This window comes from Stegostoma tigrinum, chromosome 12, assembly GCF_030684315.1.
Source record: "Stegostoma tigrinum isolate sSteTig4 chromosome 12, sSteTig4.hap1, whole genome shotgun sequence".
Taxonomy (NCBI): Eukaryota; Metazoa; Chordata; class Chondrichthyes; order Orectolobiformes; family Stegostomatidae; genus Stegostoma; species Stegostoma tigrinum.
In genome coordinates, this window is record NC_081365.1 from 51,774,779 (window position 1) to 51,846,867 (window position 72,089).

Here is a 72,089-nt window from a genome sequence, read left to right on the forward strand (position 1 = left end):
CAGTGCTGTTTCCAAGCTAAACCTAAAGCAAACGTAAGGTACCGATGCATAGATTAATAAGGTTTCTTCTTTGTTTTGGCTTGCCACAACTGAGGTCCTGGTTAAATGAAAAGGCAAGGCCAAAACGAAAAAAGGTCAATGAGTCATGCATTTGTGTCATACATCTAATATTATACATCAACCTGTTAATAATTGACTGACAACTGACTTATTCAGTTGCAACTAAAACAAGCATAATTTTCCTTCTTTTACCAAACATAAGGAAAGCCATAGAAGTTGGGCTACGACATGGCAATTTTCTAAGAATTTATCAATTGCAATTAGGGCCACACAGAAATTCCCTGTCATTCACAATTCAATTTGCAGACTATAATATAGGATCGAGCGCTAGCTTTCTTATCAGTGAATTTGCAGTTATAAGTCTCTGATTGGGATAATCTATTATGCAAGATAATTCCTCAATCATTACATTTTTGTTAATTGTTGACGCATCTTTTATCTTCAAGTGCACCATACTTTGTCCTTATTTCTCGTTTCACGTACATATTAACTAAAGGAGAGTTGTTTTGTTCTCATTTTTAAGGGCTGCATAATTTTTTTGGAGTTTGATTATAATTGCACACTAGTACTGGTGTACTGTTTTAATGGATGATGTACCTTCAGACCTGATTTCCTATTTTCATTGTTATTATTTTTATCTCCAAAGAAAATAAAGTTGTAATTGGCTGAAAAAAAATGTTAAAAGCAAATCAATGTGGGATCTGTTAACTTGGTGAGAGTACTTCCTCTTTGTAGATATTTCACAAAACATTAAAAATTCAAGAGTTTCTTTCCGTCTTCTTGTTTCTCATCCTGGTTTCTTTTATCCTGATTGATGGCTCAAGTTCCAGTCAGCCATTCCATTATGAAGGAAATTAATTGACATCAAGGCTCATTACAGTCGGCTTGATGACCGAGAAAATTTGATCGGATCACAAAAAAAAGGAAGACAACGAGAGTATCTACAAGAGTGTATGGTCATTTGGCCTTACCAAATGATTCTGCAGAAAATCAATGGAAAAGACAGTTGCTTGGTCAAATCAGAAATGAAACATTTAACTACAAAGGGCACAAAATAGATTCTTAATTGTTCATCCTCTAATGCTTAGATTTGTTAATTTTAAATTGCTGCAATGGGATTGGTGGCTTGTTTTAACAATGTCGTTATTTTTCGCAAACACAAATGAAGTTGTCAAACAATTTTAATTATTTGTTCTCTGCAAGTGTGGTTGGTGGTAAAGTGAACAGTTGTGCAATCAGACATAGTATTTATTAAATTAAAAAGGACCACTAAAATAATCGCGCTCTAATTCTGACATACTGCAAGGACATTCCTGTTATTTGCTGAATAAAACACAATTTTCTCATTAATGAGACTACACTTTTCAAGACTACTGAAGTCTGCGAAATGCAATACCATGAGAAAAGAACAGCCATGAACAATCTCCCTTCCTGGCAAATATCCATTTTTCAAATAAAGCACTCAGTTAATCCAATTACATAGTACAAAAAGAACAATCAGAACTAAATTTCACTTGCTGTTTTTATTTTGCTACAACAAAAAGCAATCTACGAGCAATCAAAAACAAATAGACACTTTATAATGGATTTCTTTATAAGTATACAGTGGTGAAGACTTGAGCACCTAACAGTACTATGGTTTTGAGGAATAGGAATGTATTCAATCACAAAACCAATTCTTCCGATTTACAATATTTACAACCTGTGAGGTTGCATTTAAATTTTGCGAACCTTGCAAGGTTCATTACTGACAGAAGTTGTTTCAGCATAGGTGATACCTTTTCTTTTACTGAGTTATAACACTTCTCTAGAATGTAGATTTTGTTCAGTTCTACACCAAAGCCCTTCACCAAAAGCAATTTCATGGTACTAAACTGAATTTTATGCTGAAATTAATTTATTTTAATTTTCCTGTCTAGAAGCCCCATTATCTAGCAATAAGAGGCAGAATGAAACTGACAATAAAGTCTGCAAAATAACTCACTTTTCATTGGAATCCAGATTGTACAAAGTTTCTACTTTCCTTGTAGTAGCACAAAAAAGCTAATAACATTCGTGATAAGAAAGAAAATCTTAATAGCAGGTTATTGATATTATGATTAGGACCATGTTGCAATTCCAGACAAAATCAGGCAGAATTGCATAGAGAGCCGAAAGATTTATAACCCTCTCTTTTTATTGGAGCAGCCACTGTTCATTGTCATCCAGCCTAGCAGGAGGTACTGGGATCACTGGAGATACTTAACAGATGCTGGCTGGTGATTTTTACAGGACGAGTTTCCCAAAAACCCGGAAATATTAAAAGAAAGGAAAAGAGACAACATGGACTTAACCTCTAAGAATGATCATGAAACCATTGTTGGCTGTTGTGTAAAAAATATGGTTTACTGATGTTCTTTAGGAAAGCAAATCTGTTGTCCTCAACTGCTCTGGCATTCATGGGTTTCCAGACCCAAAGCAACATGATTGGCTTTTCCATTCAAGGGTTTAAATGGTTATTCCAGGTGAAGCAGCATTTCACCTATACCTCCTCTTGTGTATTGTATTTGCTGCACCCAATGTGGCCTACCCTGCATTGAAGAAACTAAATCCAAACTGCATGACCACTTTGTGGAACACCTGTGGTCTGTGTACAAGCATGACGTTAGTACCATAGCTAGTAATTTTAACACTGTGTCCTGCCCGCATGCCCATTACTCTATCCTCAGCATGCTGAAGTGTTCCAGAGAATCACAACGCAAACTGGAGAAACAACATCTCATCTTCAGACTTGGCACTTTACAGCCTTCTGACCTTAGTACTGAATTCAACATCTTCAAATTGTGAAACAACTCCCATTTCTTCCCTTTCTTTTAGCGTGTTATATTCTGTTGTCATGTTCTGTCTCCCCTACTTCCATCCCAGTGGAACTGTCTGTCCTTTCAAGTCTGGCAGGAGACATTGTTCTCCCATTCTCACACTCCGATCACTTATTCTGAACTATCAACCATTCTTCTCCACCAACACCCTACACCCACTAGCCCCACACCCACCTTGCCAAGCTATAGCATAAATGCTGTCCCCTCCACTCTTTACATCACCTCTGATGGAGTCATCTAAACTTGAAACGTTAGCTTGCTCTCTCCATGGATGCTGTCTAACCCTTTGTGATCTCCAACATTTGTTGTTTTCAGTACAGATTCTAATATCTGCAGCAATTTGTGTCTATGATTAGCTCTTAACTGCCCAACAAACAAATCACTCATTTGTATCAAACCAATACAAACTCTCAAAAAAAGGAATGAGATTGGACAGACCACCAGGTGGTGAACAAGTCACCTAAAACAACAATGTAGGGTCAACCGGGTAGAGTTTGCCAAACTCCTCCTTATCATCTGGAGCTAGTACCAAAATTGGGAAGGCTATCTCACAGACTCACCAAGTAAAAGTCTGTCACAGTGGAACTCAAGGAATTGTACCTGAGAGACACCACTGTCACCACAGCCATCCTGTGTATGCCATGTTTACAGGCACGAAGTAGTCATGGCATCAGATCAACTGTGGACAAGGCAAAATTTTGTTGATTACTACCCTGCACCACATGCCAACTCCATCCTCCAAAAGCTGATAAGTCAGTAATTCTCCTCTGAGGGTGGCAAGGGCACAAAATGTACTCAGGGTAGGAGACTTCAATGTCCACACTGAGAGAAAGTATACTTGGCCTCATCCAACAGGCTGCAGTGGAGGCCACCGCACAATCAATACGGTCTCTTCCACTGCTCAAGAAAGGATATGTAATATGAATGCATTTTATATATATATATATATTTTATATACATGCATTAGAGATAGCTCACAGCATGTTAACTTGACTGATACCCGGAGTGGAAAAAAGGATCAAGAAATGTTAGACTGAGTGGGTCTATAACCATTGGAGTTCAGAAGATGTGAGATAATCCTACTGAAACGTCTAAAATATATTGAGGAGATGTGACAGTTTTGGATGCAGAAATATTTTTCCCACAATTTAAAAATATAAGATCGATGAGGATAATTACTTTCTCTCAGACGGTTGAGATCTTTGAAACTCTCTTTCCCAGACAGTGGTAGAGACTGGTTCATTAGCAATTTATAAGCAGAGATAAATATAACTTTGACGAACAAGAGAGTTGGTGATTAAGTTGGGTCCAGGTAGGAATGTGAAGTTGAGATCACAATCTCATTAGCCATGTCACTGATTTGGCCAAATGGGCATAATGTCTTATTACTTTCTTGTTTGTGCATTTTGCTAATTATTCCATCCCAGCCCATCAGTCGTTCGTAAAGGTGATGGAAGGCACTGATGGCATTATTATCAAGCAGTATTTACAAAGCTATAATCTCTTCACTGAAGTTCAGTTTGAGTTCCTCCTGGGTCCCTCAGCTCCTGAACTCATGACAACTTTCATCCAAACATGGACAAAAGAGGTAAACTCCACAGTTGAGATGATAGTGCCTGTCCTTGCTTTCAAAGAAACATTTAACCAAGGAGCCCAAGAACAACAAATTCAACAGCATTATCTGAAAACCCCTCCACTGGTTGAAATCATACCTAGCATGAAGGAAGATGGTTGTGGTTGTTTGAGTCAATCATCCGTTCCAGGATTTCAGTGCAGGAATCCTTAGGCCCAATTATTAAGAGCTGTTTCATCAACTATATTATTTCAATCACAAGCTCAAAAGTGGGAATATTGACTTATGACAGCACAATATTCAGCACCAAACAGAACTTCTCAGGTGCATAAATATCCTGTGCCCATATGTAGCAAGAACTGGGCAACATCTAGGCTCAGGCTGATCAGTGACGAGTTATATTTGTACCGACAACAAAAACAAAGTTTCTGGAAAAGCCCGGCAGGTCTGGAAGCATCTGTGAAGGAGAAAACAGAGTTATTGTTTCAGGTCCAGTGACCCTTCCTCAGACATTTCTATTTGCACCTTGTGTGCTGGCCAATTGCTTCAAACAAGACAGAATATAATTCCTTCATTTTGATATTCAATGGCTTTACCATTGCTGTATCTCCCACTATCAACATTCCGGAGTTTATTATTAACTAGAAAATTAACTGTATCAGTGATATAAATACAGTGGTTATAAGAGTAGCTCAGAGGGTAGGAATTCTATGGCATCTAACACACTTCCTGTTTCCTGTCTCCCCAGTACTTATTTGGAAGGCACAGATCAAAAGATGTTAGAATACTCACCACTTGCCTGCGCGGGTGCAGCTCCGACAATACTTATACAACTGTTCCAAGTTCCGTTCTAACCAAAACACCACTCTGATTTCAAACTATTTTGGAAATCAACCTGTTCAGAGATGTTACTTACACACCTTTGGAACAAGTGGGCCAAACGATAGCACTGTTCCTTCAGGGTCAGAAGGTCAAAATTCTGGAATTCCTTTCCCAGCAGCATTGTAGCTGTACGCATGAATGCAGTAGGTCAAGAAGGCATGAATTTCTCAAGGATGGTTACGGTGGGCGATAAATGCTAGCCATATCAGCAATGCCCACATTCCATGAATGAACAGAAACAAATTCTTTCTTTATCCAATTCCTTTTAGATGGCTATCATTGGATTTCTATCCCATCAGGAAGTGCATGCCAAATCTTAACCATTTATTGTTTGATAACATCTTCCATTTCATCTCTGGTTCTTTTGACAATCCTTTTAAATCTGTGCCTTTTCAATGACATTTCAGTCATTTGTTCTTTTTAGTTATTCTACATAACATTCGTAAATTCAAATGTATCTATCAAATCTCCTCAGCCTTTTTTGCTGCTCCCTAAAAGGTGAAAATCTTCAATTCTCCAGTCAGCCCACGTAACTGAAATTCTCTCATCTGTGGAACCGTTCTATTTAATCACTTCTGAACTCTCTCCAAATCCTTTTGGTGTATTTCCAATAATTTAACACACTGTTCAAGCCACTGCCAAGCTAGTACTCTCTGTAGGTTTAACATAATGTCCTTTATAACCAATGTCTCCTATATGACCTTTGTAACTTTTGTAACTTATGCCTCAAGACTTCTATGTTTTCATAACTACTTTTCTATTCTTTCCTGACATCTTCAAATTGTTCCATTTCTCTATTCTTGCTGTCTAAAATTGTTCAGTTTAGTTTGCATTCATACCCCTAGAGTCCATTGCCTCAAGTTCTTCACTGAATATCTTCCATCAAGTGTTTATTCTCTTCTTATAGTGTATGTACTGTCACTAATTTCCATACTGATCCATGCATTTAAGTCAGGAGTCATCTGAAAAGTTTTTGAAGAGCGCTCTGTACTCCCAAGTCAAAATCAGAAATGTCTTTCATAAACAGCAATGGTTCTCGTATGGAACATCACCGAATACCTCCCTCTGCGCAAAATAAAAGGCATTCACAAATCTTTGCCATCCTGAGCCAACTTTGTACTGTAACTGCTCTTGTTTCCTTTATCCCAAAATACCCAAGACCAGAGTCTCATAATGTGTTCAAAGCAAGATCTGATGTTTTAATAGTAGCATTTTGCTTTATATTGCATTTGATACTGGTTCCTCAGGTCATTTTGTTGCTGCTCAAACACTGATCTTAATAAAAATGATGACATATGGGAAACAGCGACCACAATATAGTTTTAGTTGAAGAACAGAGGAGAAGAAAATTAAAATTCAAATATACTGATTAAAAAGCAGGACATAGTAAGAAGAGAAAACGACTAAACAGGAGAAGTATGCTCACAAAATAGCATTGAAGATCCGCAGTGGGAAATACTTGAATAATGTGCTGAAAGGATATGAAAACAACCATACTGCAGGAATCATAACGCAAATGCAAAGAATATGGGGAAATAAATTGGAGCAAATTTACCTCATGTTTGAATTAACTGTCCCCTCTACAGCTCTGAGAAGCAAAAAAAAGACTCCAACCAGGAACTGACATTGGAAGTTAGATAGGACAGGCTCCAGTGTGCATGTGTGAGCCATTCATCGAATCCTTCTGTCACTTTCTGCCATGCTGACCAAGTACAAGAGACTGTTACAGTCTTAAGTCTTTTACTTTTGATGGTTGGTCATTGACCTGAAATGTGAACTGTTTTTTCTTTGCATGGATGTAACCTGACCTGTTGAGTGTTCAAATGTTTTCTTTTTTTTAAGTCACAAAAACAGAAAAGGTACCCCTGGTTCACAAATGAAAAAAACACAATCCAAATCTGATGGACTGACTGGCCTCTTTAGTGCTGCTATATAATATTTCTCTTACCATCGTCTACCACAAGCTCTAATCCCATGATACTGCTATTAGCCTAATATCACAGCTCAAAGATGCAACACACAAGAAAACTCATAGCTGAAAAACAAGTGTCTCATATGAGCATTATTAAAATGTACTGAAAAGACAAACTGTTTACAATCTAAATTCCTGCACAGCCACTGGAGGAAGTCATTCCACCGATGAAGTGTAGCACTTTATTTACATTTATTTTTGTTTCCTAAATATCCACAATAACAGAATGAAATTTAAGACACAAGCAATCATTATCATTTTAGAACACTGATGGTGTACCTTTATTTTCTCTACCTTAATGATGGTATTAAACAGATTAGTAGAGTAGGATTTTCAATTCAGTTAAGTGTTTGGGAGGAATTTGACAAGAGTATGATGAACATTTTCACACTACTACTGCACATAAATTCTATGCTGTATTCATTGTTTGTATTTATATTCACTGTTATGAATGCCATTCTTCATTGTATTTTCAAAAGACTTTAGCACTGCACTGTGATTTGTACTTATGACAAGCGGCCCTAATTTAACATTTTATGCACTGGGTTTTCAGAAGATATTATTTATCTGAATGGCCAAAAGATCAACATAATTTGTTAAATCTAATCTGTTTATTTTACAAGGCTGGACCAGAGTGTTGTTTTTCATTGTGTAGAACTCCAGTATTGCAAAGAAACAATCCTAAGCAGTGATCAATTATGCAAATCAATAAAATGCCACTCCTTTATATTAGGTTTCACAGTTTTACAACAATTTGGTTTTGGTGCAACAAATCAGAGTACGAAAACAATACATTGATAACTAGAGCCTAAATAGGATTGAGTACCACCATCTTTAAGGTGACAGGTGCAAATGAATTGCTGGTTTCACATTTGAAACAATCCCTTCAGACTTGGTAGAGTGTGATTTGTTTAATTTCAGAAGGTATTTGCAATTTGAATCCAGTTCTTCTGCTTTCAGCACATAAATAATGAACAGCACAAGTTTAGAGATGAAATCAAAAGCAAAAAGAAAAATACATTTGTCGACTAAATATGTATGCTGTTGTCAATGTAAATTCAGCATGAAACATTGATAAAAGCAAGGAATTATATTTTCATTATCCCACTGTTACTTAGGTTTACAACATTATACTGTATCAAGTCTGATCAGGGAGCAAAGAAACATTCAAACCATGTACTTAATATCCTGAGGGAAAGGCAGTCAGGAATATACATTCGCTGCCTTTATACATGGCTATTATACATTGGTCCATATGGAATACCATTCATGCCTAAACTGATACTGCGTTCCCACTGAATTCTACCAGGGAAAAGTCACATCCCTGTTATATGCCCCCATATTTTCAGCGAGACAGCTAATTTTGAAGATAACCACTGGGGATCATGAAGATGAACATTCCAAAATGAGACATCTAAGTAATTTTGCAGACTGTTTTCTGCACACACACAGGCACACACCACTTCCCCAATACTTGTAGGTGAAGGTGAAGTTACCAAGTCCCAGAGCACCATGGAGTAGCTATCTCATTAAAGAGAAATGGCTGGTGGGGAGTTCAACCGGAAGGTCACCGTGACTCAGGCAAGGGGCAGGGTGAATAAGGTGGGGCATTCACAGTAACTTCAGAAGTTGCTCTAACACATTTTAACATTAGGAATCTTCCTTCCAAAGTCTTTTTCCAGACCACAGAATTAAAAGGCTTGAGAATAAAGCCAGCACAGTAATTTTAGAGTATGTCAATGTTTTATCGTGTTCATTAAGTTGACATTAGCGAAGGCAGTGTCATTGGTATTACAACTAGCCTCAGGGGTCTTGGAAGAGGTAAACTTTCAGGAACCTGCCCAATCAAATTTCAGATTGACCTCTGCTAGAAATACATGAAATGAATGTTAAGAGGCAAGGTCAAAGATTGGGATCTCTTATTTAGAACTGTACCTTCATAAAAGTATCATGGCACTCAAACTTAAAGTTTATACATGATCTTGAAAGTACTGTAATGTGGATAAATATAATGCACAAGGATGCAGAAAAAGCTGTTGACTTTGACAACATTCCAGCAACAGCACTGAAGACTTGTGATCCTTAGTCAGCTACACCCCTAATCAAGCTGTTCCAGTACAACTGCAACATCTGTAGCTATCCAACTCTGCAGAAACTGCCCAGAAATGTTCTGCACATGAAATGCAGGAAAAATCCAACTAAGTTCATTACAGCTCATCAGTTTGCTCTCTACCTTCAATAAAGGATGGAAAGCATTGTCAGCAATGTCATCAAACAGCGCTTACTGTGCAATAACCTGCTCACTCACATTGTTTGGTTTCCTCTAGGGTCCTGACCTCAGAATATAAACAAAGGTGACTGATCTTGACAAGAAGGCAGCATTTGACTGATATCAAAGAACCCAGAAAAACTGAAAGTCATTGAGAATCACAGAGAAACCTTCCATTGGTTGGAGGCTTACCAAGCACAAAGGGAAAATGGCTGTGGTCGCTGGAAGTCAGTCATCATGGCTCCTAATGTGGGAATATTTGTGAATGATTAAACAATTTTGAGCACCATGCATGTCTTTTCAAATACTGAAACAGTTTGTGTCCAAATGGACCTGGACAACATTTTCACTGGGCTAAAAATTGACTAGTAATATTCATGTCACACATGTGCTATGCAATAACCACTTCTAAAAAGAGAGATTCTAACAATCACCCATTGACTTTCAATGGTATTATCATAAACATCCTCAGGGCTTACCACTGACTAGAAATAAAATGTCCAGCATTGCAGAAACAAAAGATCAACACAACTGACCACGCTGGCACATAACTTCCAGCCCATTATCCATACATGTATCCTCTTGAAGCCGCATGCAATCTTCCACAAATGAGTCAGGAATATGATTAAATATTTTCCACTTGCCTGAATAAGTACAAGCTCCTATAATACTCAAGAAGATATACATAATCTAAGGTAAAGCAGCCTATTCAATTGGCACATTACCTAAGACATTTGAACATTCACTTCCTTCATCACCAATGGATAGTGACAGTGGTATGCATTATCTAAAGGATGCACTGAAACAACTCACCAAAGCTCCTTGGACAGCAGCTGTAAAGGCCTCTAGCACGGTCCAATAATGGGCTGGAAGTTATGTGCCAGCGTGGTCAGTTGTGTTGATCTTTTGTTTCTGCAATGCTGGACATTTTACTTCTCTACTGTCTCAGATCTTGTCACTAAAGAAGCTGTGCCGAGGTATGTTTGTATCCACGTTGGCACTGTAATTGGCAACATGTAAGTTTTTCGCAATACTCACTGAATATACGTGACAATAAAGGCTACGCTATTCTTTATTCTATTCTATTCTGCAGTTCCTTCCAATGCACACATCATTTGAATTTGCAACTACGCCACCATTCCTTCACTGTTGATTGAGTCAAAATCCTGGAACTCTCTTCCCAAAGGCACAGTAAGTGGTCCCTAGACACCAAAGACTATAGCAGTTTAGTTGAAGGCTCTGAAGGGCTTTTAGGGATAGGCAACAGGCCTAGCCTGCAACGTCCACATTCTGTTGATGAGCAAATGATTTTGCTTTTAGAAAAAGGAGTCAAGGAAAGCTGACAAACCACCTACAGGTTTATTCATTGTTCCTGCTTTCTCAGCCCCACAAAAAAAGTGAAAGAACTTACCTGGCGTATCTCTTCTGTTTTCTTTCAACCTTCCCCCACCTTTCACCTGGTGGGTAAGGTCAGGGCAACTTTTTTTACTCAAAATCCAATCACTTGATCAGATACAACTAAAGGTAAATTAGTAATCCACATGTTGGCAAGATCTGAGCTTCTGTTCCATCCATTTCCAGATAGATTTTGGAATTAGAAGATGGCTGTGTTAGTGCTACTGGAAATGAAAATAGGTTGAAGTTTGACATACTTCTCGTTGTGCATAGTTGTCAATGTGGTTCTCTTCCAGCTTGCCTGAATTTCTGTGCTTCTTATCCTATGCTGAAACCATTCACATCCCCTCCTGACCCATATTTTACTTCTATATTTGCTTCATTATAGCATCCATTCGTCCGACACCAACATCTTTGTTATTTAATTGTGACTGACCCCTACATACTTCAAAAATCTCTTCCTATTGTTGTTCTCTCCCTGAATCTTCGATGTTTAAAAAAAAAGTTCATGTCAATTATCTTCCAGCTCCGACGAGCGATCAATGGACTGAAGACTTTCGCCTTTTTCTCTCTTCAAATGTATCCCTGATAGTAATGAGTATTTCCAGTGTTTTAACCTTTTAGTAAGCAAGTAGAAACTAGTTTCTCAGACTATTACTTATCCATTACAGTCATGATTTCCGGAACATACTGCCACACTCAAAGTTTTAGTTTTTTGCTTCTAATTTCTTCAACATTCAGAATCATTTCACAGTCTGTCTTAATGGTATCAGACACTTCTTCCTCTCCCTTTTCAGGTGTAATTTGTCTTCATTCACCTCCTCTATCAAGGACATAAATAACAATGAGCTCCCTGCCATCAGGTCAATGCAGAAAGAGCAAAAGACCAATCTTAGCAAGCAAATAATATCACGAGCTCGATGTAATCATTAATCATTTACCAAACACTAATTGACAATGTTTCTTGTGGTTTATTTTCAGTTTATGAAATGGATTTGTTTTTATATAAAAAAACTACATCTCACATATCCTGAAAGTTAACTCACTTAATTAGAGCAATCTTGGATGACAGTAATGATAGGCTCAGTCCATTTTTGTTGCACTCAGTCCTGTGCCCAATGCATAGAGAATTCCATGATCTGTTCAGAAACAACACACTGAACAATTACTTACCTGGAGCCAAACATCTCACTTAGTTCAACCTACCTATATAACAGCCATATCTAATGTCAAAGAGCTCGACTAAAAATTTACAAGACAAACCTCAAAGTCCTCATGCTATTACCTGATCCCTGCTGGAATCCCACTTCACACTGACAAACCTCCTATTCTCACAAAAGTCAGTTTAAACTCTAATTACGGGTTGTGATATTTTAAATGTTAGCAATTTCATTTTAATCCATTATGAGTGTTAATTTGCACCACTCAGGTGCATCTGGGTCAGGCACTGATACATCAATTCAACTGTGTGTTAGAAAATTTCGTAAAGAAAATGCCTTCTGATTCAGCAGACCAACAAGCAAAGGACACGCTGCAAAGGTCAGGACAATGTCAACTGACAGACTTAATGATGGGGCAAAATATTTCTCTATGGAGCTACAAGACATTGGGAAAAGAATAAGTGAAGGTCTCATGTGCAAAGTGGCAAATATTCAGAAAACAGGAGGAGGTACAAAAGACAACTACATTTAGGCCTAGGACCAGGATATTTCTACATACTACCCTGACAGATTGTTCTCAAAAGAGTATATGACTGCATAAACTCTTGTCAAAGCAGCTGGCATTGTACAGCAATGTCACCTTCTTGAGCACCAATAAATCTACAATCATTCAAAAATTATCCAGCCGTATTATATACACCATTTGCGCATCTAAAAGAGAAATAATTACATGCATCTGGCTGGGAAGCTTTGCTTGCCAACTAAGAGGATGACATATTTTCCCGCTGAAAGACAAGTAAATCAGCAGCATTAACGCAATTGTACTTCTTGTTGATTCTTTGCAGCTTCTACAGAAGCACTTCATTCACACAAATAAATGCACGAGCAATGAATGTCAAGTTAATTTTTTTCGGAAGCTCTATTGGACTTAAACTTTATTAACAAGCTAGTTAACATGGAATTTGAAATGAATTACGACTTGAACACATCAGGTACTTATGGTGAGATGAAGAACAGGGAAAGCAGTACCAAAATGACAATCCATCATCTACAAGTCAGAGTTACCAGTCCCTCACACTGTCCCCTGCCCACTTTGGTCCCCACCCTTGCTCCAGCAGTTTAGAAGCTCAATTTAACAGACGAGTCTTCTGAACGTACAGGCCCCATTGAAGTACTGCAGCTAAAAGAGAAATTGCTGCAGAAAATCAGCAGTTCTGGCAACATCTTTGGAGAGAAAACAGGGTTAATGTTTTGAGTCCAGGGGCCATTCTTTAGAACGTTTCTTCAGGGCTGTTCTGAAGAAGGGTCAGTGGGCTCAAAATGGTCTCTCACATTCTCCACAAAAATGTTGCTGCTGAGTTTTTCCAGTAATTTCGGTTTTAGTGTCAAATTTTCAACACCTGCAGTTCTTTGTTTTATTATACTATTGAAATACTGCTTGTGTTTTATAGCATTGGATCCAGGTCTCAGTAAAATGGAAACCACTTAATTTACATTCAAGGATGGTGAAAATGATGTTACAAGAAGCTTGCCATTACGGTACATCATAAAGGTGATACTTGGATTTTCTGAATAGAACTTCTACACGTACAGTCTATGTGTCAAAGACAATGCATTAGTGTCAGAGGCAAAACAGCAAGTTATTAACTGTGAAAACCAAAATGAACGGCAGATGCTGGAAATCCGGAACAAAAACAGAAGTTGCTGAAAAAGCTCAGAAGGTCTGGCAGCATCACAACTGAGGAAGGGTCATTGGACCCAAAACATAAACTCTGATTTTTTTTTCTTCACAGATGCTGCCAGACCCGCAGAGCTTTTCCAGCAACTTTGTTTTTGTTCCTAATTAACTGCAAATGTATTTAACAAACGTCAATGAATGAAAACTGGATCATTATTTTAAAAAAACTCACATAATGCATACACAGGTTGTCCTAATAATTCTGAACATTTCAAAGAAGCAATGGAACACATCTATGTGACCCATGGAACACAGTTATGAACTTTGCGCAAGTCATTGTGTTTGTCCATTTATGTCAAAAGTATTGAATGTCATTTAGTCGCTTTGTTCTTTTAACATAATTTTCTGATTAATATTAAGAGATGTGATACAGAGATAGAATGATGGATTACCTTCACCTTAAAATTTTATTCCTTATATTTTCTGTATTTTCAGAGAAATTACAGCCTTACTAATAAATAATGTACAAAGCTGTATATTTTGAGGAACATTAAATAAAACTGTAAACAGTGAGGGTCAGAACACCAGTATGACTACATGATATAAGGTGCACTTTAGTTTTCACGGAACAAAGAAAGAATGGCTCATGTATTAAAGGCAATAAAATCTATCAGGCATTAAGGACAGTTTTCTAGAATAATACTTTAGAACTGACAAAGCATACTAGAACTAGTGATGAGTAATGATCCAGAATTAGTTATCAATTTGACAAGAGAACATCTTGTAATGTAACGAAATGGTACAATTTGAAGATACTTTGATAAGAAGGAAAGGCACAAAGTGAGACATCAAATTTAAGTAACGTAAACGCTGTGTTGAAAAATGAACTGTCTCCACTAAAAGGATTGATCTTTTAACAAATATATCCACAGACATATCTTGGAAACTCTGTTGCATGCTATTGAGTACAACATTAAATACAAACCTTTAAAAAGGCTAAAGCTCCACTTGTTTGGGAGTGTATCTGAACAATCTTGGTCATAAACAAATACATAAGATAGTGCTAAACTAGCAAAGAAGCTTATACCAATGTAATCACAACACAGAAACCAGAGAACTGGGATGACTATAAAAATCAATACAGTGAAACCAAAATTAACAAGAAAGGTGGAAGAATGAAACATGATTAAAAGAAACATAATCTAGAAGAATTTAAAAAAGGAAGACATAACATTAAAATGAAAACTGTTCAATTTAGAAGCGAGATCATGAAACACTTCTTCACAAAAAGTCCATACTTGCTAAGTCAACTAAGATAGATTTTCATCAGACAAGAGCAATATGGGGTATAAAGCAACCCAGGTAAATAGAACTGAAATACTAATCAACAATGATCTCGGGATGCTGAATAGCTTACTCTTGTTTTCTTTTACCTAACTATCAACTCAAGGGGCACCACCGGAGACATGTCTAACACACTATAGTCCAAAACTATCCTATGAGCTTTGAGACAATACTGTGGCTTTACATGGTATATTTTATCCTTTTTTTCAATGAAGAGGTTTCAGCCATAGGCGCCAACCTGTCTATTTGATGCTAATAAATAGCTTTTGAGGCTTTGGGTTTCTTTTCAAAGTTAGTACATAGATGCAGCATGAATGTGTGGAGTTAGGCTCCCACAGAACTAGGGTTTTAATTTTGTTTTCAATCGTTGAGGTTTTGAAACTGGTTGTGGAACCTGCTACATTTTCTTCTCTTGGTTATAGCTAAAAGCTGGGGCTCTCTTTCTGCTGCCAAAGTTGCATCTCACACGATCTATTTTACTGACTTTGCCACTGTCAAGGGTGCATTTATGACATGTTACTATATTGGAATGTTTGATCTTTTATAGTTAAATAATCTCATTATTGTGTTAATGTTTCCAATAAAGTTATTCTAATTCTTCTACATATTTGTCTGTATTTTAACTGGGGGTAGGAATAAACTGTGTTTTATTTAAAGCTGAGTAGCATGACCAATTGAATTACATCTGGAACACCGCACCTTATACTTGCCTTTAAATAAGATAAGAGATTTTATCTGGTCCATAACAACTCTTTTCATCTGGAATTATTTCTTGCACCATTTAGGAAAAGAAGCTGAGTTTAATTATTCTCACTTCTGTTAGACCTTAAAATGAGGAACAAAAACTGACATTTCTGGAAAAGCCCAGCAGGTCTGGCAGCATCTGTGAAGAAAATCAGAATTCACATTTCGGGTCCGGTTCTGGGGAAGGATCACTGGACCCGAAATGTGAATTCTGATATTTTTTTCACAGCTGCTGCCAGACCTGCTGAACTTTTCCAGCACCTTCTGTTTTTGTTCCTGATTTACAGCATCCACAGTTCTTTCAGAACTTAAAACTACCTCTGTTGGAAATAAACTGTGCACACTTAATTCAAGAATTGAGAATCAGAGGAACAACTGAGCAGCATTTCCTTGAACTACTGAGACCTTTGACATTTTCAAAAAATGCAGACACCCAGTTGTTGAATGTAAATTTGGCACAGTTTTCTACAACTATCATCCAGCCCAGAAGGTTTAAGAGCAAACTTGAAATGTGCCAGTTTTTAAGCTGAGAAACTTACATTTTTCTACAGAAAGCCAACTCCATTGTTAACCTAAATATTGTTAGTATGTTTTGTTTTGTGCAAGGTTTTCAAATTTTATGGATGGTAGATGTTGGAAATTGCTACATGGACCTCTTGTTGATTTCGGCATAAGTCTCACAAACAGCCAGCTCTAGCCTGGGACATTGCAACACCTACAAGTTCCCCTTTAAACTGTAGGCGTGTTCCCTCCAACTCCCCCACCCACCCCTGGCTGGGTGCAAAGACTCAGGAGGCAGGCAGGATTCAGGCATATGGAAGACATTTATTCAAGCAACAGTTATTGCTGGGAGACGACCAAAGATCTTCCCCAAATCTGACCTCAATATGAAAACCCTGTTATTCTCTTAATCTACAGCTTAGATCAGAAGAGAGATCAATGATGCACTCTGATTTTTACGGTGAAATACAGTACTTTTATACATTCCGTGTTCCAATGGTAACATACAGCATAGTCATCGTGTCCTTCCCCCTTATTCCATACACGCAGTCCTGTAAAACACCGAATCAATGACGGGCATTCCTACGGACAGCTCAGATTCCCATAATCTCGTGGTGTTTAACAGACTTTGTAATCACCAGGCCTTGGGACCTTTTAACGCACCCTAATAATTTGCATTCCAAAGTTACTGGTCATACGCCTTCTGGTCTGTCTCAGACTTGCTTACCTCTAAGGACTGCTTGAAATCTGTTATTTATTGTATACCATGTGCTATCTCTATCAAATTCAGTTATTCTTCAAACTTTACACTGTCCCAATACAAAATACAAAAAAAAGCTGGTTTTAAACAACTGCTCTAAGATTTGTCGTCTTACTTTCAAAAGTTAGTCATAAAGTGTAAAGTTATACAACTGTTAGCAGTCCGTATATAATAAGTTGAAAACAATCTGTTTCAGTCAGGACATGCCAGGCATCATTTTTAGAGATAAGAATGTGTTTCCTGAGACTAATTAACTTTCCCATCTAGGTATCAATGTTCTTTCTCCTAATACTTCTATTATACTTTGGTTACAACATGTGTTGAAATCTATCTCTAAGATTATCTGCAGAATCTTTAACTCGAACCTATTTCTTAATATTGTGAATAACTTCAAAGAAACAATGAATTACTACAAAATAAACTTTAGCTGTTGTTTTCACAGCTGCTTAATGAGTTAGGGTGGCTGGTTCATGGACAAAGATTTACACCTTTGTTCTAACAGGTACCGTTCAACAAATGGGACAGCATTCTTCCATTAATGAGGCTGGACTTGTCTATCGTTGGGCATCCTCTTATCAAACTGTCATGGATTGTTGCCTTTAGGGTCTCCTGTTCATCTTGAAATAGCCCTGTTCAAAGGTGCCATCATGTTTCACTTAAATGCTGGAGCAGGCTGTTTAATTCTACTTATCACTTGTTGGCCATGTTGTATCTTAATGCTGGAGCAAGCTGTTTGATTCTGTTTAACCCCTGCTGGCCATTTTGTGTTTTTCAAACATGGGCAGCCCTTACAAAGCTATACATGGACATGGCTTAGGACAAAATGTTATTCCATTATTATATCTGGGTCAACATCACAGGATGCCTTTCCCAACAAAACTGTGGGCATTGTTACACCTCAAGAACTGCAGCAGGTCAAGAAGGCAGCTCATGACCACCTTTTCCGGGGCAATTTGGAATTGACAATTAATGCTGCGCTAGCCAGTGATACCCACATCCTGTGAATGACTGAAAAATAATTTACAAAGCACATTAAGAAAACAGAATGGTATGGAGTTTTCACATATCAGCAAACTGCCCTTTTGTTTTAGTGGCATCTCTAGTTTATCAGTGCAGATTATTCCACTGCAAATTTATTCCATTGCAGATTTAGAGCAGTTGAGTAGAAGGCCACGGGAACCACTTTCATCCTTACACACAGAACTCAAACGTAAAGGCCTACAACTGCCTCATCTTTGAGATCCACCCGGTAGGAGGCAATCAGAAATATTCAGAATATGGCTAGAACAAGTGAACATTGTTCATACCTATGTCCAGAAACAGATTCGACTTCATCGAAAGTCAGGGCTTTCATGGAAAGGAAGGGTAACATGGTGAAAGGTGAGAATTTCATTCACCATTCTTTTACAGGGACTTCTGCTGAGCCGATTAGTTCCTCATTTTTGTTTGTTTTGGCAGCCTTTCAAATTCACTCCAATTCCCACATGCAAGACATAGACAGCTAAAAACAACTCAAGGACAGCAATCGGTAGGGCTAAAGAAGTGATAAAGGTCACTGAACCTTTCTTGATGTTTGAAATATATCAAAATGCTGTATAAGAAATGACACTTTACTAAATTAACTTCATCTTTATTTGTTGAATTTCCTTAAAATTGCACATTTGCATTTATCTGAACACATTCAACCATGTTGATCAGATATCAAACTTGTGCAGTCATAACCATCGAATAGTAAATATGTAATTTACATTGCCATGGTCCAAATATCTGAAACTGTACATTTTAAAATAAATTCTTAATTTCAAATCCTTGTGGCACTAACCCCAAATAAGTAAACTTTCATGCGCCTTTACTGGTAAATTAACAGACGTCAAACAGGAACGCACTGAGAAGATAAGAATTTAAATTCAGTCTGGTAAAGTGACTAAAACGTGCGCTTTCTGCTACTTGTGCTCCATGATGATAAATTTAAATGGAGATAATAAGAGGCGTGAGGAGGAGGAAGAAACGAATCTAAGGAATAAAAATATTGAGCAACGAATGGACTATAGAATATATATACACAGTACGTGTATTTTGGACTTTCGCGTAACTTCCTTGGTCACATATCCCCCTACAGGTCAACACCAGATATTGCCGCTGCACAGCACCCAGGACACACTGTTCGATATAAGGCCACAAATTAATTGCAAACGAAGAAAATCTTGCAAACCTGAAAAGAAAACTGCAGTCACATGTAATAGAACAAATCGATAGAGATCAGCTTCCCTTCACTCCCCAAAACACACCCTCCCGTCCCGTTCATCTATTACTCTATATCCCGGAGAAAACAGCGGAACTGAGTATTATGATTACAGATCTTTATTTAATTATAAATTACAGTAGAATAAGGAAGTATGTGTCGACGAAACAAAATGTACGATATCCTACGTATGAGCATTCGGGAAATCAGTGAGTAATTCCATCCAGTGTAACAATAACAACGTTATATCACTATCTAATCATCTCCCAAACCGAGCAGACATTCATTCCGGTCCTCATCAGTGATCATAAACCAGCGAGCACCAAATAAATCCCGTAAAGGTGCATTCTCCCTCGGTCACAAAAGCCTAATCCCACGACATGATCATGCTTCGACACTTTACAACGATGCTGCATTCCCTCCCAACGGATTAAACCATCTCTTCAAATCCGAGGGCGTGCCGTTAAAACGAGGTCTGAAGTCACGGCAAGAAAGGATTTGTTTCTTTCTCGTTGCCACACTGATATTACCGAAGCTGCCACGCGAAATGTGGAAACCGTCAATGCAATTCGAGGACCACTCAGCTTCAGGAGCCTCTAGCAACGGCATCCTTCAGCAATATATTCAGTTGCAGGATTAGCCTATTGGGATCAGGTGAAGTGATGCACATTCTAACTTCAGATCGGCTACAAAGTAGCCGTGGTGTTCACAGCGACGCAATGTAGCAGCCTCTACCCACACCAAACACACACAGGACGCGGGTGATAGGTATTCCACGCTCAGTATTGTTCATTTTGACTGGGTTACGCATTTTAAACGTTCAAGGTAATAAACTGTTCCGAAACAACTGCCCAAACTATGAATCAGGAACATTTTATTAACTTGTCGGCAGTCTATCTTTCTCGAGATTGAAACGTCGGTCTTTCCAACATGGGCAATTTTGGGAGGTTCGGAAATAGGGTACACTGTTGTAAATTTCAGATGGAATTATTGAATTTGCAAATCATTTCGCAAACCTGGATTTTATATCGCCCTGGCTGTGGAAAGCCACGGGTTAGCTACAGTATTTTTGCGTGTTTTTTTAAATCCAGCGCTGCCTTTAACATTTACGGGAATTACATAATTTTGAACTTGTCATCCATTGTAAATAACGGTAAGGAATTATACAATACGCATATTCTCATTGTTTTCCGCAGAAGGGTTGGACTTCAATTCTTGTTCAAAACACGTACAGATGACTCCGATTCAGATCACAAGTGTTTTGCTGCAGTCTTACAAAAAGGCAGTTTTTTTTTGTTTCTCTCTCCGTACTCGGGAGATATAGTGTACAAGTAAACCGTTCCCTGACTATATGGGTCCGCAAATAGTATTTTTCAATACATTTTTTTTCAAACAAGTTCCCTACCTTGAAATGCAAAGAAGAATCCCAGAATCCCGATGCCGTGAGCCACGTAGAAATGCATGGTGCTATGTGTCTTGGTGAAACAATCCCGGCAAGGAAGCTAGTGCTTCTTGGAAACCTGCGATTGCGAGTCTCTGTGTATGCAACGGACAAGTGTTAGCTCGCTATCCCGATTCCTCAGTGCGTCTCTGCTCGCTCCAGACAGACAAGTGAGAATTTTACAAACACTAGGGCTCCCGCGCAACAACGCCACTCAGCGTCGCGAATCTCAATGAAGTGTGTGTGTGTGTGTGTGTCGGTTAGCACACTCAGCACGAACGGCAGCTCAACACCGGCTGACTATTCCGATTGTAAATTTACCACTCTTATTTTGGCCAGGCGCTAACGTCAATAATTGCTAAATGTGAATGGTAATTTTCATCCCAAAAGCAGACGAGAAGCCCCACCAAACTGGCGCATTCTCCCTTTTAATTGAACAGATGCACCTTCCCTCCCCCTCTCTCTTTACCTCCAGCGCACCGGATCACACAACCACTAACAACACGACCTCTGAGAGGCGTAATGCAGTTCACTGACAGCTCGAGTCCGAATGCCCGTCAACAGATTCCGAATTGGAAAGTTTATTTTCTCTTCCATCGTTTCAATACAGGTTGGAGAAATTTTACGTTAACACAGACGCCCTCTCTGGGGCTGAAAAGGAATTGGCGAGGAGAAGGGGTCTTTTTACTTACGGAAGCACATCCACTTTTTTAGCGGGATGTGAATTTGGTACGTCCAAACCTCTGTTCAATAAATCAGTACTAAAATGGGCAGCGTGGAGCGCGCCTGCCACTTCCCACTGATACAGCCATACACGACACCGACAGCTTCCCAGTGATACAGCCACACACCTACACCCACAGCTACCCAGTGAAACAGCCACACACCTGCACCTACAGCTAACCAGTGACACTGCCACACACCTACACCTACAGCTAACCAGTGAAACAGCCGCACACCTACCCCTACAGCGACCCAGTGACACAGCCACACACCTACACCTACAGCTAACCAGTGATAAAGCCACACACCTACAGCTTCCTGGTGGTAGATCCATACACCAACACCCACAGGTTCCCAGTGATGCAGCCACACACCAACACTACAGCTTCCCAGTGACACAGCCACACGCCTACATCTGCAGCTTCCCAGTGGTACAGCCACAAACCGACACCTACAGCTTCCGAGTAACAGAGCCGCACACCTACACCTGCAGCTTCACAGTGACAGAGCCGCACACCTACACCTGCAGCTTCCCAGTGACAGAGCTGCACACCGATACCTGCAGCTTCCCAGTGACAGAGACTCACACCTACACCTGCAGCTTCCCAGTAACAGAGCCTCACACCTACACCTGCAGCTTCCCAGTGACAGAGCTGCACACCTACACCTGCAGCTTCCCAGTGTCAGAGCTTCACACCTACACCTGCAGCTTCCCAGTAACAGAGCCTCACTCCTACACCTGCAGCTTCCCAGTGACAGAGCCGCACACCTACACCTGCAGCTTCCCAGTGACAGAGCCGCACACCTACACCTGCAGCTTCCCAGTGACAGAGCTGCACACTGACACTTGCAGCTTCACAGTAACAGAGCCAAACACCTACACCTGCAGCTTCACAGTGAGAGAGCCTCACACCTACAAGTGCAGCTTCACAGTAACACAGCTGCACACCTACAGCTGCAGCTTCCCAGTGACAGAGCCTCACCGACACCTGCAGCTTCCCAGTGATAGAGCCGCACACCTACACCTGCAGCTACCCAGTAACACAGCCGCACACCTACACCTGCAGTTTCCCACTAACTGTGCCGCACACCTACACCTGCATCTTCCCAGTAACAGAGCCGCACACCTACACCTGCAGCTTCCCAGTGACTGAGCCGCACACCTACAGCTGCAGCTTCCCAGTAACAGAGCCTCACATCTACAGCTGCAGCTTCCCAGTAACAGAGCCTCACACCTAAACCTGCATCTTCCCAGTGAAAGAGCCTCGCACCTACAGCTGCAGCTTCAAAGTGACACAGCCTCACACCTACACCTGCAGTTTCCCAGTAAGCGAGCCTCACACCAACACCTGCAGCTGCACAGGAACAGAGCCTCACACCTACAGCTGCAGCTTCAAAGTGACACAGCCTCACAACTACACCTGCAGCTTCACTGTAACAGAGCCGCACACCAACAGCTACAGCTTCACAGTGACAGAGCCGCACACCTCCACATGCAGCTTCCCAGTGTCAGTGCCGCACGCCTACAGCTGCTGCTTCCTAGTGTCTGAGCCGCACACCTACACCTACAGCTTCACAGTAAAGAGCCTCACACCTACACCTGCAGCTTCACAGTGACAGAGCCTCACACCTACACCTGCAGCTTCCCAGTGAAAGAGCCTCACACCTACACCTACAGCTTCACAGTAAAGAGCCTCACACCTACACCTGCAGCTTCCCAGTGAAAGAGCCTCAAACCTACACACGCAGCTTCCCAGTAACAGAACCGCACACCGACACCTGCAGACTCCCAGTAACAGAGCCGCACACCTACATCTGCAGTTTCCCAGTGATACAGCCGCACACCGACACCTGCAGCTTCCCAGTAACAGAGCCGCACACCGACACCTGCAGACTCCCACTGACAGAGCCTTACACCTACAGCTGCAGCTTCCCAGGAACAGAGCTGCACACCTACACCTGCAGCTTCCCAGTGTCAGAGCTGCACACCGACACCTGCAGCTTCACAGTGACACATCCACACACCTACAGCTGCAGCTTCACAGTAACAGAGCCGCACACCTACACCTGCAGACTCCCAGTAACAGAGCCGCACACCTACATCTGCAGTTTCCGAGTAACAGAGCTGCACACCGACACCTGCAGACTCCCACTGACAGAGCCTTACACCTACAGCTGCAGCTTCCCAGGAACAGAGACGCACACCTACACCTGCAGCTTCACAGTGTCAGAGCCTCACACCTACACCTACAGCTTCCCAGTGACTGAGCCTCACACCTACCCCTGCAGCTTCCCAGTGAAAGTGCCTCACACCTACACTCGCAGCATCCCAGTAACAGAGCCTCACACCTACAGCTGCAGCTTCCCAGTAGCAGAGCCTCACACCTGCACCTGCATCTTCCCAGTGACAGAGCCTCACACTGACACCTGCAGCTTCACAGTGACACATCCGCACACCTACAGCTGCAGCTTCACGGTAACAGAGCCTCACACCTACACCTGCAGACTCCCAGTGACAGAGCCGCACACCTACACCTGCAGCTTCCCATTGACAGAGCCGCACACCTACACCTGCAGCCCCACAGTGACAGAGCCTCACACCTACAGCTGCAGTTTCCCATCAAGAGAGCTTCACACCTAAGCCTGCAGCTTCCCAGTGACAGAACCTCACACCTACCCATTCAGTTTCCCAGTAACAGAGCTGCACAACGAAAGCTGCAGCTTCCTAGTGAGAAGCTGCACACCTACAGCTGCAGCTTCACAGTGACAGAGCCGCACACCTATGCCTGCAGCTTCCCAGTGACAGAGCCACACACCCACAGCTGCAGCTTGCCAGTGACACATCTGCACACCTGCAGCTGCAGCTTCCCAGTGTCAGAGCCTCACACCTACACCTGCAGCTACCCAGTAACAGAGCCGCACACCTACACCTGCAGTTTCCGAGTAACAGAGCTGGACACCTACACCTGCAGCTTCTCAGTGTCAGAGCCTCACACCTACACCTGCAGCTTCACAGTGTCAGAGCCTCACACCTACACCTGCAGCTTCACAGTGACAGAGCCTCACACCTACACCTGCAGCTTCCCAGTAACAGAGCCGCACACCTACACCTGCAGCTTCACAGTGACAGAGCCTCAAACCTACACCTGCAGCTTCTCAGTGTCAGAGCCTCACAACTACACCTGCAGCGTCCCAGTGACAGAGCCTCACACCTACACCTGCAGTTTCCCAGTAACAGAGCCGCACACCTACACCTGCAGCTTCCCAGTGACAGAGCCTCAAACTTACACCTGCATCTTCACAGTGACAGAGCCTCACGCCTTCACCTGCAGCTTCACAGTGACAGAGCCTCACACCTACACCTGCAGCTTCCCAGTGACAGAGCCTCACTCCTACATCTGCAGCTTCCCAGTGACAGAGCCCCACACATACACCTGCAGTTTCCCAGTAACAGAGCCGCACACAACACTTGCTGCTTCTCAGTTTCAGAGCCTCACACCTACACCTGCAGCTTCCCAGTGACAGAGCTTCTCACCTACACCTGCAGCTTCCAGCGACAGAGCCGCGCAACTACAGCTGCAGCCTCACAGTGACAGAGCCTCACACCTACAGTGGCAGTTTCCCATCAACAGAGCTGCACACCTACGCCTGCAGCTTCCCAGTGACAGAGCCTCACACCAAACCATTCAGTTTAGCAGTAACAGATCTGCACACCGACAGCTACAGCTTCCTAGTGAGAAGCTGCACACCTACAGCTGCAGCTTCACAGTGCCAGAGCTGCACACCTATACCTGCAGCTTCCCAGTGACAGAGCCAAACACCTACAGCTGCAGCTTCCCAGTGACATATCCGCACACCTACAGCTGCAGCTTCCCAGTGTCAGAGCCTTATACCTACACCTGCAGTTTCCGAGTAACAGAACCGCACACCTACACCTGCAGTTTCCGAGTAACAGAACCGCACACCTACACCTGCAGCTTCACAGTGATAGAGCCGCACACCTACAGCTGCAGCTTCCCAGTGACAGAGCTGCACACCTACACCTGCAGCTTCACAGTAACAGAGCCGCACACCTCCACCTGCAGCTTCTCAGTGTCAGAGCCTCACACCCACACCTGCAGCTTCCCAGTGACAGAGCCTCACTCCTACATCTGCAGCTTCCCAGTGACAGAGCCTCACTCCTACATCTGCAGCTTCCCAGTGACAGAGCCTCACACGTACATCTGCAGCTTCCCAGGGACAGAGCTGCACACCTACACCTGCAGCTTCACAGTAACAGAGCCTCACACCTACACCTGCAGCTTCTCAGTGTCAGAGCCTCACACCCACACCTGCAGCTTCCCAGTGACAGAGCCTCACTCCTACATCTGCAGCTTCCCAGTGACAGAGCCTCACACGTACACCTGCAGTTTCCCAGCAACAGAGGCGCACACCTACACCTGCAGCTTCCCAGTGTCAGGGTCTCAAACCTACACCTGCAGCTTACCAGTGACAGAGCTTCACACCGACACCTGCAGCTTCCCAGGGACAGAGCTGCACACCTACACCTGCAGCTTCACAGTAACAGAGCCGCACACCTACACCTGCAGCTTCTCAGTGTCAGAGCCTCACACCCACACCTGCAGCTTCCCAGGGACAGAGCTGCACACCTACACCTGCAGCTTCACAGTAACAGAGCCGCACACCTACACCTGCAGCTTCTCAGTGTCAGAGCCTCACACCCACACCTGCAGCTTCCCAGTGACAGAGCCTCACTCCTACATCTGCAGCTTCCCAGTGACAGAGCCTCACACGTACACCTGCAGTTTCCCAGCAACAGAGGCGCACACCTACACCTGCAGCTTCCCAGTGTCAGGGTCTCAAACCTACACCTGCAGCTTACCAGTGACAGAGCTTCACACCGACACCTGCAGCTTCCCAGTGACAGATCTTCACACCTACACCTGCAGCTTCCCAGTGTCAGAGCCGCACACCTGCACCTGCAGCTTCCCAGTAACCGAGCCGCACACCTACATCTGCAGCTTCCCAGTGTCAGAGCCGCACACCTACACCTGCAGCTTCCCAGTGACAGAGCCGCACACGCACTCCTGCAGCTTCACAGTGACTGAGCCGCAGACCTACACCTGCAGCTTCCAAGTAATAGAGCCTCACACCTACACCTGCAGCATCACAGTGACGGAGACTCACTCCTACATCTGCAGCTTCTCAGTGACAGAGCCCCACACGTACACCTGCAGTTTCCCAGTAACAGAGCCGCACACCTACACCTGCAGCTTCTCAGTGTCAGAGCCTCACAACTACACCTGCAGTGTCCCAGTGACAGAGCCTCACACCTACACCTGCAGTTTCCCAGTAACAGAGCCGCACATCGACACCTGCAGCTTCACAGTGTCAGAGCCTCACACCTACACCTGCAGCTTCCCAGTGACAGAGCTTCACACCGACACCTGCAGCTTCCCAGTAACAGAGCCTCAAACCTACACCTGCAGCTTCACAGTGACAGAGCCTCACGCCTTCACCTGCAGCTTCACAGTGACAGAGCCTCACACCTACACCTGCAGCTTCCCAGTGACAGAGCCTCACACCTACACCTGCAGCTTCCCAGTGACAGAGCCTCACTCCTACACCTGCAGCTTCCCAGTGACAGAGCCTCACTCCTACATCTGCAGCTTCCCAGTGACAGAGCCCCACAATTACACCTGCAGTTTCCGAGTAACAGAGCCGCACACAACACCTGCTGCTTCTCAGTGTCAGAGCCTCACACCTACACCTGCAGCTTCCAGTGACAGAGCTGCACACCTACAGCTGCAGCTTCACAGTGACAGAGCCTCACACCTCCAGCTGCAGTTTCCCGGTAACAGATCTGCACACCTACGCCTGCAGGTTCACAGTAACAGAGCCGCACACCTACACCTGCAGCTTCCCAGTTACACAGCCGCACACCTACACCTGCAGCTTCCCAGTGACAGTGCCGCACACCTACATCTGCAGCTTCCCAGTAACAGAGCACCTGCAGCTTCACAGTGACAGAGCCTCAAACCTACATCTACAGCTTCCCAGTGACAGAGCCTCACAAGTACACCTGCAGTTTCCCAGTAACAGAGCCGCACACCTCCACCTGCAGCTTCTCCGTGTCAGACACTCACACCTACACCTGCAGCTTCCCAGTGACAGAGCTTCACACCTACACCCCAGCTTCCCAGTAACAGAGCCGCACACGTACAGCTGCAGCTTCGCAGGGACAGACCCTCACACCTACACCTGCAGCTTCCCAGCGACAGAGCTGCACACCGACACCTGCAGTTTTACAGTAACAGAGCCGCACACTTACACCTGCAGTTTCGCAGTAACAGAGCCTCACACCTACACCTGCAGCTTCCAAGTGACAGAGCCTCACTCCTACATCTGCAGCTTTCCAGTGACAGAGCCTCACACGTACACCTGCAGTTTCCCCGTAACAGAGCTGCACACCACAGCCTGCAGCTTCCAGTGACAGAGCGTCACACCTACCCATGCAGTTTTCCAGTAACAGAGCTGCACCCCTACGCCTGCAGCTTCACAGTAACCGAGCTGTTCACCGACACCTGCAGCTTCCCAGTGTCAGAGCCGCACACCTACACCTGCAGCTTCCCAGTAACCGAGCCGCACACCTACACCAGCAGCTTCCCAGTGTCAGAGACACACACGTACACCTGCAGCTTCCCAGTAACCGAGCCGCACACCTACACCTGCAGCTTCGCAGCGACAGAGCCACACACGCACACCTGCAGCCTCACAGTGACAGAGCCACAGACCTTCACCTGCAGCTTCCCAGTAATACAGCCACACACCTACACATGCAGCTTCTCATTGACACATCCGCACACCTACACCTGCAGCTTCCCAGTGACACAGCCTCACACGTACACCTGCAGCTTTCCAGTGACAGAGCTGAATACGCACTCCTGCAGCTTCACAGTGACAGAGCCGCACACCTCTACCTCGATCTTCCCAGTGTCAGAGCCTCACACCTACAGCTGCAGCTTCCCAGTGACAGAGCCACACACCTACCCATGCAGTTTTCCAGTCACAGAGCTGCACACCTACGCCTGCAGCTTCACAGTAACCGAGCCATTCACTTACACCTGCAGCTTCCCAGTGACAGAGCCTCACTCCTACATCTGCAGCTTCCCACTGACAGAGCCTCACACGTACACCTGCAGCTTCCCAGTGCCAGAGCCGCACACCTACACCTGCAGCTTCCCAGTGACAGAGCCGCACACCTACACCTGCAGCTTCGCAGTGACAGAGCCGCACACCTCCACCTGCAGCTTCCCAGTGACAGAGCCGCAGACCTACACCTGCAGCTTCCCAGTAACAGAGCCTCACACCGACAGCTGCAGCTTCCCAGTAACAGAGCCTTACACCAACAGCTGCAGCTTCCCAGTAACTGAGCCACTCACCTACACCTGCAGCTTCCCAGTGTCAGAGCCGCACACCTACACCTGCAGCTTCCCAGTGCCAGAGCCTCACACCTACACCTGCAGCTTCCCAGTAACCGGGCCACTCACCTACACCTGCAGATTCCCAGCAACAGAGCTACATACCTACACCTGCAGCTTCCCAGTAAAACAGCCACACACCTCTGCCTGCAGCTTCCCAGTGACAGAGCTGCACACCTACTCCTGCAGCTTCCCAGTTACAGAGCCTCACACCAACAGCTGCAGCTTCCCAGTAACCGAGCCACTCACCTACACCTGCAGCTTCCCAGTGCCAGAGCCGCACACCTACACCTGCAGCTTCCCAGTGACAGAGCCACTCACCTACACCTGTAGATTCCCAGTGACAGATACTCACACCTACACCTGCAGCTTCCCAGTAACCGATCCGCCACCTACCTGCAGCTTCCCAGTAACAGAGCCGCACGCCTACACCCACAGCTTCCCAGTAACCGAGCCGCACACCTAGACCTGCAGCTTCCCCGTAACAGAGCTGCACACCTACACCTGCAGCTTCCCAGTAACCGTTCCGCACACCTCCACCTGCAGTTTCCCAGTAACCGATCTGCACACCTCCACCTGCAGTTTCCCAGTAACAGAGCTGCACACCTCCACCTGCAGCTTCCCAGTAACCTATCCGCACACCTCCACCTGCAGTTTCCCAGTAACCGAGCCACTCACCTCCACCTGCAGCTTCCCAGTTACCGATCTGCACACCTCCACCTGCAGTTTTCCAGTAACCGATCCGCACACCTACACCTGCAGCTTCCAAATGTCAGAGCCTTGCAGCTACAGCTGTTGTTACTGCCGACTGTCTGAACCGTTAAGCCACTCCTGCTGTTGCCTCTGGGTGACCATGTAGCGTGTCCATGATCCGTAGAAACACTGGTTTTCATTTTTTTTAAGCTCCATGTGATGATGGCAATTGCCCATGTGACTCCCTATTTTCCCCTTTTCCCTGCTCTGCTGCTCTTCAGCCCACTAAGTGCTGTTAATTCTAAATGGCATGCTCTTTTAGAGAACAAATATGGACTGTGCATTATTATTACATTGTGTTAACGGTGGTTCATGTAGTGCTCTTCCGAAAGCTAGACAGTTTAAAGATACATTCCTAAACACGTTCTGCCTTTTGATTGAAAACTACTTGCTCCTGTTGAGATTATTGAATTGATTCCACCTCTTCACCAACAGCACTGTCTGGAAATGAATGCTAAAGCCTTAACAAGTTAAGAAATAGCTGTGATTTGAGTCACTGCTGATGGTTGAAGAAACCGACCTTTCAACTATGGTCCAATGTGCAAAAACCTTACATTTCAAGGACCCCCTGCAGATTCTATTCTTTTATTTTCCTTTGTTAGGAACGTTATCCCCTTTTAACTTTGAGTGTGTCTGTGTGTTCAAGTGAAGTGACTGCATAAAAGCCGCATGCTTGAGGTGATATCTTAAAATCACATAAACATTTGTCATGACCAACTAAGAATGTTGAAAATTTGGGACCCAGTTCACTGCTTCTCATCTTGTCATGGCAGAGGTCCCAGCACTTGACATTTACTTGCAGACTGACCTACTTGCCCCAAATATTAAAACAACAATGATCTTGAGGTATAAATATGTCACTGCAGCATCTGTCATTGGAGCTATTGACAATAAAGTTCAAAGAGGGCTTTGACCTCATCTTCTTGTCCGCTTGTTGCTTCCTCCTGTCACCTGGTCACTAGCTGCACCACAGGCTGCCTACCTCGCTGGCACAGCAGATCCTCATCGGACCAGTGACCTTTTTGGCCTACCTGCCAGACATAACTGGATCGCAATCCTACAAGCAGGTTCTTAATTGGCTGCATTCAACATCACACCTGATCTTCAGCTGCTGCAGGCAATGGGGTTAAGACCCAAAATGTTCTTCACACTTGGGATTTGTTCCATTTGCAGATTCAAGCAATCATTTCAGTCCAGCAAGTCTGCGCTACTGTTTTATTTTCATGCAGGCTTTTAAAACCCAATCACACTCTTCTGTGCAATATCCCTTAGCTTTCAATATTCCTTTTTTTTCAAGGAACTAATTCTATTTCAATTTTTCAGCAAATCTTACATTATGAACATATTCTACTCAAAGAAAGATTTCCAGCTGCACATTCCTTCTCACTGTAGCTACCACATTCACCCGAATTCTTTAAATTATTTTTAATACATCTTCATAACAGGCTCTGCAATGATTTCGGGAAGAAGCCAGTCTGTCTGTCTGTCTGTCTGTCTGTCTGTCTGTCTGTCTCTCTCTCTCTCTCTGCCTCTCTCTCTCTCTCTCTGCCTCTGTGTGTGTGTGTGTGTGTGTGTGTGTGTGCAATTACTTACTTGAAGTGGAGCCATAGGTAGGGGAAAGGTGAGGCCAATTTGAATTTACCAATGGCATGAGTAGTCCATGACTGGTAAGGTTAGAATGTGCTCAGTAATTTCGTAGTTCTGGTCAGTAAAGTGTAGAATGGCTCAGTGATACAGAGAGAAGGTAAATATCGAATATCAGTTGGGCAAGTGATTAGAGAAATGCTAGAAAATCAAAAGTAAATGTGATGCAACATCACTTTGAATTTCCCCCATCCCCCAAATAGCCTAACCACCTGAAGTGCATTGCCAGATTGGATTCAAGTGTGACATAACTGAAAGTGAAAAGGTACAATATTTCCTGTTAAAATTTATGGCAGAATGTCTATTGTGTTTTGTTTTGGTATTTAGCTGAGAACCTAAGTATATGTTTTCTTCCTTTAGTGCCATTAAAATTAAAACAAACATCTTTCCAAATAACATAACATTATTTCCCCAATTACTCACTTTAAAAAATACAAGATTTCACAGTTCTGGCATTTTGTAGCCCTCTTGCTACTGATAAAATTTCCACCCAAAGAAGATCTCATTTTGTTTTGATTAGCAGTTATGTGAATTGGAGATAAATTGGCTATGTTTGATATAAACGATGCATAGATTTCTCCTTGATAATGGGAACTGCAGATGCTGGAGAATCCAAGATAATAAAGTGTGGAGCTGGATGAACACAGCAGGCCAAGCAGCATCTCAGGAGCACAAAAGCTGACGTTTCGGGCCTCGACCCTTCATCAGAGAGGAGGATGGGGAGAGGGTTCTGGAATAAATAGGGAGAGAGGGGGAGGCGGACCGAAGTTGGAGAGAAAAAAAGGATAGGTGGAGAGGACAGTATAGGTGGGGAGGTAGGGAGGGGATAGGTCAGTCCAGGGAAGACGGACAGGTCAAGGAGGTGGGATGAGGTTAGCAGGTAGGAAATGGAGGTGCAGCTTGGGGTGGAAGGAAGGTATGGGTGAGAGGAAGAACAGGTTAGGGAGGCAGAGACAGGCTGGGCTGGTTTTGGGATGCAGTGGGTGGAGGGGAAGAGCTGGGCTGGTTGTGTGGTGCAGTGGGCGGAGGAGACAAACTGGGCTGGTTTTGGGATGTGGTGGGGGAAGGGGAGATTTTGAAGCTGGTGAAGTCCACATTGATACCATTAGGCTGCAGGGTTCCCAAGCAGAATATGAGTTGCTGTTCCTGCAACCTTCGGGTGGCATCATTGTGGCACTGCAGGAGGCCCATGATGGACATGTCAACTAAAGAATGGGAGGGAGAGTGGAAATGGTTCACGACTGGGAGGTGCAGTTGTTTATTGTGAACCGAGCAGAGGTGTTCTGCAAAGCGGTCCCCAAGCTTCCGCTTGGTTTCCCCAATGTAGAGGAAGACACACCGGGTACAATGGATACAGTAAACCACATTGACAGATGTGCAGGTGAACATCTGCTTAATATGGAAAGTCATCTTGGGGCCCGGGATAGGGGTGAGGGAGGAGGTGTGGGGACAAGTGTAGCATTTCCTGCGGTTGCAGGGGAAGGTGCCGGGTGTGGTGTGGTTGGAGGGCAGTGTGGAGCAAACAAGGGAGTCACGGAGAGAGTGGTCTCTCCGGAAAGCAGACAGGGGTGGGGATGGAAAAATGTCTTGGGTGGTGGGGTCGGATTGTAGATGGCGGAAGTGTCGGAGGATGATACGTTGTATCCGGAGGTTGGTGGGGTGGTGTGTGAGAATGAGGGGGATCCTCTTTGGGCGGTGTGGCGGGGGCGGGGTGTGAGGGATGTGTTGCGGGAAATGCGGGAGACTCGACCACTATGGGGGGAAAAGGTTGTGGTCCTTGAAGAATTTGGACATCTGGAATGTGCAGGAGTGGAATGCCTCATCGTTGGAGCAGATGCGCCGGAGGAAGACGAATTGGGAATAGGGGATGGAAGTTTTGCAGGAGGGTGGGTGGGAGGAGGTGTATTCTAGGTAGCTGTGGGAGTCGGTGGGCTTGAAATGGACATCAGTTACAAGCTGGTTGCCTGAGATGGAGACTGAGAGGTCCAGGAAGGTGAGGTCTCCCCAGAGGAGCTCGAACAGTTCATCCACTTCACCAGCACCTTCCACCCCAACCTTCAGTTCACCTGGGCCATCTCCAGCACATCCCTCCACCCCTATCCCGGGCCCCAAGATGACTTTCCATATTAAGCAGATGTTCACCTGCACATCTGCCAATGTGGTATACTGTATCCGTTGTACCCGGTGTGTCTTCCTCTACATTGGGGAAACCAAGCGGAAGCTTGGGGACCGCTTTGCAGAACACCTCTGCTCGGTTCGCAATAAACAACTGCACCTCCCAGTCGCGAACCATTTCTACTCCCCCTCCCATTCTTTAGTTGACATGTCCATCATGGGCCTCCTGCAGTGCCACAATGATGCCACCCGAAGGTTGCAGGAACAGCAACTCATATTCTGCTTGGGAACCCTGCAGCCCAATGGTATCAATGTGGATTTCACCAGCTTCAAAATCTCCCCTTCCCCCACCACATCCCAAAACCAGCCCAGTTCGTCCCCTCCGCCCACTGCACCACACAACCAGCCCAGCTCTTCCCCTGCCCCCACTGCATCCCAAAACCAGCCCAGCCTGTCTCTGCCTCCCTAACCTGTTCTTCCTCTCACCCATCCCTTCCTTCCACCCCAAGCTGCACCTCCATTTCCTACCTACTAACCTCATCCCACCTCCTTGACCTGTCCGTCTTTCCTGGACTGACCTATCTCCTCCCTACCTCCCCACCTATACTGTCCTCTCCATCTATCTTCTTTTCTCTCCACCTTTGGTCCGCCTCCCCCTCTCTCCCTATTTATTCCAGAACCCTCTCCCCATCCCCCTCTCTGATGAAGGGTCGAGGCCCGAAACGTCAGCTTTTGTGCTCCTGAGATGCTGCTTGGCCTGCTGTGTTCATCCAGCTTCTCACTTTATTATCATAGATTTCTCCTGTTTGATTTGTTCGTGCAAACTTGGACAGAATGTTTCAAATTTGGTTGAAAGATACAGCTAAATTGCCTTACTCAGAACATGTAACCATAATTCCATGCATTGCATATTCCTTTAAAATAATTGTTTCAAAAGAAGTTCTATGGTTGTGAAAAAATAGGGATGACTGAAAATCTGCATTGGGGCATATCCTAATTTATTGCCTCCTGTCCTGTTGAAATGTACTTAGTCACTCAAATAAAGTAGTCTTTGATTGCTAAACATGCCCCCATAGTCAATTCATAGTTAAACTCTGAACGTCTGAGACACCATGGAGATTCCAACATGGTAGATTAACTCAGGTAGGTACATTTTTTGTAATGTTTTTATCCTTAAAGTATATTTTCTGTAATTTTCACATCACTTTTCCACATCTTACCCATATCAGTCAATCAATGCTACTTACACATCTGCAAGATCTGTGAGATATCTATTTTGAGCACATTGTGCAATTGAGAGTTTATAATAAATCTTGCATATATAGGGCCTACAAATATTGATTTCTAGTTCACACAGCTTCTCACCCTTACATCCCCATGTATAAGTTCATGGTTTTTTTTCATGTAGACATTTTCTAAATTCATTTTTTTTCTCTTCTGGCTTTCTACATGTTGGAAATTGATAAAGTCTCCAATACCAGAGTCTTTTATTAACTTCAAATTGTTAATTCTTGCTGTATGGTTTTAAATTCAAAGAGGCGTTATCTTGTTCCTTCTCCTTGATATTTGGCAGTGCATGAAGTCTCCACATGACCTTAATGACAAGATTTCAGCACTTCTGTACTGATTTTTTTTGCTGCAGTACTGCAATACACTGCAACCAGTCCAATCAATCATTAACAACAGTTGCACCTTTCGGGTGACTAACTGCAGTAGTATATAATGACACTTGCAGCACACAATGCTTCTTTCCTTGCAATTTACAATCACTACAGTGAAATACCAAGCTTGAAGAAATTCCATCCCATATATTCTGGGAAGTATGATGTAAGCTGTACATTGTGTCCAACATAACGATTCAGCCTTCAGTTTTTTTTCTTGAAGTCTATTCTCTGAATAAGTGATGAATAATAATCTTTCCTTGTAAATTGACCTTCAGCTTTCCAAAACAGACCTGTTTTGTTGCTCCAGTGTGGATCAGAAATATGAATAAATTTTATGTATAACACTTCAACATACAGTTCACACTCTGGGCCTTTCTTTCCCGATTGATGAGTGGGTAACTGACTTTTATTTCATACAGCACTTAACCAGCAAATTTTATGATTGACCTCCCAGCCTATGCTGCAGATTATACTGAAGAAGGTTTTCTGAACTTCTGAGACTAATCTGTGAGAATGCCAATTTATCCCACGATGGGAAAAAAAATCTGAAGAAAAATAATGTTCAACTCAAAACGTTAACTCTGTTTTCCCTCTCCAAAGATGCAGCCATACTGACTTTAGTTTTTCCAGCACATTTATTTTTTAAGCCTTCCTTCCAGATTGAAGCAGCAGATACTTGTAACACCTCATGATTTGCATCAGAAAGGTCATTGAGACTATCTATCAATGAGAACCAGCTACGTGTGGGGACATGTTTACTGAGCATGTGCATCACATTCAGAGATAGCAGGAACTGCAGATGCTGGAGAATCTGAGATAACAAGGTGTAGAGCTGGATGAACACAGCAGGCCAAGCAGCATCAGAGGCATAGGAAGGCTGATGTTTTGGGCCGAGAGCCTTCTTCAGAAATCATAACATTAGTGGGTTGCGGATCTCTGCAATTATTCAGCCATCTAATTCTGCTGGGTTTACAAACAGCTTTAGCACTTGGAAATGCTTGAGGATATGGGCATCATGTTTACTAGTTCCATGGTTTGATGCATACACTTGTAGAACCCACAGACAGTGGATTTCTGCCCATTCAGTGAATGGCCTCCTCTCCAGTTTACAAATGACATTGGCTGCCCCATAGTCAATTATAGATGCAGTTGATGACTGTTTGCACTTTAGAGAAACCTCAAATGGATCCTTTGCTGAATGATCTGGCTGTCCCCAGCAGTGGGATATTACAGCCAGAACGGTGGCACAGCTGGCCGTCCCTGCTAGAGCTCCACTGTTCTGCCTGTTCTTTTACTTTCTTTTTCTTTCCTTTTGTTTCTTTCATTTCTTCCTCCCTTCTCTCCCCCCTTCTTTCTACCCCTGCTTCTCTCTCTCCCCCCTTCTTTCTACCTAGCTTCTCTCTCTCCCCCCACTTCTCTCTCCTCCCTTCTCTCTATCTCTTCCCTGGCTCTCTCTCTCCCCTACCCTGCTCTCTCTCTCTCCCCCACTCCGCTCTCTCTCTCCCCCCCAGTCTCTCTCTCCCCCTGCTCTCTCCGCCGCCCCTTCTTTCTCTCTCTCTCTCTCTCCCTCTCTCTCCCCCCACCCTCTTTCCATTGCCCCAACTCCTGCCTCTCCTCTCTCGTCCCCCCTTCTCTATCATCCCCCCCACTCTCTCTCTCTCCCCCCCCAGTCTCTCTGTTACCCCCTTCTCTCTCCCCACCCCCACTTATTTTCTCGCTCCTTCTTCTCTCTCTCCTCCCTTCTCTCGATCTTTCTGTCTCCCTTCTCTGTCTCTCCCCCCAGCTCCCTGTCTCCCCCTTCTCTCTCTCTCTCTCTCCCCCCACCCTTCTTTCTCTCTCTCTCTCTGCTGCTTGTAGATTCTTCCTTCAGGATAATCTCTCCTCCTCGGCGGGATGCTGTCCATTTATCTTCTCAGAAGCTTTCTGGCCTTTTGATGTAGACATGCAGAAAATCATTTCATTTATAGTTCATGTAGGCACAGCAGCAGGCTCCAATCCTTCAGGTGCTGCTCTGAAGGCTTTTATCCCATCCGATACATCTTGGAGGTGCCTGTCATACTGCCTGTGTGACCATCACTAAATCATAGAGGTGGCAAAAAATCCAGCTGATTTAGAAATTTACTGCAACTAGCCCCTAATTAGCTGCATGAGAAGATAGAGATCTCCAATTTTTTTTGTGCTGCTCACTCCCACAATGATGTGAAGCACCTAACCAATGGTATCATTGCAAATTTTACTGTGTGTTAGGAGAAATATGTCCCGACTGCACAATAGGAGAATTCTGCTCATAGGATCAGCACCAAAGGGAACAATGCATCAGTTTATATCTATGTCAACTCTTGGCAGGGTAATCTTGTCATTTCTTTTTCCCTGTTCTATTCTTGTAGCTTTGTAATGTTATGTTCTTTGTGTATCTATGCAATTTCCTTCTGAATCTTCCATCACCTCTACATCCAGCATTCTGCAGGACACTGAGTTCCAGGTTATTACCACACACTGTGTCAGAACGTTCTGTCTCACATCCATGATGCCATCTTTTGACCTGGAACCTGATCTTCATACTAGTAGGTAATGAGAGGAAATAGAAAGTGAGGTGACAATGACCGGACACAGTATGTTTATTTAGTATCAGAGATAATGGGAACTGCAGATGCTGGAGAATCCAAGATAATAAAATGTGAGGCTGGATGAACACAGCAGGCCAAGCAGCATCTCAGGAGCACAAAAGCTGATGTTTCGGGCCTAGACCCTTCATCAGAGAGGGGGATGGGGTGAGGGTTCTGGAATAAATAGGGAGAGGGGGAAGGCGGACCGAAGATGGAGAGAAAAGAAGATAGGTGGAGAGAGTATAGGTGGGGAGATAGGGAGGGGATAGGTCAGTCCAGGGAAGACGGACAGGTCAAGGAGGTGGGATGAGGTTAGTAGGTAGCTGGGGGTGCGGCTTGGGGTGGGAGGAAGGGATGGGTGAGAGGAAGAACAGGTTCGGGAGGTAGAGACAGGTTGGACTGGTTTTGGGATGCAGTGGGTGGAGGGGAAGAGCTGGGCTGGTTGTGTGGTGCAGTGGGGGGAGGGGACGAACTGGGCTGGTTTAGGGATGCGGTGGGGAAAGGGGAGATTTTGAAACTGGTGAAGTCCACATTGATACCATATGGCTGCAGGGTTCCCAGGCGGAATATGAGTTGCTGTTCCTGCAACCTTCTGGTGGCATCATTGTGGCACTGCAGGAGGCCCATAATGGACATGTCATCTAAAGAATGGGAGGGGGAGTGGAAATGGTTAGCGACTGGGAGGTGCAGTTGTTTGTTGCGAACTGAGCGGAGGTGTTCTGCAAAGCAGCCCCCAAGCATCCGTTTGGTTTCCCCATCTTTTCTCTCGATCTTCAGTCCGCCTCCCCCTCTCCCTATTTATTCCAGAACCCTCACCCCATCCCCCTCTCTGATGAAAGGTCTAGGCCCGAAATGTCAGCTTTTGTGCTCCTGAGATGCTGCTTGGCCTGCTGTGTTCATCCAGCCTCACATTTTGTTATCACAGTATGTTTAGTTGTTGTCCAACGAGAGCTTCACAGACATTCAGCATATTCTCCCTGCCTTTGTTCTCTGTGTCTCTATTTTGAAGCCCTTGATCTTACATATGCTGCTGACTAATCTCCTGATGTATCCTGCCAAATTCAAAGCTTTATGTCTATGTACTCTGTCACTCTGTCCCTGCACATAGCTTGTAGCATTAATTTAGTCATATATTTCCCTAAACTTCCTGTTAAAATGCATCACTTCATGATTTTCTCTGCTAAATTCCATCTGCTACACATCTGCCATTCTGCTAATCCATCTATGTGCATTTGCAGTTGATTCATGTCATCCTCACTGTTGCCACTCCGGTAAATTTGATAGCATTGATACATTTTGAAATATTATCCAAATTGCAATTTCCAACATTTAGGACACCAAAAGATTAGTGAGCCAAGCATTGATCCTTGGAAAACATGACATCTACCATCTTGCAGTATGAATTAGGATGACTAGCTGTTTTCTGTCCTTAATACTTTTTTCTAGCCAATGTGACGCAGCCTCATATTCTATGAGCTAGAATTTTGTTATCAGTCCTCTTTATGGCACTTTATTGATTGTCTTTTTAAAATTCAGATGGATGACATCTGTTGTATTCCTTCGAAATGTCAAATATGCCTCTCATCTCCTGGTTTGCTCTCAAGTAAAAGTTGAATGAAAACTTTAGATGGCTCATGCAGTTAACAATTTATAAGAAGAGTGAATTTAAGTGGTGATATAAAGTTAAACTGAACTATATGTTTGATAAAACAAACGAGCATGTACATAAGGAGCTAAAAAATCATAGATCATCACAGAATCCCTACAGTGTAGAAACAGGCCATTCAGCCCAACAAGTCCACACTGACCCTCAGAGCATCCCACTCAGACCCATCCCTCTTTAACCCACCTAATCTACAAATCCTTGAGCACTACAGGCAATTTAGCATGGCCAATCCACTTAGCCGGCACATCTTTGGATTGAGGGAGGAAACCGGAGCACCCGGAGAGCATATGCAAACTCCATACAGACAGTTGCCTGAGGGTGGAATCAAACTCAGGTTCCTGGCGCTGTGAGGTAGCAGTGCTAACTGCTAAGCCACTGTGCCACCCCGACATGTTAATGTTTGTTGTGGAAATGGATTATCAACATTCAATTTTTATCAATATCTAAACCTGTCATGGACCAAAACTGCTTTTGAAAAGAAGGCCAGTGACCTAACATGACTGCTATGATCATCTGACAAGACCAGGCAACACATGCCTAAGTGGAACTGAAATGCAATGAGGCATCAATAAATTCACTTTTCTTGTTATACTCACATTTGCATGTTAAGATAACATATTTGAGGATGAAGCATTATCTATAACTAATATGCCTGAAATGGAAAAAAATGATAGTCACCAGAATCTGCAAAGTTTGACAACAGTAGCTGTTGAGGAATAACAGGGAAAGCAGCATAGTCTGGTAACAGGAAAGTTACTGAAAAGTCTTCCCTCCCTCTTTCTCAATCTTCCCCTCGAAGTTCAAGAAATAACAAATAGAAAGCAGTTTGGAACGATGTCAACCATTCTCTGAGAATTCCAGAACATCTGCTATTTTACCATTACAGAGGAAACAAGACAGAAACTGAGCAGTGGACTAAAATGTTTTCATTTTTGCATCTAAGAGAATCTTAAGATCTGTATGAAATGAATTCTTAAGCTATAGATTGCATTTGTTTTTATTATTCCTATCTATACTAGACATTCTTCTCTCTACCCATCTTTTCATACAAAGATATATTTGTTTGATGTCATGCCCTTTGGGATTTAATAGATAATACAATTCTACTCTCTTTCACTCCAAAAAACCTGAGATGTAACTCTACATTTTTGAGATGCTTATGCAATTATAACTGAAATATAATGGCTATATGCTCAAGAAATTAAACAAAACAGTTGTAACCAATTGTGGGGGAATAGGGTTAAAAAGAGAACAGCTGATCATCCTTCCTTTGCTGGTCATGACACTATGCAATGATGGAGTCAGATCATGTTACACAGTATCTGAGTATATTCTTGCTATATTGTGTTTATAATGAATATTTCATAAAGTTTTTTTAACATTTATTGACTTGGGTGTGGATTACATTCTACCAACGACCCGTACCTGATAAAACTACAATTCTTGTTTTCCTTGGGACTTTTGATGCCACACTAAGTGAAATGCTGCCTTAATGACAAGGACAGTCACTCTCAACTCACCATTTGAGTTTAGTTCGTTTGTCCACGTTTGGACCAAGGCTAAAAAGAAGTCAAAACAGATTGTCTCTAGCAGACCCCAAACTGAGCATCAGTGAGCAGGTTATTACCATCAAAGTGCTGCTTGATAGCACTGTTAATGACAATTTTCCACACAGTCTGGTAGATGAGAGTGCTACAACTTGGTTAAAGGCGTGGCTAGTTTTGGAACATTTCTGTATTCTTGCCCAAATGTTGTCAGTGTCCATTGCCTTAGAGCTTTTCAGTACCTTGAGCCATTTCTTGACTTGCCAAATTCATCAGATGTGTGATTGAGTGAGTTTACTGAGAAAATATCTTCAAGTATTTGTTCCTAGTTCTTCAATTCCTTCAAATATTGTTCTGTTCAAAACTTCTTTCAAGATACCGTGATTCTTTTTATCTGGTAGGGGTCAAATCTCTGGGAAAATATGTGCATACATTGCAGACTTGCTGGAGTGGAAATTAATTTAAGTTCCCACACAGCAGCTCACAACACTATGCTGTGTTTTTTAATTAATTGTCTGAGTTATAATTTGTCTTTTCTTTGCATTTACTGACTGTTGTCATTGTTGTCTCTCCATTCTAACATTCTTTAAGTATGATGTAGTTCAGCATTAAATCTGTATTAATATGAAAATAACCTTCCATTCACCTTCTTTCGAATATTTAATAGCATGGCATTTAAAAGCAGAGTTGTTTTGTTTTCAGCTAAATACACATTTTTGTTTTAACTCCAGGTCAACAGTTTTGCCTTTTGCTTAGTTAGAGATGATGTATCAATACAACGTGAGGTTCTTATTGGATTTGACAGTAGTCAAAGAATACATCAACCCATTATAAATGGTTGGATTGTGTCAAAATTTCAGAATATTTCCTATCTTTTCATTCCCACCATAATTATGTTGGACCTGTATTTGGGTGTATAACAGCAAGTTGAAGATTTTGATTTTGCCACTTATACTCAAAAAGGGAATGTTATTTGCATTGCAGTGTTACATTAAATGCAGCTTTCAATGTTAGCTGACTTTGAACAATTAGCTGCCAGGATGATTTCATCCCTGACCAGTTGTCCATCTCAGCCAGTCAAATGCTGGAACCATCAAATATTGCCTCTGTTTTATGTTGATACATCTATCCAAGTATCCTGACGGCCAGTCTCCTGACTCCCTATATTTAAGCTGTTCCAAAACTCCATTTCCCATATCCAAATTTGCACCAGCACCCATGACCCCTCCCCTCAGTGACCCATTTTGGCTAAAGCTGAGGAACTCTACAATTTCAAAATTCACATCCTTTCTTTTCACATCTTTTCATGACATTGCCCATTCTATCTCTATAACTTGTTTGGATGTCAAACCGTCATCCACATGGCTTTGGAGGCAAATTCTTGATGGCCTGATGTGCATTTGTAAAAACTTGAATGTACAAGAATGAGGTCAGATTCAATTAAAATTGCCGGATGGATCTGAGGTTTTATCTTCTTAGCCTTACCACCCCAACCGCCCCATTTACCCCTTCCTGCATATTTGTTTTCAATTTTGTTCTTAATTCCAAGTGAGATTGAATTCAAATAAGATGATGTTTATTTGGTTCTCGGAGCCTTAGAATTTGTTTCAATCAAAGGTCTCAGTACAAACCCCTTATGCACGTGTGGAGAGGCACAAAATGTGCTGCACATTGCCAAGCAGTGTTCCCTCTACATATTGAGTGGGACAAATCACGTTAAATAAATGTGGAGGCAATTGCTTGGCTCTGGAGATTTGCATTTGCTAAATAGTAAATGAAATGGCCTTCTGATCATCAGTGATATCTGGCTGTTCACTTTTACGTGTTTCCATAAAATAAGTGCAAAAACTAATGAAAATGTGAAAGAACATGCTTGGAAAGAAGTTGTTTTATCCTTAACATTAAAAAAAAAGTTATCACACAATAATTTCCTTATGCTTACATTCAATTTATCTAAAATACAGTTGGCCAGTAATCAGCCACACATCAAAATGCACTCATCACTTGAAAGACTACTTTGAAAGTCATTTTTTTAATCTTTGTAACACTCAAAACATTTTAGGATGCCATTACCAAATCTTCAATTGCTTGCGTGTCCTGTCAGAATCCAAGGAATGTAATTAATTAGTTAATGATGAAACTGAAGAACGAAAACACTGCATAAATCAGGATGAATGTATTGTAATAAGGAACAGAAAATAACAGAAATGCAAAACATAGCAATCGTTTACTGGAAAGATAAAAGAATATTTTCAATTGTTAGATTAAATTGCATTTTAGACAGTACAGTATACACAGGTGATACAGAATAGGTAACAGCGTCATTGAAAATGACAGTATCAGGAACGAACAAGAAATAGCGTAAGAACTTAACAAAACACTGAAAAAAATGTTGCCACCTACAAGTGAGTGATGACACTCTGCATCAACAAAAAGAAATGGTAGAAACTGAAAGTTCCAGCCAAGAAAACAGAGATGGGGTTACCAGAAATAGACACGTATATGACAAAAAAAACTGAACAGTATAAAATTGCAAGAATTCAAGTTTATGAAAGTCACCAAAGCTTGTTGGCATTGTAAAAGTATATCAAGTGAAGAAAGAAAGCAAAATTAAAATTATTTAATACCCTCCCACATCACAAATCAATGTATAAGGGATTAATCACTCTGCCATTTTGAAAACTGCAAGATTTTATTTTTAAAAATCCAACCGTGAAGAAAATATCTGTTTATCTAATTTAGTGATGTTTGTCCAGATAGAAATGCTGGGCAGACTCACTGCACTCCATCAAATAGGCAATATGGAGTCTGAAATTACATGTTCCACCAGAAGTAAGATTGGAAGTGGATTAGATCCAATTGTACTGATGTCTGCCTGTGCACCTGAAGCTGGACATCTTCAACAGTCAGGGAGAGGGTACTATCACAATCAGTCATTAAGGTGGTTGAAGAGTTCATTCAGAACTTGTTTGTGAGGGAATTGAGACTTTCAAATCTCAGGGGAGGGTGCAAAGGCCTCATGCAGAGATACAATGACTGCCAGATAAGCCAAGAAGGCTGTAGATGGCAATAGCACTATGTAAAGATTGGTAACTTTGTCATCCTCAGTCAAATTCTCAGACTTTGTAGACTCTCCCGATGCCTGAATTGGAACACTGACTGGGGTATATCTGCCACTCCCACCAACCAACAAATTGCCACAAGCACCATGAATACAATACAAAGGCTCCATGAATACAATGTGTGGGGTGCATCCTGTGAACAATGTTTATTAACTGCAAGTGCAGCTACAAATGACTGTTGATGAGGTTAACCAATCTCTTATTGGAGGGATTAATGCACTCATAAAGTATTGCTGGCAAGGGATGTAGTACAGTGAGAGTTGGAGATAATGGCTTAGTGGAAACGTCATAAGAACATAAGAGATCAGATTACAGCAACTGGCGCAGACCACACAGGCCAGCCTGCCCTGCCTTCCATAGGATCATGGCTGATCAAACACTTCAATACCTTTTACTCAACCTATACCCTTTCTGCAAATGATAATCAAAAAACTAGCAATCTCTGTCCTAATCATACTCAAAGACTAAGACTCCACAAACTGTCTGTGGTAGGGAAATACATAGGTGCACACTCTGCGAGTGAAATCATTTTCCCTTTTTTTCAGATGTATTTGGTATCTCCCTTATTTTTAAGTTGTGCACCCTGGTTTTAGACTCCCTAACCAGGAGAAATATCTTGCCTGTATCTACCCCATTTATCGCTTTAGTTATTTTGTAGTTTTCAATGCAATCACCTGTTAATTTTCAAAAATTCTGAAGAATACAGGTCAAATTTGCAGGTGAACCTCAATGCACTATCTCTGTTACAATAATACATCTCTTCACATAAGGAGACCAAAACTGCACATACTACTCCAGGTGTAATCTAACCAAGCTCTCACACAATTGAAGCAAGGCTTCACAACCCATTTACTCAAAGCCTCCTGGAATAAAAACTAACCATTCAATTAGCCTTTCTAATACCTCACTGTAACTGCATAGTATACATCAGTGACTTATTGACAAGGACACCTGGGATTCTTGTACATTTAAACTTTCCAACCTCTTACCATTGAAGAAATAGTCTATATATTTATTTCTTCTACAAAAATGGATAATCTCACATTTTCCACATTAAATTCCACCTGTAAACATCATTTCAAATTCACTAACCATGTACCAATCCTCCAGAAGCCACTTGAGATCTTTTTCACAATGCAAATTCCTACTTGGCTTTATATCATCTACAAATTTTGAACTATTACATTTGGTCCCACCTTCAAATCATTGATATATAATGTGAACAGTTGAGGCTCAAGTACTGGTACTTACAGTATCCCACAGATCACAGTCTGCAAATGTAAGAATGACCCTTTTATCTCTATTCTCTGCTTTTGGCTGTTAGCCAGTCATTAATCCATGATCATAGATCATGTGCCGTAGAATCCTTACAGTGTGAAAGCAGACCATTCAGCCCATTGAGTCCATATCATCCCTCCAAACAGAGTCTCACCCAGACCCACCACCCTATACTATCACTGTAACCCTACATTTCCCTTGGCTAATCCACTTAACCTGCACACCCCTGGATACTATGGCAATTTAGCACAGCCAATCCATCTAACCAGCACATCTTTGCAATGTGGGAGGAAACTGGAGCACCCAGAGGAAACCCACATCACCACACAGGCGGTTTCCTCAGGGCGGAATCGAGCCAGGTCTCTACGCTGATCACTGAGTCGTTGTGCTGTCTATTTGATAGTACAGAATTTGAGCATTGCTGAAAATGACACATTTTGGTTAAGCTTTTCATCTTACACTCTTCAGGGTAATTCACACAAATTACCAAAGTAAAAGGAAAACAACATTTTTCTGTGCGATAAGAGAGTACTATATAGTTGGCAAGTGGACTTTGATCGTTAGAAGTGTTGCTGTGAGAATATATCAATTAATGCTCACTGATACTTAACTGCCATGCTTTGTTTAAATTTTAAACTCGTCTGGTTAACTCTGGTTTAAGGCATTGAGCTGACAAATGAACCAGATAATGGCTATCATCTTATGTATTGAGTTGAAACTGGTGCAGTTTGTGTACATGATAATAAAATGTGAGGCTGGATGAACACAGCAGGCCAAGCAGCATCTCAGGAGCACAAACGCTGACGTTTTCGGGCCTAGACCCTTCATCATCTGATGAAGGGTCTAGGCCCGAAACGTCAGCTTTTGTGCTCCTGAGATGCTGCTTGGCTTGCTGTGTTCATCGAGCCTCACATTTTATTATCTTGGATTCTCCAGCATCTGCAGTTCCCATTATCGCAGTTTGTGTACATGCTCTTTTTGTCTGCAAAGATCAAAGCCCTGTGTATTTCAGTCCTAATGTGGTTCTATGCATGTAAGCCAAATATCCCAAAGACTGGAAGATCATATCAAACATGTCCCTTGGCTCTTCACAATGTAGAAGGTCGTGACTGTGCTCAAGCATCCTTCAAAATCACACCACTGAGTCCAACACTAGTTATGAGTCCATGATTGAACAACATTTTCTGTATAATGCTGAGTGTAAAGCACTATGCTGTCAACAAATTCAGGATTGTCTTTTGGGCTCACAGTGTTTCATACTGATAAATACTGAATGTAGGTATATCAATAAATAGAGCCTTATTCTTTGACAATTGAGAGAACATAACACATACTATAACTGTTTCAAACCAATGAAATGACTTAACATTTAAATAAAGCTTCACAGTCAACTGTCACTCAGCATGTACTGATATTTTTTCCTTAACAAGACCCCTATCAATCAGAAAGTTAATTTGTCAATTGCCATTGTGTTCATCTCAAGGTATATAAATCTTGTTTACACTTTACTTTGTTAATGGTGATGTAATTGTCCTTTTGAATGCAAGACAAAAAGTTTTGATAAGACATAGCTTTTTAAGCAATACAGAAGCTTCTTTCCAGATTCATTGAGAGCAGGAAAATCTTGTTTAAAGCTAAGTCATTAAGTGGCTACACTTTTCAGACCAGCCACCTTTGTCATAGGCATCGAGTCAAGCCTTTGAAACAAGATCACCTCTCAAAGATGGTGGAATTGTAAGTGTAATTTTTATGTGATATTTTTCTGTCTATTTTATTTCCTTTTACATGGGTTTGAATACTTTGTTACATTTCTAAGTAGCTTTATTCCTCCTGTAATCTTTGTAGGTAAATGTAAGTAACAATGCTTTTTTTTATTATGTACACTATCATATCAAAGCCATTACCATAATAGAATCCAGAATTGATTATTTTAATGAAATATTATTAAGTAATCTTGATAAAAATATTGAAGCACTTAATGTTCCAAAGACCAGTGGATGTGATGTATTTGGATTTCAAATGTTTTTGGTAAGATCCTAAATAAGGGATTAGGAAATAAAATTAGAGCACATAGGATAGGAGACAACATAACATTATTGATTGAGGGTTGGTTAACAGGTAGATAGCAGACAGTAGGAATATTATCATTCTCAGAATGGAAGGCTGTTACTGGGTAAAGCAGCCGGGACCTAGCTACTCAGCATCATTACAAATGACTCAGCTATGAGGATCAAATATAACATTTCCAAATTTACTGATGATACAAAGTTAGATGAGAATGTAAAATATAATGCAATGCAAGGAAGCTTCAAGAGGACTTGGACAGGCTAACTGAATTGATAAGAATGTGGCAGATGTGTGAAATTATCCACTTTAGTAGAAGAATAAAAGATAAGCAGGGTATTTCTGAAAAAGATAATAAAGTGTGAAGCTGGATGAACACAGCAGGCCAAGCAGCATCTCAGGAGCACAAAAGCTGACATGTTGGGCCTAGGCCCTTCATCAGAGAGGGGGATGGGGAAGAGGGCTCTGAAATAAATAGGGAGAGAGGGGGAGGCGGACCGAAGATGGAGAGAAAAGAAGATAGGTGGAGAGGAGAGTATAGGTGGGGAGGTAGGGAGGGGATAGGTCAGTCCAGGGAAGATGGACAGGTCAAGGAGGTGGGATGAGGTTAGTAGGTAGGAAATGGAGGTATGGCTTGGGGTGGGAGGAAGGGATGAGTGAGAGGAAGAACAGGTTAGGGAGGCAGAGACAGGCTGGGCTGGTTGTGTGATGCAGCGGAGGGAGGGGACGAACTGGGCTGGTTTTGGGATGTGGTGGGAGAAGGGGAGATTTTGAAGCTGGTGAAGTCCACATTGATACCATTGGGATGTGGTGGGGGAAGGGGAGATTTTGAAGCTGATGAAGTCCACATTGATACCATTAGGCTGCAGGGTTCCTAAGCGGAATATGAGTTGCTGTTCCTGCAACCTTCAGGTGGCATCATTGTGGCACTGCAGGAGGCCCATGATGGACATGTCATCTAAAGAATGGGAGGGGGAGTTGAAATGGTTCGCGACTGGGAGGTGCAGTTGTTTATTGCGAACCGGGTGGAGGTGTTCTGCAAAGCAGTCCCCAAGCCTCCGCTTGGTTTCCCCAATGTAGAGGAAGCCACACCGGGTACAGTGGATGCAGTATACCACATTGGCAGACATTCACATTTCTGAAAAAGTGAATGTTTGGAAGTGTTGATGTCCAAAGGGAACTGTTTCCTTGTTCATGAGCTATGGGCAGGTGCAGCAAACAAGTATGAAGGCAAATGGTATGTTAGCCTTTATTTTAAAATCAATGAAGTAAACAAGTAAAGACATTTTTCTTCAATTGTTATTATTCTATATGTACGGTGTTGCGACACCAGAAGCTGAAGCAGCTATATTGCATCTCAATGTTGTATATGCTTGACGATTAAAGGGATCTTTAAAACTGCTGGACTGAAATGTTTGATCAGTGGAATATATTTTTATAATATAATTATATATATGATCAATAATTGTTTGAAATATATTCTGAAAAATTTAATTTGGATGCTAAATGGAAAAGCCTGAGAGTACCCATGGGAATAGAACAAATTCTGTTGGAGATTGTATGCTCCAGCCAATGCTTAGCTCATTAAACATTAGCAATTTGAAGCAACACTCATAATGATTTACAACATGTGAGCAAACTGCTTGTTCGATAAAAGTCTTATCACCAATCTTGTCATTTAAAAATTATGCTGAATCATCATCAGGGTTCTATATTTCACAATTTCTAAAGCACTGAAATATCAATATTAAACATTCCCAATTTGCCTGTATGCCCATCAAGGTGAATGAGTGGTCTGTGGAATGGATCACTTTTCAATTTCTGATATTTCAGCTTCAAGCACGTCATTTCAGGAACAGCACAGTGAGCTGTGGAGTAAAGCTTCCTGTAGCTTGCCTCATCAATGTGCCTGGACCTCAGAAAATCCCTTCATATTGAGCCAGTGCAATATCTTCTGCTTTCCAAAGCAGCCATCCTGAGACACTTGAATGAGATTGCCAATTTTGTGCCTGGTTAGAGGCAGCTCAGAGTTGTGACCTATATCTACAAGGAAAGGAATTTTGAATCCTCAGATTAGTTTTGCAAACAACCAACTTAGTAATCAGAGTGAAGACTTCCAAATCATTTGCAGAGAATTTAAGCAAATACTTCACAGCATAGTCAGTGTACAAACGTACTATGGAACATAGTCATCATGTACTCAATCCTTCTTTCGTCCTAGTTAATGAAAGTATTGAAAGCATCTTCTATCACAGAAAAATACACTGTTCACAGATAAATCTTTCAGTGGAAAGAATTATACTACCTTTCAAGACAAGTAAAATGATAACAGTTACAATTTCTAATACATTTAAATAATATAAAAATTTGCTAAAAGTGACATACACTATAATAAGACAATAACATGATGATGAAATGTACGCTCAGTATCAGAGGAGGATACCTGATGCCTATGATACCTCAGAGACATCTGGCATATTCCACTACATGCAGCAAGTACGAAAGTGGTTAGAAGCCTTTGCATAATCTGTAACAGGTTATTTGTTTGAAAAATTAGATGGTGGTTTTCCTAATGCGCTGAAACAGACTTTTAGCAACACCATGCCTACAAAATTATCACTGAAAGCTGGCAACCTTTTTGGCATTATTAATTTTTGCACCCTGAGTCTTTGACCCCTTCCTGGTGTTCCCTGTCACTTATTTGCCCTTAACACATGCCCATTTACTGAACTCTGCTGCTATGAATTTGGTTGGATAGCAGACCTCTACAGACTGCTTCAACCCAATATGCCATCCGAGGAACAAAAACAAAGTTGCTGGAAAAGCTCAGCAGCTCTGGCAGCATCTGTGAAGGAGAAAACAAAGTTAATGTTTCAAGTCCGGTGGCCCTTCCTCAGTTCTGCCAGACCAGCTGAGCTTTTCCAGCAACTTTGTTTTTGTTCCCGATTTATAGCATCTGCAGTTCTTTTGGTTTTTATTTATATCATTCCAGGCCCTGGCAATTTATGTGAGATGGATGCAGAGTATCATAAACATTCACAAATATATAAAACTTAATTATTTGTTTAGGCTAGTTTATTTGTATATACACATGAGACTACTGTTATGATCCTGTTAGGGGTCATAAACGTTTAGAGAGAAATCTGATTGCCCAGAAATCAACCAGCAGAAGCATACAGCAAGATTTCATGTTTTTATATAAAAGTAAATTGCAATGCATAAAATAACTAAACATGACAGCACTATTATTTTAAAACTGTAATTTATAATCGTTCATGTTATAAATTCAAGTCCACTTTTAATTTCTTCCCTACAGTTCTCTCATCATAAAATATCTCAAAAGTCCTTTCACTCGCTGGAGACAAATCTAGAGGCATTCAACACGCCTCCGGAGATCACTTGAATTTTCCTTAATATTCCAGCTTTTTCCAAGGTAATATTTTACAATGATTTTTTCATTAGATTTTTTGGCTGAGAAACCCTCCAACTTCTAATTAATACTTCACAACTGTGGAATCCTCAGCTTTTTATTCTGTGTGCTGATAGATATCCAATTATGTTTTCATAGTATCTAGAAACCTTTGCTGATGACTTTCTGTCACAAGGCTCTGTCTGGATCTCTTTAGAGGTCTTTCTCCAGGTGCAAACTAGACATTTCTGAACGAAAACAATCCAGCTTGGTGCGCAAATCAACAACCTCACCCACAGCCTGAGCTACAGATCTTTGCCAAAACTTAAAAATATCCTTCTGCTTTCACCAATTATCCATTCCTCTGATAATGTGGAATTCTTCAAGATGTCCTCACACAGAGATTTGAATTAATTAAATTACTTTCAACACAAAGTTTTGTTTCTATTAATATAAATAATTCTAATGGAGTAATTTTCCTTTTTACAGTGTCCCTGACTATGAGATGAAACTGCTGTGTTTATGCAGTTATTTTCAGCTTCTTTCATTGAGGCAACATGTGACTTCATGGATCTACCAAACGATTGAGATGCATCATCCAACGTTTACTTCTTCTCCTTTCTAAGTCTGACCTTATGAAACTAACACTTTGAGCTGTACTTTCATGGATCTGTTGAATTGCACTTTCCACTGTTTGGAAAATGCCATATTAATTAAATAATTGTAAATACATTGACGTACATTTACCACAGAACATTACCACATGAATATATATTTGATAACATAATCTCACAGCCAGAATGAAGAGCCGTAAGAATGTACTTGAATGCAGTTTATCCTACTGCAAATCCCTTTATTTAATGTAGGCACCATGTCCTGAAGTTTATTTTTGTAGATTGTTTTTCTGTTTTATGAATTTAATGTCTAAAAATAATGCCTAAACTTTAAAGATTTATGTATCTTCAAAAGATTAAGAGAACAATAGGTTGGATATATTTATACTCCATTTAGTTTTCCCTTTGTAGTTTGCCTGCTAGAACAATTTAATGTCATGAATGAAATTTTCAGTAAATTCCCTTTACATCATTTTGCCTACAATGAAAAGCATGACAAAGAAAGCCAAATCATATGAAGTGAACAAAACAAAAGAACGCAGCTGTGGAATTTCTCTGTTTCAGGTTCAGCCATAATTGCAGAACAATTGTTCCTTAACAATTCTACCCTTTTTTTTAATTTCACAAGAATTATAGCATCTAGCCATGACCTGCAGGCAATATTCATTCAATGTTTGTATAAATAGAAAACTCAAATATGTGTATATATATAGTTGAATTTTGGGACTAAAATAATATTTACTGGAGCTTTACACTTGGAAAGGTCTTCACAGCAATTCATTCTGAAAACAGATGGTGAAGTGTGAAGCCCTTGTTAGTTTAAGAATTAGGAGCATTGATCCTACACATTAATCTCTTGTAGTTGTAATTTCTATTGGACTATAGTGAAATCTGGTGATATCTAGATAAAATATAGTAACAAAACATGTTGCAACATTTTACAATACTTGGATTTTTCACCATTTTACACATTTGCTCTAAACAATAAATATAAATCTGATAAAAAATGTAGGCATTAACCTGCTAAGAACTTTTGAAGCCATTTTTAAGGTTAATTTCACCAACATATCAAAATTTGATGTTCACATGGAAGCTAATCATTTCAGCTGTGTTGGAATTAGCATACTGACATGAATGCAAAAACGGTGTATCAGTCGTGAGCTATAATTGGACATTCGGAAAAGAGGCCAATTGCCTATTTTCAGCTACCTTTCAGTGGTTCATGACAGATGTGAATTATGGTCCAGTAAAACTGACCACAAAGAAAACTTCTCAAGTGAATTGTTTGACTCTTTTGATCTTGTTTTCTTTTCCATGTAAAGAGTACAACATGCCAACCATTTTAAAGAGTGGATGAATCTTATTGTTACTGAAATTAAAAGGGCTTGACTACTTTGATAGTGAACATTTGTGTCATTTACCTATAGCTGCTGTTAATAGTCTATCTTCCAGATAAAGCACCCCTATGTTTTCTTTCCAAGTAGAAGACAGCAGGATAATGGACAGAAATCTGACAGCAGCTGCCTACATTTAGTATAATGGCCTATGTCTGAAAGGAAATATGGCATGTCTTGCATCCAAGTGGGCAGGATTTCAACCTGTCTGATCTGCAGAGATCATACTCCTAGCTAGAATATTTCTTCCTGAAAAAAAAATACTCAACATAAAGAGATCTTGATCATTTGGGTCAATGAGCTGAGGAATGGCAGATGGAGTTTAATTTGGATAAATGTGAGGTGCTACGTTTTGGTAAGACGAACAAGGACAGGACCTGTACAATTAATGGTCGGGCCCTGGGTAGTATTGTAGAACAGAGAGACCTAGGGATGCAGGCACATAATTTGTTCAAATTTGCATCACCGGTAGACAATTTGGTTAAGAAGGTGTTTAGCACACTTGCCTTCATTGCTCAGACCTTTGAGTATAGGAATTGGGACATCATGTTGGGGTTGTGTAGGATGTTGGTGAGACCTCTTCTGCTGTACTATGTGCTGTTCTGGTCACCCTGTTATAGGAAGGATATTATTAAACTGGAGGGGGTTCAGAAAATATTTACTAGGATGTTGCTGGGAATGAAGGTTTTGAGGTGTAAAAATAAACTTGAAAGACTGATTTATTTTCCACTGGAGTGTAAGAGGTTGAGTTATGACCTTATTGAGTTTTACAAAGTCATGAGGGGCATAGATAAGATTAAATGACAAGGGTTTTTTTTCTCTAGCGTAGAGGAGTTCAAAAGGAAGGGTCAAATTTTTAATGCGGGAGGAGAAAAATTTGTAAAGGACATGAGGGGCAGCTTTTTAAGCAAAGTGTGGTTCAGCTGTAGAATGAACTGCCAAAGAAACTGGTGGATGCCGGTACAATTACAATGTTTAAAAGACATTTGGATAAGTTCACGAATCTGAATGTTGGGAGGATATGACCCAAGTGCAGGCTGGTGTGACTAGTTTAGTATTGGAACATGGTTAGTGTGGACTGGTTGGACCGAAGAGTCTGTTACATATCTATGACTCTATGAGAAGAGTTGAACAGGTGCAAATGTGATCTCTAAAGGAGAGCCTAGGCTCATGCTGTTTGCAAAATGTTTGAAACGTTGGTTTTCACTCAATGGAGCAAAATGGCCTCGGGAAGTTCCTGATTAACCACAATATCTTTAGCAAAAGATGAATGAAAACACACAACAAATGGTTTGAAAGGCTGATTCTAACCATTCTGTTTCCTTGGGATTTCTACTGGTCTTCAATCAAAGTTGTTGTAAGTGGCTGCAAAGACTGTAGAAATAGCATATGTACAATTGATGCATTTTCTTCGATTTTTGAACAGATTATTTACGTATATTTTAGATTTTTGGGTTTAAATTTAAGTTGCATTCAGTGGCACCCGAGAAAATTCAAGCTGAGAGCCAGATTATTTGCACACCTGGGGCTTATTTTAACAATTTACCAATGTCTCAGATGCAAAATGATGGGAGTGACATCAGGACAGGTACAGAACTTTATTTTGGGGGCCGAGAAGTCAAAGAACTTAAAAAAATAATCCTTGATAGAAATTTTAGAGATTGCAAAGGTATGGTGGTCCTCAGCAAGACAGGAAAGTCTGAAGGATCCCTTGAAATGCCTTATGGAATATAGCTGTTTGCCTAGGCCCAAAAGTATTCCTATTTCTGGTTGCATCTTGTAATCACATGTGTAGACCTCCAAAGATTTAAAATGCTGTTGCATCACTGAAGGCTTTGTTAGCTTGGAGCTTCTTTATGTGATAAAAATCCGCCTGCTTCAGGCAGTTGCTGTTTCTATTTTATGAAGCCTGTATTGGGTAGTGCAGAGCAAGAATATTGCATGAAGCATGACTTCATCACCATCTTACACAGTTCTGCCTTGCCTACAGAGTAGTTACTGTCTGCACTTTTTGTATTAGCAATAATTACCCATGTTTTGTTTAACCTGGGACTTTACTTAGGGTGAGTTAGTTATATTTTTGTTTTGGCTTGGGTGCTTCTTCCAGGATCTGTTATTTGTGAGGGTGCAGTACAACACCGAGTATTGAATACAACTCTTCCTCCAAACTCTCCTTGCAACTGCCAGGAGAGACAGATGATTTATAATGGGGACTGCTGGAAGAAGCTGGCTGGATAGATCAGATTGCTGAGGGAGGCCCTCAGGGTGGGGTGGCGCCAAGGGCTCTGTGAAAAAAAACACTCTTTATGCCAGTACCTCACATACAATTCAACAAGCTCAATAAACAGGAATTGTAGAATGTCCATAGTGCCTGGATTGTCCTGAAACACATCAGAAACAAAACCTATGAGCATGTTCTTTGTTTATTGACCAGGATACAGCAAAATTGACTTGGTGTGGCTGATCCTGAGATCCAGGAGACACTAAACTACAAGCTTAAAGTGTTCCTGAACCAGGAGCACCACCAGAATTTGAGGGTATGAAAGCAGATTTACAAACAAATGAAAGCTGATGTCCAACAAAAAAAAATTCTGTGCTCGAAGAACAGGTTGTGGACAGAAATTTAATAACTTGCCAATAGCGGCAACATCTACAGGTTCCTCAGTGCAGTCCGAGAACCCAAGAACCTCCACCACTGAGAGCTAAGAATGGAATAGTACTCATAAAAGATAAACAGGCAGTCACTACTCAGTGGAAGGTGTATTTTAAGAAGTTTCTCACAAAAGCTCAATTCTTTATGGGACTGCTTTCAAACATACCCAACAGTATGCTACCTGGCACCATTTCAGTCAAAACTCAGTCAATATAAGGTTGAAAGACAATCCAACAGCTGAGAACAAACAAAGTGGCCAGCACAGACAGAATTCCTGCAAAGACATACAAACGTAATGAAGAAGCATTCATGGTACTCATCAATGTTGTGGCTATTAGCAAGTTGTTGGGTTTCTGCCCATATCTGTTCTTCAGAACATTTTTTTTGTTGGACATCATTGTAAATCTGCTTTCATACCCTCAAATTTTGGTGGTCATTCTGGTTCAGGAACACTTTAAGCTTGCAATTTAGTGGCCCCTGGGTCTTGTGGTCAGGCTCATCAAACCATGTTGCTGAACAAAGAGACACCGCAGTGCAGGTTCCTATTTCCTTGAATGTGGGTTTACAGATAGAAATAACAGTAAAGAAGACTTTAAGTATGCCTGGCTTGATTGGTCAGTGTACTGAATGTAGGAGTTGGGACTGTATGTTGCGGCTATCCAGTCAGTTGGTTCGGTCACTTTAGGAGCATTGCATCACTCCAAAACTAGAGTGAATAGGTTCAGGGTGAAAGGGGAAAGACATGAAAGGGACCTAAGGGGTAACTTTTACACAGAGGTTGGTGTGTGTATGGAATGAAGAAGTGGTGGAGGCATCTGGGTGGGTATATGATTAGGATGGGACTTAAGGGCTTTGAGGCAAATGCTGACAAATGGGACTGGATTTATGTAGACTATCTGGTTAGCATGGACAAGTTGGATCGAAGGTTCTGTTTCCATGCTGTATATCTCTATGACTCTTTCTCTCATCTGGAAAGTTAAGAACGTACATGTGCTCCCTGAGGTGCTGTACTTGCAACCATCTTTAAGAAAGGAGACAAAACAATGACAGTAAAGTGAAGAAGTAGCTCTCTTGCTCACCACAGCAAATATCATTGCAAGAACCCTCATTAATCCTCTTTACTCCTGTGGTTGAAGAGCTCCCACCACAGTCACAATATGCATCCTTCACACTATACCAATGGCCTACAATAGCCATCTCCAATGGGAGACAATCTAAATACCACTACATGACATTCAGTAGTGTTAACATCGCTAAATCCCCCAGTATCAACATCCTTGGGATTACCATTGATTAGAAACTCAACTGGACTCACCACCTAAGCACAGTGGCTATTAGAGTCAGGTCAGAGGTTAGTAATATTCTAGTGAGTAATTTGCCTCCTGATGCCCCAAAACCTGTCTATCATCCACAAGGCATAGGTCAGGTGTCTGATGGGACAGTCCCCACTTGCCTGGATGAATGTTCCTCCAACATCACTCAAGAAGCTTGGCACCATCAATTTCAAAGCAGCGTGCTTGATTAGAAATACATCCAGAAGCATCCATTCACTCCACCCCACTGGTGCTCAGTAGCAGCAGTGTGTACTATCTACAAGGTGCAGAAATTCACTGATGATTCCTCAGACAGCACCTTCCAAACTAATGACCATTCTGCCTCGAAGGACAAGGCAGCAGATACATGAGAACACTGCCAACTGCAAGTTAGCCTCCAAGTGACTCAGTATCCTGACTTGGAAATGTGTTGGTAGTCCTTCACTGTCTCTGGGTCAAAATCCTGGTATTCCCTCCCTAATATCATTGTGGGTCAACCCACAGCATGTGGACTGCAGCCGTTCATAAGGCAGCTCACCACTACCTTTCCAAGAGGCCAGCCAGTGACGCCCACATCTCACAAGTGAGTAATGAACAAAAATTGTTACTGATAACTAGGCTGCAGTAACAAGTAACAGCAATAAACCTTTGGCAGATAACTAATTAAACTTCTAAACACTCTCACCCTTATTAACTCCCCATGCAAATACATATAGCCCGACACAGGAAAAAAGATTTTCTGCAAGAGAAAGCTAGAAAAGAAGTTCAGTGGTCCCTTTCACAGGATTTACTGAAATGATCTTTGTGCTGATCAGAATGCCGCTTATCGATTTTCCTTCTTCAGACATTTTCATATGTTTTCAAGAGGCACAGGGTGGCTGGTTGTGACTGATACCTGAAGAAGGAGCGAGACTTCAAAAGATTGTGTCTTCTAATATACCTGTGGATTATGACCTGGTGTTGTGTGATTTTGACCTGTACCTATAAAAGTTGTTTAGTGCTTGTGGGTGGGGAAGGGGGTGTTTGAGAATGGAGATGGTGGTGAAAGGTGGTCAGGTCAAGAGTGCATAGAGTGGAAGTAGGTTCAAGAGCAGGGAAAGTACAAGCTGGTCTGGAGTGGGTGAAAGGAAGACTGGCCCAGGACTGGTAAAGGTTTGTTCACATCTAGAATGGGAGAAGGGTGAATAGGTGCAGGGCAGGTGAAAGGGGTTAGATGCAGGGAGGAGAATGGAGTTTGGGCTCCAGGGTATGTGGGCAGGTCTAGTTAGCAGTTTTGTGATGGAGTCAGCCAATCATTATTCAGGAATTAGACAACGTATTTAATGGTCCATCTTTTCCTGAGTAATTATTTGCTGATTTCTTTGGAACTGTCCAAATTCTCTGACTTAAATTGAATCTTTCGGAGTGTTTCAGATGTAGAAGAATTGCCAGGCTGAATCTTAAAATTCTTGGACTCTTCCTTCAGAATCTGCTATAGATATTCATAAAATCCCTGCAAGAAACACTCCCTTCAGCCCAACAAGTCCACACTGACCCTCAGAGAATCCCACCCAGACGCATCCCTCTACAACCCACCCAATCTACACATCCCTCAACACTATGGGCAATCCACCTCCCCTGCACATTTTTGGACTGTGGGAGGAAACCGGAGCACTTGGAGGGAACCCACACAGACAGGGGGAAAATGTGCTAACTCCACACAGACAGTTGCCTGAGGGTGGAATTGAACTCCAGTCCCTGGCGCTGTGAGGCAGCAGAGCTAACCAATGAGCTACTGAGCTGTTATGATGGGATTTTGCAAGATACTCATTTGCAACTTCCATCTATGTAGAAATAGTAACTGTCTGGCCATCGAAGATAGATTATGGAGTCTCATTGGTACATACCGGGGAAAAAAAAAATCACAATGATTTCTTGACCTTTGCCTGGAAATAAACCAGGTAACGTCCTTAGTTGTTTTCACAATAAAGCCAACAAACAGACTTTATGTTCATAATAATTTGGACATGATTTTAATTAAAAGTTGGGTGCCATGTTCTCTTGACCTAGTAAGATTTGACAATTTCCATAAGGCCTTTATGGGAATGTAGCTGCCTCTCACCATACATGTGCATCTGATATTTGTAACACAATTCAAAAGGTCTTTTCTCAAGCTCTCTTCTTCTGGTTTGGGAATGTTAAACCAACGCTTTTCAAAAAATGAACATTCTTTTTGGTCACCATGCCATAAACTAAGTCATCAAATCCTCTGCCAATAGAATGAGCTTTGTAATCACATTGTTGTGCTGAAATTGTGATAGAGTTGCAAAATCCACTGTTAGTTGTCAAGCCTAGTGCGTTCTTTCCTGTGATTGAACATCCACTGTTAAGCCAAAGAAAGTGGATAATTACAAATGTGTTTGGATTGGCTAGAATTCTGATGTTAACACCAGCAATTTAATTTCCACACGCTCACACAGAATAGAGGAAGGAGTCACAATTATATTTCATTTTAGCAAAAGCATAGATATTTTATCGGCTCATTCTTTCTCTTTCTAAAAACGGAAAAAGTAGTCACCAACTATAAATCAATCGTCAGGCAATTTGTTCGTGTTTTTGCTCTCTGTCCTGAAGAAACTTGAAAGGGTGGGCAGTTAAAATTGTCCAATTTTTAAAAATCTCCCTAGTAACTCAGGGATCCTGCTACAAAAGAACAATGCTGTAATTCCTTCAAGGTAGACGAAAATGCCTGTACTGTATGAGCAAAAAGGATTTTGGGAAGAAGCAGCCGCTTTTTATTGCCTTTGCCAATGACTCCTGTGCATTTCCCTGAAATGGGGTTAGAAAGGTCACAGATACAACCAGATTCCAACAGAGGATCATATACAATATATATATATCTAACGTGATTTAAGGATGATAATTGGATGCAATGTAAAGAGATTAGTTCTTTACATCAAGGGTACATCTGCCTCAGAAAGACAAGTTTTTGGTCATCTTGGTCTTGCAGTGTCAAGAAAGGCTGGTTCTACTTTTGAAACTACTAAATGTGTACTTTTCAGAATGTACTTTCAAGAGTCAGTGTCAATGCTACACTCCAGAAGGACAGCACTTTCTTTCAGGTCATTAACTAATTGATTTATTGGTGTCACATGTACTGAGATACAGTGAAAAGTGTTGTTTTGTGAGTTATACAGGTAGATTGTACCACACAAATTGCATCAGGGTAGCAGAATAGAGTGCAGAATACAATGTTACAACCATGGAGAGAGAGGTTAGAATTAACATTTGGGAGGTCTGTTCTAATTCTGAAAACAGCAGAGAAGAAGCTGTTTTTGAATCTATTCATATGCATATACAAACCTTTGCATCTTCTACCCAATGGAAGAGGGTGGAAAAGAATATAACCGGGGTAGGGGTCATTGTTGATTATGTTTTTTGCTTTCCCAAGGCAGGAGGAAGTATAGATGAAGTCAATGAATAGAGGCGGTGAGGAAGGGTTCTGAGGAAGGGTCACCCGACCCAAAACATTAACTCTGTTTTCTCCTCCACAGATGCTGCCAGATTTGCTGAGCTTTTCCAGCAACTTTGTTTTTGTTCAATGAATGGAAGGCTGGTTTGCATGGATGGGCAGGACAGATTGTTGGTGATCATCATTCCAAGGAACTTGACACTCTTGACCATCCCCAGCTCATCACCATTAATGCAGACAGGGCATGCCTCTCACTCCACTTCCTGAAGCCAATGATCAACTCCTTCATTTTGCTGACATTGATGGAGAGATTATTGTCTCTATACCATGTCGCTAAGCACTCAATCTCTTTTCTGAATTCTATCTTGTCGTTACTTGAGATCCGACCTACAATGGTAATGTTGTCAGCAAATATCTGTGTGGCAAAGACACATTGATACAGCTGGCCATTGCAATGCCAAATGAAATTGCCCCAGTCCAGTCTTGTTCAAGTATAACATTCAAGCAGATGAAGTCATTTGAAGTACTTCTGCCCTCACCATCTATTGGTGGGGTTTTGCCTAGACTGTATCTCTTTCCAACATGTTCTGCATTGCATTAGTAATCTTGTGCAGTGTTGCACTTGTGTGAGTGGGCTCTTTTCTGATCTGTCATCTCAATCAGAAACACAAATGCATTTTGATTGCCTGCCTTTATGCTATGTATCACCTAAGCATTCTTCTTTAATTGATGATTATCCTGAGATCTGGACCTTAGGAAAAAATAGCTGTGGAACATTATTTTTGTACATCATCACACTGAAGAGTTTTCAGTGTTCCACCTGGTGTAAGCCATTCTGGCTGAAGAACTACTTTCTCTTGTGCAATTACGAATGGGCAATAATTGCTGATGTCGCCTCAAAACTATCCACATTCCATTTACAAAAAAAAATTACTGGCTATCCACAAGCTATCACTAAAACAGATGACATACTACAAATAGACCCATGTTTCTCCCTCCCAGTGTAACCAAACCAATAAGAAATAACATTAATGCTTTCAACCCCCGATTGCCCAATGTTGTGGTGTGGAAGGATGCAATTACACATTTTAGTTTCACTTTCACTTTGGAGGATGAAGAGCAGTTTCAAAAATGTAAGCTTTGGAATTGTGGAAATTATGAGGTTCAAAAAAAGAAAAAATCGAAAGCATTACGCTGATAATTGTCGAAATGTTAATAAAAATGATCGTTAAAATGTGCCAAGTACAGGAGCTAACCAATAAAACCTTTTTCTTGATTTTTCAATTAGAAAGCAGAGTTACAGGAGGGGTAAAGATGAGGTCCCAAATTCAAGTTAAGTGGATAAAGATCAGGGCTGAGTTAAGGAGTTGAGTTTAACTGATACAGACCTTGGCTTACACTTCCAGGTAGCCTCAGTGGAATTTATTTGTAACTGGGGATGAGAAGAGGGTGGCCTTTTAACCTTGCTTTTCCTCTTCTCCCAGTCTGTTTTGAGGAGGTGGCAGAAAGAGGAAGAAGGAACACCGAATGTCTGACTCAGTCTCACTCACACGTAGACACTCATTTACTCACACTCAATCACAACCTCCCACTCACTCACCTACAGAGAAGGTGCTGGTACAGTGATAATGTTCCTGTCATGCAAGGTCCAATGCTAAAGTTTAGACAACATAGGTTTGAATAAAAAATGTTAGATGGTGAAATTTAAATTCATTAAATTTGTAAGTAAAAGCTAGCTAACCACTGTCAATTGTCATTAAAAAAAACTACCTGGTTTAACCAGTCTGCCCACATGTAACTCCAAACCCAGAGTAAAGTGGTCCACTTTAAATGCTCTCTTAAATTGCATGGAATACCCATCAGTTCAAGGGCAACTTGTAATGGCCAACAAATGATAGCCTTACCAACTGTACTCATGGTGTCATACAACAATGAAGAAAATTATCAACACATATGAATTCACCCAAACTGAAATGAGTAACTGAACTCTTACTGATCTCTATGTAGTCCCTGAGCGACTTCCCAATATTGTCCAGATAGTTTCACTGGACCTATAGGACAGTATAGCTCATTTCCTGGTCTGTAATATGGAGACCCCCTGAAGTTGCTCAGCTCAAGTGTCTGACTTACCATGCCTAGGGCCCTAGACTGAGATCAGGTAGTGTCCTTGACTTAGTGTCAGGTACCAACAGACTGAAGATAATTTCCTTTGACTGAGGATTTCTCCCCTTAGATTCTGAGACATGGCCATTTGGTTAAAGCACATGCATTTTGTTTGGTGCATAAGCTGCTGGTATGTACTGCAAGTGTAACATTGACACAGCATGGTGATAAAGACACAAGCCTGTCTCCTTCACTGATCATTACAGGCAAACACATTAAACTACTATGTGTTTGCACTATAAATCAAGGCATAAATATTATAAGTTCCAAAGGAAGTGACAATGAGCAAAGATGCAAGGCAGTGATGTTGTGACCATCCAAAGTGAGTGAGTGCTAGGGGGACAAACTAAGATCAAAAATTATTTTGATCCAACACACAGGATCAATGCCTGTCCCTGTGTGCAAAATAATATTTAATCATCATTTCAACATTCCAAAATGCAGTCTTGAAGTGTTGAACTGTGTTATAAATGAGTTGAGATATTCCATATTGTGAGGCCTGTGCAAGTCTGATCCCAACCTCAGTGGATGGGGACTGCAGGTGAATGCAGAGCATGGAACATGTCTGGAGATTTTAAGGAATGCTGGCCAAGATGGATGCCAGGAGGAGCAAACAGCAAAATTCATCTGCCTGATACTTGCTTAAAGTATCATGTTCAGAATTATCACTGTTTCGTCTTGCTACCTTGTGCAGGAGAATAGCAAATTGCACGTAAATTAGGTGAGAAAATGTAATCATGAGATGCTAAACCATGGAAAGAGGCTTCTTGTTTAATACGATTGAAATTTACCCCTTGCTGTTAAAACCTAGGGTGGAAAATCAAACTTTATTCTTGACATTGAGAACATCACTTATCTGATCCCACCATATTTTCCCAATTGACTCACGATTGCCCACTTTGCTCAGGGTCTGGGAAGATTTTTCCTTATCATTGCATTTATCTCTTCTCATTCTCACTGATCATTGCTCGCCAAAAAACACGCCCTCCAAAGAAAAATCTGTGAGTGCTGGATGTATCTTACTTCTTCCAGAATGCTTCCACTTTGGACTAGGAAGCTACTAAGCCCTTAGCTTGAAGATTTTTGATGTTGATATTTCATTCATCACTGGACGATCCTGTAATTCATGAAAATCTTTTGCTGAGGACTTGGTTAGCCATTGATGTTGTTGCTACTGGTGGCCCTTTATCTTACTTGGAGGACCTCTGATATAATGAATGGACACCTGTGCAGATTGCTGTGCTGTTAAAATATTAAGATCACCAATGATTGTAAGTGGATTGTATTCTGTCTTTTTGGCAACAATATTTAATAGTTGTCTCAGGTCTCCCTAATAGTTATTTTCTGAGGATTCTTCAGTGTTATCAGAGGTAAGGCCCTTGACAGTGTTGCCAAACAAAGAGATCTAGGGGTACAGGTTCATAGTTTCTTGAAAGTAGAGTCGCAGGCAGTGAAGAAGGCAATTGGTATGCTTGCCTTCATTGATCAGTGTATTGAGTTCAGGAGTTGGGATATCATGTTATGGCTATACAGGACATTGGTGAGACCGCTTATACAATACTGTTTTCAATTCATCCAGACATCTGGATGGGTACATGAATAGAAGAGTTTAGAGGGATATGGGCCAAAAGTTAGCAAATAGTACTACATCAGTTTAGGATATCTTGTCAGCACGTTGGACTGAAGTATCCGTTTCTGTGCTGAATAACTCTGTGGCTCTATGTTAGGAAACATTTTTGTAGCTGTGTGAAGCCTCAGGCTTCTTCCATATTGATAACATGAAATTAATCTTGGATTTTAAGATAAGTGATTTCTGCTGGTTGAAACTGCATCAGCCATTAATCTCGGAGAGCCTGTAAAGTCTTCCATTAGTTTTCCTACCTTGATCTATGGCAATTTTCTAATGAAGAAGTTGAACATCAGCAGATTTCAGGATGTTAAGAGCAAAACACACTTCTTGAAATAAAAGTGAGCTTTGTTGATTTTGGATGACATACACATTCTCAAATATCTGATATTTTTATGCTGTATTCATAATATCTCTTTGATCTGAGGGAGGCTATTCCACCTGCACCACATATCTACCCATATTAGGAGGTTGTAACTGCATACGTTTGAACTAAGGTATTTGGTCCAGTAAAATGAAAAGTTTTTTTGAAGTTATCAGAAATCTCTGTCTCTCCTTGTATTTTTGGGTGATTTATAACACCATTAGCTATAGGATCTATTGAACTACAGTATTATGACTTATTATCTTTCTGACTTGGTATTCAGTTTTGAACTGATCCTATATCGCAAGAGTAGTTTTCCACAGGAATTCCAACAATGTGTTCTGTTAGGACCATGTCTGATGTTGAATCTGCTAAGCCATATTTTTCAATTATTTTTCTATTATTCCTCAATATGCTGATTAAAATTATCATTGTGAGTGTACTTTCTGTGTCTTTAATTTCAATTTTGGTTTTTATCTGATATTCTAACAGGTTGTCTTCTTGTAATAAAGAATACAATACTATTTCAAACTACTGAAACACTTTCTTGTATATTTGCTTTTTTCTTTATTTATCAGTCTAGTTAATTTTGGATCTCCGTAGAATTGTATCAAAGTATTCTGAGAAAACTTTAAATTGGGTGTATTGGTTGTTCTATAGTAATAGCATGCTTCCAGTTCTGTTTTCATTACATAATTCAGAATTCTGTATGGTAGCAATATTCCATTAACGTATGTTTACTTTTCAAATATTTCAAAGCTTTTAATTCTGTGAAATACTTTTTTAACAAACTATGTGTATTTTTACAATTTCCTTAGATTTAGAAATCAGAATGGATGATTTGTACATTTTTTTTGCTTCTTCTTCAGAATTTTCGTGCCTTTTTAAACAATATAGAAGGTTTGTACACTTTCCTCTTTTATTTGGATGGTTTGCTCCTTCTGTTTTCCTTTAAAAATCAAGTATTTACATTTTCTTCCATAAATAAAATATTTGGATTGTTTTTACAATATTTTTCTTGTACAAAAACAAAGTTGCTGGAGAAGCTCAGCAACTCTGGCACATCTGTGAAGAAAAAAAAACAGAGTTAACATTTTGGGTCCGGTGACCCTTCCTCAGAGTTTCGCCAGCAACTTTGTTTTTCTTCCTGATTTACAGCTTCCACGGTTCTTTTGATTAATATTTCTCTTGTCTCTGAAATAATTTACCAGTATCACTCTCTTTCTATAGTGAACATATGATGTATAAATCTGTTTCTGATATTTCTGACTTCAGTATAAAGTGGAAAATTTTGGAAAATTTTGTAGCTGCATCTTGTACAACATTCCCCCTCATTTTTCCTGCTGCTACACAGGACTCCAAAGTCTGTGCATGTCAGAAACTTCCAAGGTGGAATCTTTGCATTGGCATGCTGATCAGTGTGTGCAGCACTTCCCAACAACTGTTACAGCATGCACTTTAGAGGGAACTTTGATCTTATGGTGCCCATGTGACTTGTTGCAAAGTTGGGTAAAGTGCTTGTGGACAGGGAGACAGGAAGTTAAAATTTGTTATTTATAAAATATTTAGGGGAAAGGCAGTGTATAGTCCCTTTAAAAGATGATGTGCTTTTCCTATGCTTATGGATTCAAAAATGATGTCTGTGGGCAGCACCTTGTGGGTTTTCAGGAGCACAGACCGGACTTGAACTGTAACATTTGTATCAAAATGCTGTACAGTTGGCAGATCAAGCTGTAGTTTTGTTTTGTAACCAAGACAAGAAGTTTTGAATTTGGTCAATCAATTTCAACTTGGCACTTAGATACCAAAACCAGTTAACTTTAAATCTGATGGTTTTGACAACATGGGACCAATCCTATTGTTGGAACTTGATATGTCATCAAGGGTATAAAAGAACGGGCAGTTGGGCAAAGACAGGAGAACGAATTGCCATCTGACCGCGTTAACTGCTCTCAGCTCTCTAGAGAGAATCACAAGCTTTCGCAGTCTTCTATAAGTTTTAGAGAAAGCACCATCTAAGTCAAAGGTACCTATGGCACAATAGTTAAGATTCCTGATAGAAGAATTGACAGAGAACGTGTTGCTGACAGAACATTCATTGGAGAAGGCACAGAACATTCCAGAAGCCATGTAACCTGGCTGTGATTTTGAGAGACTAAGGTCTATGTTTTTTTATGTAAGTGGTAGTTGTATTTATTGGAACAACATACCATTAAAATCTTGTTTTATTCAGAAATATTTAGTAATTAGAAGGGGTTTATTCGGTTTGTTAATAGTTTAAATAATTTGTTCACTGTTTGAGTTAAATAAATAAATTTTTACTTGTTGATTTTAAAGTGAATGTCAGGGATTTATTTTAGTTAGCCACTAGAAGTTGCTGAATGGCAGGTTACACCACCTTTCACACTACTATTTAACAGATTATGGAGCAAGGTGCTCCTATTTAGGTATTTTGGTTTTAATTCCTAGAGGGTGGGGCTGCAGCCATTCATATTTTAAAATGATATACATAGCTAATATTATGAGGCATTCTGTTATGATGGTTGGGTATCAACTACGAGTGGTTTATGATTGGGATAAAACTAGCGCTGACAAAGAAAAGGAGAAATTTCTTCTCTGAGAGGGGGTGGTTGACGAACTTGTACAGTTCTTTACTGCAGAAGGCTTTAGAATTGGGGAAGTTAACTTTACTGAAGGCTAAGTTAGACAGATTTTTAATCAGTCAGAGATTCAAGGCTTATGTGGAAAAGGCAGGAAAGTGGAGTTGAGGATTGTCAGTTCAGTCGTGATCTCAATGGATGGTGGGGCAGACTCAATGTGCCAAATGGCCTTTTCTTGGTTGAAGGGGCTGTTCAGTGTCTGTGATGAAGTATAGATCCCGAATTAAGTCTCAACAAATGTGGCTGTATCTTCAATAGCAGCATGCAGTTTGTTACATCTCAGTAACTACATAAGAACTACAATAACTTTTTGACTTTATAATTATAACTATCAAGTGATAGATCAGCTACGTATGCTTCCATCAGGAAGCCATGATAGAGTCCAACAGTTGTATATTAGAATGGGCAGAGCTTCAGCTTAGCTCATAGACCAAGCATTTCATACTAATTACCTTTTACAAAAGTGCACAGATATACCTGGAACCGACAATGAAAACATCTTTGGCATCATTGTCGATCTAGTTACAAATGACTTCTCAATATTGAATATTTTCTGGAAATTACAGCTACCCGCTTTGCGGCATAAGCAATGATTAAAGTTGTAATGTAAGTTACATGAGTTTTGTGTTGTGGGAACTGGAAATGTTCACACTGATTCAATGTAAGATGTACCAATAGATCGGATGCTAATCTACAATTATTTTGCAGACTTGGGGCAGTTTTCCTTTTCATCCCAACATACCATTATGAACAAACACTTAACACTGTGCTAGAATTGAAAACTTTCTGTCTCCCAGCACTGATAAGATTAGCTTTGATAAATACATCCTCCAAAACAAACATCATTTGTATAACTCTGAATAATTGTTTTCCTTGTTGTTTTAAGGCACAGTTATAGAAGATTGCTTGCTTGTTTATGCTTTGTGGTGAATAACATGTTAACACGCATTTAAAACAAAACTTTTTTTAATGTGTAAAGGCACAGGTATTAAGCACGACATTTAATCATTCTGAGGAAGTTTGATGCAGGTTTGTAGTCTAAATTTACAACAAGATGAATCTCTGATGACAAAGGTATCTGTGAAAGGAATCCGTGCATAAGTGTTTCTATGAAAGAGATGGAAAAGTAATAAAAAATACACTTTTGGCTGCACTACTGGGGGTTGATGAGAGCAACAGGGACCTAACAGTAAATTGCTTTTCTAGTCGCGCAATCAGGAAACAACACAGTTCATGAAGGTAGAGTATGTTTGGGGTAAATGATAAACAAAGTGGGATATATAGACTAATCATTGAATTAGGACAAATAGACTAATCATTCATGGAACTTTTAATTAAACAATCAGTTTTCTTCCCTCCCTTGGGCTATTTTGGACTGTCAGCTTGTCATTCTCATCTTGGCCTCAGCCAGTTAATTTACTTTCACTCTCCCCTGTTATTTCTTAAAGACATCTCATGCATAGTAATAATTTAGTCAGTTTGATAATGGAAGAATTACAATATTTTGAGCTGAAAATCCAGCCACTGGCAGTAGCTACTTTATAAATTGTTAATCACCAGGGGCATCTGAAGTTTGGTTTCTCTAATAAACAATAGATCCTTTCAAAGCAACATTGGCCGCAAAAGTTAATCAGGCCTGAAAATTGGCACGATGCTGCATGATTAGCCTATGGTTATTGTTATCCAATGGAGGGAGCAGGCAACATTTGTGTTTCAGTACACCGTCAGTGAGAAGCATAATATTGAATGGATACTTAATGAAAATCATGACAGGCTATCTTGAATTCAAGTTAGCTCATACTATTCAAAGATAGCCTACACCTCTAAAAGGTGAAATGTACTTTGACGGAAATAAGAGCTGGAAACCATTCTGTTAATCCCCCTGAAGACAGCGGGCATAATATGGCAGAGTATGGTTCTCCAACACAATACTGGTGGTTTTAGTGCAAGCAGTGGATAGGAGGAGAGGGGTCCACAATCCACAGGGAATGACAAAGCTATCTAGACAGACTTGGAAAACAATGGAATCAGAGAGCTTTCCTACAGCCTCATCCAGAGGACCTGGATGCACAGCTGTAGGAAAATCAAACGCCTCACATGAATGGTCAATGTGTTTAAATGCATCATCACACCGGATATGCTTACAATTGAACTACAGGTTTATATGCAAATGAAAGCATGGTCAGACTTCACTTGCCTTGAAACAATCTCTATTAAAGTCAGCACATGCCTCACATTCTATTATTGTCTCTCACTTTCATACTCCAATATTGCCAATGAGCCCCAGTGCAACATCCCATGGCCTGTATGCATTACGAGCTTTTCAACATTGAAAATCGTGTCGTTTAACCAAAGTGGACCACACTTTCTGAAGAAGGGCCTTGACCTGAAACATTAGCTTTCCTGCTCCTCTGATGCTGCTTGGCCTGCTGTGTTCGTCCAGTTCTACAATTTGTTATCTCAGATTCTCCAGCATTGGTAGTTCCCACTATCTCTAGACCATACTTTTCATTATATTTCCCTCTCGGTTGGAGGATAAAGTGGAGTGGCCCAAAAGTAGTGTTAACAGGGCATGAGCAACTGGAAACAGATTGATCTATACATCTTCAAACCAATGAGAGAGATAGCTGTCAACATAATTGAAGCAATATTAACCTAGACTAGGTCCAGTGACGGAGCTGAAAGCATTGAAATTGTTGTTGTGTTCCAACTTTTCCCTCTTCCTGTCAGCCCACCTCTTCTCATCCTGACAATCTCTTTTTTATACAAACAACAAGTAGCGTGTGCATACATTTATTAGTGTAGTTCTCCTTCCCTTACCACAACCAATTTTTCATCATGCTTCATTTCAGATGACCAAAAAATGCTACTTGGTCATCCTGTAGTATAAAAGCAGTGGTTGGGTTTTTATGTTGATGGACAGGGTTTCCAAACCCTGATTTGAAAGCTAAAGACAATCCAGCTCTCACATGGCTGACTCTTCCCACAGCTATTTAATGACAAATAAACTATTAAATACTCATATCCTCACCAAGGACAAAGTTTCAGCTGTCATTTAGAGGCCTAACGGTTTTCCACTTCCAATAATGACACTGGGAATGGTGGCTGCTGCTAGCCACATAGGGAGTCCATAATGTCATGAATTTAAAAGTAGTTCTTGGATCTTGCCGGGGCCTGTCTTGTAAACTCTGGTGGCCAGGTCCTAGGTCAGGGAATGAAGGGTAATATGGTGGAGCAATGGACCTCAGAGGAAGTGTCCTTTAATGTGTGCCTGAGAAAAAGACATCTCCTATTTTGCCAGATTTCATCTTTATGTTGGTTTCCCTGCCGTGGGTAAAAACCCATGGATGTCGGATGAGACCCTTAAGTGGCTATTAATTGGCATCTGTCAGAGTAAGATCTCTGATCAAAGGATGAGTGTCATGTCTCTACAGTGTGACTGAAGTAGATGCAGAGGTTGAGGAAAGAGAAATGGACATTCCAGGTGGAGAGGATGAGAAGACATTCGCAATCTTTAGTTGAAAGAAGTGCGCTGTCATCCTATCCGCACAATGGCATTTCACAAACTTTTCTGCATTATCTCAGCCCTTCAAAGGCTTCAAAAGGCTAGATCACATGGTCACTTGTGTCTTCTGTATGTTCTCTATTGGAGGGATATTGCTAGAGTCCTGAAACTGCACCAGGTCCCTTGAAATACATGGAGAGATGAGCAAGCACACCCTTCAGTATACACTTTGATGGCTCTTTCCTTGCTTCCAGTATGGTGGTGCTGGATGAAGATCAAGTCATAAATGAGTATCAGAAAGTGGGAAAGGCAGACACAGCTTTGAGATATTCACCTTGGAGGATAGAGGACAGACTCAGATGAGCTAAGCTTGGCACAGATACAAGGTTTCAGAAATTATAAGAAAAAAATTTCAACTTAGAACACTGGTGTCAAATGTGAACCCCCAAATTCCCTGGAAGCAGTGCGGAGGGTATGCGTCTGTTGATCAAGGTTTTAAACTCACAAGTTTGTTCATTTTCTATTCTTGTGTGTCTTGTTGGCAATTTGTTAGCCATCCCTAATTACTCTTGAACCGATTGGCTTGCTAGGCTGTATCAGAGTGCAGTGAAAAGTTAAATACATTGCAATTGATCTGGAGTCACATGTCAGCATATTTGCTTTCCTAAATGACTTTAGTGAACTGTTATATGTTATTGTTGGGAAAATATTATGTTCTGACAGTGTGTCTGGTGACCTTCAAGCTGGTGTTCGTGGTCTTTTTCCGAATTATTAATGAGTTGATACAGAATGCACAGATTTGGAATAAAACTACCCTGTTGGATTACAACAAACAACATGATTTTGTGTTCTTTACTTCTGACTAGAGCTTAGTAACTTCCTCCGCCTGAATATCGATTAATTGGTTTTTAATAAAATTTGATGATTGTTCCATTAATGAGGTGACCTTTATATTCCAGGCTTATTCATGAAATTTAAATTTCACCTGTGTCATAATGGGATTTGAACCTATTTCTCGAGATCATTAGCCTCAGCTCTAGTGACATACTATTACAATGCTATCTTGCCATAGGTACCTGCTTTACTGGATGGCTAATCTAATAAGGATCTTTGCACAGCAAATATAAGCATGAATGCCCACTGAGATGCTCCTACAGTGGCCCTGATAGAACTGAGATCCTAGGAAGGGATATCTTTGGTGATATCCTCCATTGAGACAGTGCATCATTCTATGGAAATTACAGGAGGAAGGGGGTATCATCTCTCTCAAGACATCATTGTCATCATTGGCTTCGTTGGAACTGAAGGATGATGTCTACAGCAAGACACATTGACTTATCCTTTCCCTACATTTACGCCAATGGGGCTTTCACTATTGATACCCCAAATGGTGCCTG